The sequence below is a fragment of the Xiphias gladius genome, chromosome 14 (assembly GCF_016859285.1).
Source record: "Xiphias gladius isolate SHS-SW01 ecotype Sanya breed wild chromosome 14, ASM1685928v1, whole genome shotgun sequence".
Classification (NCBI taxonomy): domain Eukaryota; kingdom Metazoa; phylum Chordata; class Actinopteri; order Istiophoriformes; family Xiphiidae; genus Xiphias; species Xiphias gladius.
Genome location: NC_053413.1, coordinates 12,944,238 through 13,014,627, shown reverse-complemented (window position 1 = coordinate 13,014,627; position 70,390 = coordinate 12,944,238). Strand labels below are relative to the sequence as shown.

Genomic DNA, 70,390 nt, shown 5'->3' with positions numbered 1-70,390 from the left:
GGAGAAATTGAAAATTTGACCTGATGATGGTGCCAAAGAAAAAATCAAGGGACAGTAGAATTCATCTTCATCTTCTGGGGAGATGTATAAAATTTCAAAGCAATCCATCCCATTGAGAAATTTCAGTGGAGGACTGACAGACCAACAGACAGACAGAGCCACACTGCTGTCATGGCTAAAAATAAATCAATCATATAAAATTCAGATTCAAAATTCAGGTATGTCCTTACAAGATGTCCCACTTTAAGGCTACAACTTGTAGTGAGTTGCAGTTGAGACATGACACAAGTTTTTTCCACAGACTAATTTTTTTAAAATTCAGTTATGTGTAGTAGCTCACGATAAAATAGCAAAGTTATTAAAAATTCATCCTGAGTGAAACATGAATGTGTACACCAAATTTCATGACAATTCATCCAATATTTGTCAAGACATTTCACTCATAACCACAAATGTAAACGTCAGGTTGGCGCTGGAGAAAAGTTAGGGATCACCAAAGTCAGTTGGCTTTATCCTTTGGGCACTGTGAATGTCTGTACACAGTTTCATGGCAAATCATCCGATAATTGTCCAGATATTTGAGGCTGGACAAAAGTGTTGGACTGACCAGTGGACAAACATTGTGTCAGTGTTGAGTGTGTTTCTTCTCTCTCATACGGAGCAAAATAAACTTGCGCTTCAAAGGGCTGCAGTATGTCATGTGCAGCCAAATCAGTTTTGAAGGAGCTTTTATCTGCTGTCTGAGTTTCTTTGGTTTATTTTCTCCCTCTCATTGTATGGTTTTTGTGTCAATATAGTGAGAGAGATCACTGCCAATCAACGGTCATTCTGTAAGCTGATAATGCACATGGGGTTTGTGACCTACCTCACAGTAGCTCACAAATACACACTCAGGCTTTGTTAGAGGCAACAAGTTAAACCAAGGGAAGAAGAAAGTCTATTAAAGAGTGTGAGGAATACGCTGTGAGGTCAGTGTCAGTCAGCTGCTTTCCTACTCCATGCTCCATCATACAGCTCTCCTCTGCATTATCAACTTCAACAGAAGCCTATTCACTGAGTAGGACATACTCAGAGGAGATAATTTCACACACACACAACCACACACACATATGCCTGCGCACACACACAAACACACTAAAGGTTGAGCACAAGACGCTTCTCAGTAAATTTAATCTATTCTGGGATGGCGTGAAAGATCTTCAACTGTGGTCTTATGACTAAGTGCCCAACATTTTTGTGTGTGTGGATACTGTGAATGTTCGCGCTTAACACAGGTGCCTACACATACGGCTGAGTGGAAAGTTCTTTTTCTGTTTGTAGCTTTGACCTCACAAAGGAGGTTGACTTTTATGTCCCACTTATGGTCAGTTTATTAGTTTGCATTATATCTCCAAAACTTTTCAACAATTTCAATAAGATTTGGTGGAATGTTGGGACAGAGTCCAAGACATGAGTGATAAGATTTTGGTGCCACATTTTTAAAGGATTTCCTAACAGTACGAGATATATTTTTATTTTTAACTCTGCTTTTTTTTTTTTCTTTTTTTTCTCATGAGCTACTGCACATAACCAAGTTTAAAAAAATCTGGCTTTGGAACAGACTTGAACGTGGTTGAACAGCGACTCACAAGAAGGCTTTAGTCTTACACTGATATACCTTGCATGGATTTCCCTGGTATAGAGAGGTGAAATCTACATTTTGTATGAATAATATATTTTTAGCCATGACAGCAGAGGGGCCCTATAGATCGCAATGTCGGTCTGTCAGTCTACCATTTGGGTCCTGGCTGATATATTTCAACAACTATTTCAATTACATTTTGTACAGACATTCATGGTCCCCAGAGGATGAATCCTGGTGACTTTGGTGATTGGTCTGTTCATGTTTTGTTAATTATGAGCAAATACTTTAGCCAAAAGTCAAAGATTTCCGTGTATACAGCTATATTCAGGTACTTTACCATTAGCTATAGAAGCAGGAGGGTTTAATGGTTTCCCTGAAGAGGAAAGGCTGTGTTTGTCATGTGTTTTAGGTGTGACAGACAGTCCATTTTTATTGCTCCTTACATGATGATTTTAGGGCTATACTTTTTATTAAAACAACCTCATCTCCTGTAACTTCTTTTGGACATGCACTTTCTGAGTTTGTTCCAATGTTAATAGATTTGGGTTGGTCACCCAGTTTCAGCTGTAGTAGTGAACCTTTTTTTCCTCTCCCACTCTCTCCTGTTTTTGTCTAATCATCATCCACCATCAAGTCTCCGAGCAAATGGTACTGGAAATTAGTACCTGTAAGTCCATCCATTCTGAAGAGCTCCTCTTCAACAAACATCATAATCTACCTAATCTCTATTTAATCTCAAACCTGCAAGGAAACATCCCTCAACAACCCCTCCCCCAACCCCGTCCCCCCAAAATTCTCTTGTTTGTCATTGCATGTGGCCCTGAGCCCCATCATACATTGGTCAGACACCCCCCAACCCTATCCTACCCCAACCTTGGTCTGCACAGTCCTTGGAATCTGATTAATGACATAGTAACTATGTTGAACTTGGTTAACTTTCATGGTAGGTAACTGTACCTAGAAGAACAAGTACAGTCCACGAATATAGTAACGATTGTAGCACGATTATATCAACACCAGATTTCTGGTTTGATTTGGCATTTTTGTTGTCTGCATTGTGCACTGAAAACAGTCGCAAATTTTATTTTTTCCTCTGTTGCGTGAGTTTAAATTGGCTGCTGTGACGAAAAAAAACAGCCAAAGATGTCCTCTATTATGTGTTTATGCAAACCAAACCAAAATGAAGGACAACATTTTGTTCCTCAGCACACAGACTGAGAGGCTGTCAGTGAGAGTTGCTGTGATTGAAGCTTTCATCATATCTGTTGTAAAATGCAGACGTGACACCACTCTTGTGTGTTTACGGGCAAACTGGGAGCACTGATGCCCTGAAGGCATATGTAGTAGTGGTGTCTCTGTGGTTTTTACAAGCCCAGAGAGATGTACAGAAGACCTGCAGACAGGAAACGTGCTAACAAAGATTATTATTAAACCCTAAATCACATGAACTGTCTGCTACAGCACCACAATGGAGGTTTATACTGACTCAGTGCCAGTGAATTGCGCAGTAGATGTATGATAGTACACACCATTCATTTGCTAGCATGCATTTTGTTCCTTGCGCTCCACCTAGAAAACTAACCACTCCTCAAAAACAAAAACAGTGAAGTGTTATGATTGCATCTTTTTTTAACCATGTAAATTTAAGATGACTATGTCATTCTAGATGTTGTGTCTGATTATTTGCATGATCATTTTAATCTGCATTATTTGAATTGAGCCTGAATCCCATCCTGTGTTTGAAATTCCTCAAATCAACACTTACTTGTCTGCGAGTGTGTTTGCGCGCGCGCGTGTGTGTGTGTGTGTGAGAGAGAGATTGAGTTGTGTGTGTGCGCAGTGGTGCATATAGATAAAAGTTTGTCTGCAGATGTTTGCACCAAATTCCAACCGTAAATATCCACCCCAACACATATGGGTGATGTCGCTGTGCCGTTGCCATGGTTTCAGGCTCGCTACAGGAGGGAGCATGCCCAGCAGAGGAGCGCTCCATCACTCCCCCTGGTGGAGAACCTGCTGAAGGACAACACAGACGGCTGCGCCCTGACAGCCCTGCTGCACTTCTACTGCCCACAGGCCGTCAGACTGGAAGGTAGGGTTAATCGGTAACCACACCCACACATTCACCGCTCTCACCCTCTTTTATTGTAATTATTCCAAAAAGTAAACACACAAGACCAAAGTCAGTTCTAAATGGCATACAATGAGCTAACCACAGTGATTTTCAGTCTCATCTGGACAACACAAAGGACGCTGTCTTCTGCACTCATTGCTGCTGTAACTGCCACCATACATTTGAAGAGGGTGCTTGAAACAAAGACTGTATTTATCATCCATTTGCCCTTGTCTGACAGCATAAGGTGTAGTTTATAGTGTTTTATAGGCATCAGTAGGCAAAATTCTCATCCTAATCCTTAACCAAAACACAATAACTTTCAGTATTTACTGTCAAATAGAGGATCTGTCGAGGATGATGAATAAAGAAAGACACTGTAAGGCAGGATTCAGGACAGACATGGAGAAGGCGAGCGAGACAAAGAGAAACAAAGACTTGTTTCCTCTCAGCTCGCCTGCGCCCTTATTTCTAAAAATGCCCTGGGCTGGGTTGTGATTGGTCACGAGGGGTATGTGACGGAGAACCGTTGGAGGAATAGCTGGCTGCTATTTCAAAGATAAACAACTCTTGTGTCGGTGGTCAGAGACTCTTGGGATTGACTGTAGTTCACAGGCAGCTCACACACATGTGGACCAGATGTGGAAGTGGGTTAAACTTCATTTATATCGCTTGCTGGCAGCTTGATTTAATCTAAAAATAATGAAGAAGTACAGTAATGTAAAGTACTGTAATGTTTGGTTTCCAGTCCCTGATCTGTTCCCTTTTGTCAGACGTCCTACACAAGCATGGGCTCTCCTTACACAACTCAGGGGATAAAAATCCTGATGATTCATCCAGAGGGGGCTGAAGGCGGTTTTTAAAACTTGTGTCATGACTTGTTTCAAGGATTTTGCGTGATTCAAATTACCTACTGTATATTGCACAAATACCAGTTTGAAAAGTAGGGTAATTTTCTTCTCATCTATTCTTTTTCTAAACATAAACTCTGCCTTATCTTTTCCTTTACTTCCTGTCTGGCCTTTTCTATCAACCCTCCCTTGTGTGTGTGTTTGTTTTTGTGTGTGTGCGTGCGCGCGTGTGTGTGTGTGAGAGAGAGATTGAGTTGTGTGTGTGCGCAGTGGTGCATATAGATAAAAGTTTGTCTGCAGATGTTTGCACCAAATTCCAACCGTAAATATCCACCCCAACACATATGGGTGATGTCGCTGTGCCGTTGCCATGGTTTCAGGCTCGCTACAGGAGGGAGCATGCCCAGCAGAGGAGCGCTCCATCACTCCCCCTGGTGGAGAACCTGCTGAAGGACAACACAGACGGCTGCGCCCTGACAGCCCTGCTGCACTTCTACTGCCCACAGGCCGTCAGACTGGAAGGTAGGGTTAATCGGTAACCACACCCACACATTCACCGCTCTCACCCTCTTTTATTGTAATTATTCCAAAAAGTAAACACACAAGACCAAAGTCAGTTCTAAATGGCATACAATGAGCTAACCACAGTGATTTTCAGTCTCATCTGGACAACACAAAGGACGCTGTCTTCTGCACTCATTGCTGCTGTAACTGCCACCATACATTTGAGCAGGGTGCTTGAAACAAAGACTGTATTTATCATCCATTTGCCCTTGTCTGACAGCATTATGTGTAGTTTATAGTGTTTTATAGGCATCAGTAGGCAAAATTCTCATCCTAATCCTTAACCAAAACACAATAACTTTCAGTATTTACTGTCAAATAGAGAATCTGTCGAGGATGATGAATAAAGAAAGACACTGTAAGGCAGGATTCAGGACAGACATGGAGAAGGCGAGCGAGACAAAGAGAAACAAAGACTTGTTTCCTCTCAGCTCGCCTGCGCCCTTATTTCTAAAAATGCCCTGGGCTGGGTTGTGATTGGTCACGAGGGGTATGTGACGGAGAACCGTTGGAGGAATAGCTGGCTGCTATTTCAAAGATAAACAACTCTTGTGTCGGTGGTCAGAGACTCTTGGGATTGACTGTAGTTCACAGGCAGCTCACACACATGTGGACCAGATGTGGAAGTGGGTTAAACTTCATTTATATCGCTTGCTGGCAGCTTGATTTAATCTAAAAATAATGAAGAAGTACAGTAATGTAAAGTACTGTAATGTTTGGTTTCCAGTCCCTGATCTGTTCCCTTTTGTCAGACGTCCTACACAAGCATGGGCTCTCCTTACACAACTCAGGGGATAAAAATCCTGATGATTCATCCAGAGGGGGCTGAAGGCGGTTTTTAAAACTTGTGTCATGACTTGTTTCAAGGATTTTGCGTGATTCAAATTACCTACTGTATATTGCACAAATACCAGTTTGAAAAGTAGGGTAATTTTCTTCTCATCTATTCTTTTTCTAAACATAAACTCTGCCTTATCTTTTCCTTTACTTCCTGTCTGGCCTTTTCTATCAACCCTCCCTTGTGTGTGTGTTTGTTTTTGTGTGTGTGCGTGTGTGTGTGTGTGTGTGTGTGTGTGTGTGTGTGTGTGTGTGTGTGTGTGTGTGTTTGTGTGTTTGTGTGTGTGTGTGTGTGTGTGTGTGTGTGTGTGTGTGTGTGTGTGACCCCTCCCCTGGCTGAGTAGATGTCTGCCTCAAGGAGACCATGTCACTGGCTGACAGTCTGTACAACCTCCAGCTGGTGCAGGAGTTCTGCAAGAACAACCTCAACCACTGCTGCCACTTCAGCCTGGAGGACATGCTCTACACACATGCATCCATAAAGGTAGGGAGATCAGTATTCAGATATTAATATAGATGTATGTGGAAGATGTGGAAAGTGCTGTTTTTATGATGGAGATTCAGAGGAGCGAGTCAAAACATGGGATGATTTGGGAGTAAAGAGAACAAGGGTGGGAAATTACAAACCGGCAAAAATGAGTCATTGCTACAGTGGGTATGGCTTCACTGCCAGATTAAATGAATATGACAGCCTGTGTATGTGTGCGTGTTGCTGCTTTTATAGTACAGACACTGCAGGCCAAATGACTCCCCCTTTCTCTTACACAGAGCATAGACTATGCTCAGAGGAGATTCACAGTCCTGACCCGTCTCTGCCTGCCTCTCTTGTTCCTCTCCCTTCCACATCCCTGCTGTTTTTATCAAACAACAAAATCTGTGATCTTTAGGGACAACACCACTGCTGACTCACTCAATCCTCAAGCAGAGATATCCCCATTACATGCACACATTTGTTTCTGATTAATAAAAGCCTTACCGTACAACTTTAACAACATCTCTGTGCCAGCCTGACTTAAGAAGCAGCAGAGCCAGTGTGGGTAAATAGTATGCGGAGAGCGTGGGTAGAAACATTCGGATTCAAGTCACGGTCCAAGCTGACTGGGACTTACCATTCTTCAAAACAACACAGCAGATTTTCACACTTGTGCACTCTTTTTTCTGTATTTCTCTCTTTCTCACTTCTTTTCTCATCCACATTGCATATAGTGTGTGTATGTTGACTGTATGGTGCTACAATAGTAAAAGTAAAGGAGGAGAGAAAAGGGAGAGAAACATTTGTGGAGAGCAACTAAAGGTTCTGGCACACTGTCCATTCACCACAAACTTACTTCTTACTGAATCTTAATCAGTGTGTGTGTGTGTGTGTGTGTGTGTGTGTGTGTGTGTGTGTGTGTGTGTGTGTGTGTGTGTGTGTGTGTGTGTGTGTCTATACATGTAATATATTACATGGAAAGAAAAGTTGTATATCCAATTTGAGCAGTGTACTATCCTGCCTCCAAAACAAACATACACAGGAAAAGTGCAGCAGCAGTTTATAGGGATAGACATCCCAGCTTTTGTTGGTTTTGGCCTTTTTGTTCCTTTTTTTTTACTATGATAGAAAGAAAAGAACTTGTCTGTGTTCCCTACAGATGAAATCATCTGTATAAGCCCCCAGATTATTTCTGTTTATAATACTGTGCATTTATCATTGATGGGGGTTACTCACTTGCTGCTTTGTGCATCCATCTGTGCATATGTGACAACTCCAGATGGTGTTTTGGCAGGTTTCAAGATGTGTATGGGTAACTACAACAATGAAACATGTACAGACATTCAGCTACACACAAACACACACACCTGAGCCTGTTACCTAGCAACAGTTGGCAGGCCTAGACCTTACTGATCTGTCAAGTTGCTGTTGTAGCTTATCTTTATGGAGACGCAAAGGGGAGGAGGAGCTGTGACTGTAGAGACAAACGTTGTGCTAATGACATTAATGGATAACTACATTTATGACTGCAACATTAACCACAAAGGTGTGTGCGTGCGTGTGTGTGTGTGTGTGTGTGTGTGTGTGTGTGTGTGTATGGGGTCTTGCAGAGTAATTATCTGGTGTTTATGGCTGAGCTCTTCTGGTGGTTTGAAGTGGTTAAACCCTCATTTGTACAGCCCCGAGTCTTCGACCCAAATGGTACAGTACAACTTCACAATAATTGCATCAGCCTGCAGTTTGTTAACTGTTAACAACTTAATATTGAATGTATGACATACAGTGTTTTATGTTTTCTTCTGCAGCCTGTGAGCCGTTGTCTTCTAGAAATATGGCTCCTGTATCCAGTCCAGTCAAACAGAGCTATGCAGACAGACCTGACAGCCCAGAGAACACCCCTGTTGAGGGTAAATTATTCCTTTTATCAGTTAGAGTCTGGACAAATCTATTTTCTAATTGCTGGCTAATCAGTGGTATTCCAAGTTAATGTAGTTTACATATGTGTTTGCCAGGGTAAAACCATAGTGTGGATAAAAACTACCTGGGTCACTGAAAGCAGTGATTTGTTGCATATCTTTAGTGACCATGCAGGCAGAGATGTCACAATGCTATTTTGGACTGGTTCATGTTCCTCACTTGTAAATACACCAGGGGCCTTGATACCACTATCCTTTTCAATACAGATTCTACAAAAAAAAGTTTGTCCTCAACTTTCTTGAGTTCACCCTTACATACTCTTGTGGCACTTTTGGAAAATAAAATGACATGATTGCTACTGTAAGCAGTTACCTGCAGCATGAATACAGAACAGTGGAAGAATGTGTGGATGTGATGTTTTGAAACCAGAGGCCCTCTAGTGGCGGATTTACTGCCACACAGTAGCTTTTATGCCTTCCTATTGCCTTCAAGCCATTTACTTAAATAAATAGCTATTATTATTTATACAGTATGAGTTATTGAAGAAAAATATAACCTGGAATCAGTAGCCAGAAGGTGCGTTGTGGAGCAGACAGTTCAGGCTAGCTGGGAGAAAATCTGTACTTGATAGACTCACTGCGTCATTTGTTATTGAGTTGTGAAAGCAGGAGGGATTTGATAAATGCAATACAGTAATAAAGTCAAGAAAAACTGCTCTGTCTCTGCAACAGGAGTAATGAAGAGATCTACCTCCATGTCCTACGTGGATGGCTGTGTTGGGACATGGCCCAAAGAAAAACGGTTAGTATGTGAAATCTGGTATATGAAATCAGCCCCACAAAAGCATTCCTTCACTGACTTACATACTTTAGGTGGCCTGTTGTTTCCCTGTTGAACTAACTGTAAACTTTCTGCCTCTCTCAGCTCCTCCTCTCGGGGAATCTCCTTTGAGATTCCTCTGGACGGAGACCCAACTGTGCCACCCTGTGAAGCTCACTCCCTCAGAGGTATGACCCGCTCGGCCAGCAGTGACGGTCTTGGGTTCAAAGTTCACTATGCATCCCGGGGAGGCATGAAGCGCCACCTCTCCCTCATGCCTGTCAATGTAAATGGCCAGAGCAGACACATACTAGAGGAGGATGAGGACTTCACCTCCCACAAACCCCTGGGGCGAAACATCACATTGTCAGTCAAGAACCAAAGCAGGTACAGCCGAGTGGGATGTGTTAGGTTACGACTTTTAAATAATAGAAATATCTGTCCTCTAAATTTCCTATTTTCAATTGAAAAGGACAGGGTCTTGTTTTTTTTTTTTAACATGAAATTAATTATTAGTTGGCTTTTTATAACTCTGTGTACAATATTGAAAGTATAATGAGTGCAATGTGCAATGTGCAAAGTACCCAGCGGCACAAGGGGGAACCTTACCATGCTCAGTACTTCCAAAACAGAGTAGGTCAGTGTCAGTTGAACAGTCTAAGTAGCTGTACAACAACAACAAGTAAACATCCTATATGCCATTAAAAATAATTTTAAAAAATGTTGGACTGAGAAGTTAGTCTAAGCAAAGGTATGTTTTTTATGTATTTATTTATTTGTTTGTTTATTTAGTGTGTAATAATTGTTTTATTACCCCCTTGAAAAGTTTTTTTTTTTGCATACATAGGTGGTAGTTTAGTGTATTAAAAAGCCAACATTTATAGTTACATCCATGCTAGTGCCTGCAGCACCCTATTCACTGTCAGTTGCTTTCTCTGTGCTGCTCCTCAACTTATAGCTGCACTTATAGCAGTCTCCAGTCCTAATGTTTTCATACTTTGCATTTATTCACCTCATACTAAAAATTTTTCACAAATACATGCCTTTACAAAATCTGAAAAATTACTGAATAGTTGGAATTACTTTTCCGAAACAAACATATTTGTGTCTACACCTTTTAGATGTGGATTTGAGTTGTGATTTCATCAAATGTTTTTGTTAATAGTAAAGTCAAAAGCTTCAGAATGACAGAAATCACTCGACGGTACGTTAAACCAGCCATCCATCTTCTCTCATGATTACACATTTGTCAGTATTTCCCTACCTTTTAGAAGAAATGCTTTTTAATAAATCAAGCTAAGCAAAAAAGCTAATCTTTGAGTTAAAAATATGTTCAAACTGCACGAACAGACATAAAGATAAGGAGGGCATCTAGCAATTTATCGGACATAAGCAAGAAAAATAGTAACCCCTTCACCCCAGCAAGACTGTCCCTTTAATCAACTATAATTTCATTTATTATTCCCTAGGTACTCCAATGGAGTCCTCCAAGACGGCAACCACAGCTCCAACAATCACCATGGAAACCACAGTGGCCACATCAGCCCATCAACGCCTCCGAGCATTGAGGAGGCCCTGAAGATTATCCATGACACCGAAAGGCCCCACGCTAGCCTGGGCGTGGAGGATGGAGACAATGCCTTCTTTCTCCACGGTGCGGCGCCTTCGGACCCTCCAGGAGCCCAAGGTCAAGGAGATGACCTGGGTTCAGCAAAGGCTCAGCTGAATGACCACGACCCCAACTCTATGTCCACTGATGAAGTTGACACGGGCATCCATGTGAGGACAGAGGACATCCAGAGCTTGGATGAGGACTCCTCCTCACTGAGAGACTATTCAGATATAGACCCAGACTGTGAGGCCATGACCAGGTCGTGCCCTCTGCCTGAGCAGCCGGAGAGGGAGAGAAACAGGGAAGGAGGGCGGAAAGGGTTTGGTGACACTAATCCTGGGGGTGACAGGGGAGATGGAGGTGACAGGAGCAGCCCCTGTTCCAGCTTAGCACCCACACTCCCCAGATCTCACAGCGTCAGCCCTGCCTCGTCCTCTGGTGGCTCTGGAGGAGGCATGGTGCGGATGACGAGCTTTGCTGAGCAGAAGTTCAGGAAGTTGGAGGGGAGGAGTAGTGGAGGAACCACGCCAGAGAGTTCAGATCTCAATGTACCATATACAAACTTGAGTAAAAACATTTCTCCTCAGGTTTGTGACCTAATCTGTGTCATTTGTTCTTTCACGTTTTTTTGCAGAGGTAGAAATGTAATTTTGAAGTGATGTGGGTTGACATAGAATTCATGTAAATGATCTTTGCACTTTTTCCTAGATCTCTACACCTCCTTTGCCGATCACATCTCCCTCCCCAGTAACACCTTCCCCCAGAGACCCCTCCAACCTCATAGCCTCAGAGATGATCCAACTGAGGATGAAGCTGGAAGAGAAACGCAGAGCCATTGAAGCCCAGAAGAAGAAGGTAAACAGATGTACAGGAGGAGAGACAGCCAGTAATATATATTCAAATATAAGTGTACACATCATGTTGCTCCCTTTGCGTTTTCCAGGTGGAAGCAGCTTTTACTCGCCATCGCCAGAGGATGGGCAGAACGGCCTTTCTAAATGTTGTGAGAAGGAAAGGAGTCACCGCCCCCCTCAGCCCGAGCTCAGGGGGAGCACAAACACCTTCCCCAGAGCCACTCACATCCTCAAAGGAAAGCAGCATGTGCAACATGGAGCGGGCAGAGAGGTGCAAACCAGATGGAGCAGCTCCGAAATCCCCCTGTGAAGATGGTGGAGGTGGGTAACCCCAACAACAGGAGTTACTGGGTTATCTGTCAGTTCATAAAATGTTAGTAAATAGTGAAAAATGCTGAACAGAATTATGCAAAGCATAAGGCAAGGTCTTGAAATTGCTTGTTGTGTCAGACCAGCAGTCCAAAACGTGAAGATATTCAATTTCCAATGACATAAAACAGAGAAAAGTACCAATCCGCACATCAGAACAAGTTTGGCATTCTTTAGCCATACTAAAAATAGCCTATAACAGTCTATGAAGTAAATTATTATTCAGCTTTTTTTGACAGATCATATAAATTCTTGTGGCCTAGTAGAAAATGTTCCGAGACTCAGTACCTGTCCGCGACCCAGGCGTGTGAACCTGTGGAGAAATCAGTTAATCAACTAACTGTTTCAGTGTGAAACCACAAATTAAGAAAAATATGATAGCATAACACACTATGTATATCTGAGTGGTACTGTCCACGATGCTTTCGGGCATTATGAAAACTGATAAAATTGGAAATTGACTGACTGTCCCTTGTATTTAACGTGGCGATACAGGTGTTGGTCCAGGAGAAATTGACGTTGCAGAATACACACGCTCCATTGAGAGACTGAACACGTCACTGGGCTTCCTGCAGACAGAAATGCAGCGTTTGGCCCAGCAGCAGGAGAAGATCATGGCCATGAGAGAGCAACAACAAACCTGGGTCATTCCTCCTCCTGCTCCATCTCCGCACAGGTATCACTTAATGTCAGATATTAATAATATCATCAGAACAATCATTTTTACCATCATCTTGTGAACACTTACATGTGTTTGTGGATATTTTTCCCACACAGGCAGCTCCGTGAGTTGCGTAGCAGTAGTGTGACAGGCCGAGGCTCGGTCGGGTCTTTGTCTCCCATCCTGTCTTCTTCCGGGTCTCCCCGCGCTCCCAATCGTTCCCCAGCTGGCATCAAGCGGCGGCCAGCCTCCTTCCATGCCAGGACGCCTCGGACTCCACGACCAAATGATCTGAAAGTCACCCCCTTCCGCCGAATGCTCAACACCCCCACTTCAGTGGACAGCTTACCAAGACTGAGGCGTTTCACCCCCAGCCAAACCCAGCTCAGCTCTTCTGCCTACTTGGGCCATGATGAGGGGTCTCGGGAAAGCAAGAACCAAGAGGCCAAGGACAACAGAGAAAACACCAAAGACAAAGAAGAGAAAGTGGCAAAGAAGAGTGCTGGCACTCCTCAGCCTCCGACTAAAGCAGCCAAAGAGAAGGAAGATGAGCGACAGGAGGAGAGGAGAGAGGCAGAGCAGGCTCAGTCGAAGGGTGAAGTCAAACAATCGAGGACATCAGAGGTGTTGTGTCAGCCGGTGTCTGAGATCCAAGGGGCCGCAGGCAGCCGGGTCAAAGGAGACCCACAGGACAGGAGAGACCTGGTAGAGGTGCCTCTGTCTGGGCTGAAGCCTCCAGAAGGCCACAGTCGGGAGATGACAGGAGAAGGAGAAGCCGGAGGAGATGACCAAAAGATGTGCTGTGGATTCTTCTTCAAGGTCAGCTACATGATTACACATAAGATAATATTTAGAGACACATATACATATTTTTATCTTTTTAATGTCAAGGATAATCCATGTAACGTTAGTAGTTTCTCTAAACATTGTCTGCAACATGAACTGAATTCTGTACTCACCTGTAGGTAGGGGCTGAATTGGACACATAAACTTTAACTCCACACTGCTTGTAGTCACTTTTTTTGTGGAAATAAAGACTGAGACTGCCATGGGTTTTGTTACTTTTGGACAGAGCCAGGCTAGCTGTTTCCCCCTGTCCCCAGTTTTTGTGCTAAACTAGGCTAACTGGCTGCTGGTGGTAGCTTACTGCCCAAAATGTTTAATTATTGCTTTAAACTCTCCTGGTCAAAAGTCTCTTCATCTTAGTTAATCTGCTAGCAGGAATATATCCAGCCTTGTTATTATCAGATCAGCTCTTATTTCTGTATTGTTCCCTAATAAATCCGATTCATAGACCTTTTCCGCAGCAGACATTTTCACTTGTCATAGCAGGAAAAGCACAAGTGAAACTAATGATGACTGTTCATCATTAATTGCAATACTATGCAGCAGTAATGTTATTAGTTGCACCTGTATTTTAAGCATGTATTCATCTTAGTTTAACTCCACATTCCCCCCCCCTGGTCATCCCAAGTGCCCCCCCCCCCCGATTGGGAACCACTGCAGACAAACTGCCTATGCAGCCATATGGTACTGTATGCAGCTAGCAGCAGCAGGAGGAATCTCACACTGTGTGAGCCTGGCACATCATGTGCCTGTTGAGCCATGAGCTGATCAGAGACAATACATGAGTGATTCTAGGCCAAAAGCAAGCCAGATCACAGACTCATGGTATTTCAAATAGAAATATATAATTATTTCCTGTTAAAACTGTTTACTTAAATTAACGATCAAGAGACAGCATCTTCTCATTCAGACGTTTGAAATTTTGAGAGGAGAAATGACAAACATCTACACATCATGTTCTCATACCACCTTTATAGACTAGGCCTATTTATTCATGTGTTATCTGCCTGTCAAACACCAGGATGATGCGAAAGGGGAAGAGGACATGGCAGCAAAGAAAGCAGCACTTCTGGAGAAGAGGCTGAGGAGGGAGAAGGAGGCTCAGGAGAAGAAGCATCAGCAGGAGCTGGACCTGGAGCAGAAGAGGGAGTCTGCACGGTCCGTCTGTCTTTCCCACTTTCTGTTCTATTTGCCAACTTTAAAGCCACACTGTCCCCAGGCTTATAGCATCAATACATGTCGTGTTTTTTTAGATCCAATGTGCAGTTATTAAAAATGTAGGTACTGATGTTGCAGGTTAAATCATGCTTTATTTTTTTTAAAACGTTAAGTTGAAAAGTTTATGATCTAATCTTTCTCTCCTCCTCCAGGCTGAAAGCAGAGGAGGAGCAGCAAAAGAAGGATGAAGAGAAGGCCAGGAGGGAATACATCAGGAATGAGTATTTGAGGAGAAAGCAGCTCAAACTGATGGAGGACATGGACGAAGTAATCAAGCCTCGATCTGGAAGTCTCAAGAAGAAGCCACGTCCCAAGTCCATCCACAGGGATGTCATGGAGTCATCTACTCCCCCTGTGAGAGCAACAGGTGAGCAACACACAAACCACATGCACAAACACACACTATCACAGCCTCTGATCTGTGCTTGACCCTCATGTTATGGTTTTGTTGCAGGGGTGCGTCCTCGAGGCTTCTCAGTATCTAGTTTTTCTTTGGCATCTCTCAATCTGGCTGACAACGATAGAGACCAGCCAGATAACAGGAAGAACAGCAGGTAAGACTCATTACGGGCAGAAATATGTGTCACTAGCAACTCAATTTAAATCATTTATATTTTAATTGCTCAACTTGAATAATTGCGTTAAATCACTGAATTTGAATGACATAATTTGAAATTGAATTTATTAGTTTGGAACTGAATTCCAATACACTTGAAACCGAATGTAATATTATGAAATTGAATTCATTTGTTCTGAAACTGTCTTTGATTCTCCATTGAAATGTAGCTCTCTATATACTTTCACATTCAGTTTTCACAATTCAGTTGGTTTCGTATTCATATTGGTTTAGTTCTTTCGTCATGCTCAGAGAGTTACAATATTAATGTTTTACCTTAGATGATTATTTTACTTTTGAAACAGGAATAAGAATCCTGTCAGACTCTGCTGGTACGGCTCTGGGGGCCGTTCTAAATAAGGTTAAGCTTTGTAGAAATCTTGGTTACAATATGTACGTGCAACTGTTTATATCTCGTGTCTGTCCAGTTTTGGATTGCGCTGCAGGGATCTGGGGTTGTTGACAAACAAAAAGTGATAAAGTGCAAACAGAGCTTTAGGTTGCTTTTCAGGTTCACATAAAATGGTCCCAAAACTGTTCGTATGTGGTGATATAGCATGGGAGCCATATGAAGTTAGGCAAAAGGGTGATATGCTATGACTGTGTAATAGATTAATTAACATGCCTGAAAATAGTATACCTAAACAAATCTTTCATTGGGATTGCTCAGATAATTATCCATGGGCAAGTCAAACCGCAGAGTTACCCTCTAAATTTGGTTTACAGTATATATTCAGAAATAAGATGTGTTGTTTGTGCCCAGTTAAGATCTGGCATCCTGCCTTTGGCTGTCGAAGCTGGACACTTCCATTCAGTCCCAGAGGAGGATGGAGAGTGTATGGGCAGAAATATTTGTCACTAGAAGCTGAATTTGAATCATTTTTATTTTAATTTGAATTGCTCGACTTGAATAATTGCATTACAAAACTGAAAAAAAAAAACAGACCCGCTCTCTGCCTGTGGCCTGAATTTTAGACTCTTACCTTGCCCTCGATTTAAAAATCACAGATGTGAGAAGCACAAGCAAAACAAATATTCTACCTGCATTCATTGCTGCTAGCTTAGCGTGATCTTAACGAGCTCTCATCTTTTAAGATGCCACAGGTTTTTCAACAGTATACTTTTGCACTGCAGATTGATTCTAACATGATGTGTACACAGATGAAGCAGGTTGTTTTACATGTTCACCAATTTCAAATGAGGCTCAATGATCCCATTAAGTTAAGGCCAATTTTAAGTTGATGAGAGTTTGCATTTTGCATCTTTACCATACTGTGCACTGTGTGCTATGTCTGGCCGGTAATTTAAAACTTTTATTTCAGTTTTACCTTTTCAAATACTGCGTTCATTTATTTATGTCACCATTGTTATGTGAGCTTCCACAGTTCAACTTATAAAACTTCAGACTCCCACCTTATATATCCTTTATGTCACCCAGATATTAAAAAAATTTGATTTAATGGGTTGTTTTGTTGTTGAGGATGTTGTTCCTTATTATTAAAGTCCTACGGTTTCACTCCTATGAGGCTTACACTCTGCATCTTGATTCTCTTTTATCCCTCTCTCCTTTTTCTTCAATTTTGCATGGATCCATCAGAGGCAATAAAATAGCTTCTGCACATATCCCGTTCTTTCTAAGCTCGCCCAAAGAAAGAAAGGGAAGGTCAGTAATGCTCTGAAAAGAAGTGCTTCCGCAGATGAAATGTGTTAAACCCATGTAGATATAGCTCCACGTGACTTTGGTTTAGCCTCCATTTCCTTAGACAGTCTTTCAACACAGACTCACATAAAGTAGACAGTAATTTACTGTCAACAGTAAAATAATTTCACATATTCCATCATTGTAGTTCTTGCTTCTGTATTAAAGTAAACTGGACTTTAGTGGCTGAAGTGTTTTCCGCCTCTGTTCTCCTGCTCTTTATCCTCTTTGCTTTTTGCAGCATTGCTCTTAGACTGTTTGCTCTCTCCTCTATGCTGGCTGCTCTGCGCTTTACCACTGTGTTTGCTGTTTCCTCCACAAGTACTTGAGCTCATCTCTCTCGCAGTAGCCATAAAGACAGCACAGAGACTCTGCTTTGCTTGGCTGAACATGCCTTTCTGTCCCTAGCTGTGCAGCTTTGTCAGCGTGTGTACAGTACGATGTAATGCAAGACAACAGGCAGGGTTTGGAGAATTGTGCCACAGTGTCTGACCTTGTTTTGCCACATCTCTCTGTGTGTTTCACATCTGTGTGTGTGCACGTCTGTTCGTGGAATCTGTTGCTGTCTGCTTTCATACCCTGTACATGCAAATGTGTGTCCACCTTTATGTGTTTCTTGTGATATTTGTGTGTGTCATTTGTTGTATGTGATCGTCTCCAGGCCAGAGTCTGCAGAAGGTTTTTCTTCTTGTCCTTCGGCTGGGAGTCGTAATGGAGAAAAGGATTGGGAAAATGATTCTACCACCTCCTCCACTCCCTCCAACAATGAGTACACAGGTATAAGACCTCCTGTTTACTTAACACATAACATAACAGACTTAACATGACATTTTGTTGTTGCAAACTGTTGAGGCAAACTCGCTTTCTTCCCTTCCTCCAGGACCCAAACTTTACAAGGAGCCCAGTGCCAAGTCCAACAAACACATCATCCAGAATGCCCTGGCTCACTGCTGCCTGGCTGGCAAGGTCAACGAAGGGCAGAAAAACAAGATACTTGATGTATGCTTACCAATTGTGTGTTCATGTGTGTGTTTGTTTATTCTTGCGTTAAGAGAACACGTAACAATGATTTCATTCTACGATCTTCGGCAGGAAATGGAGAAATCCGAAGCCAATAACTTCCTGGTGTTGTTCCGTGACGCTGGATGCCAGTTCAGGTCTGTGTACACCTACTGCCCCGAGACCGAAGAGATCACCAAACTAGCCGGCATCGGGCCCAGGAGCATCACGGCCAAGATGATTGAGGGCCTCTACAAGTACAACTCAGACAGGAAGCAGTTCAGCCAGATCCCAGCCAAAACCATGTCTGCCAGTGTGGACGCCATCACCATCGCCAGCCATCTGTGGCAGACCAAGAAGCAGGGGACGCCCAAAAAACTGCACCCTAAGTAGTGCCAGATGGTTGGGCAACACAGAAGAATTTGTGGATTTTACTTTTTCATTAAAGGGACATGTGGTCCCACTGTTATAAATCACAACTGGAATGTAGAACACAAGTGGGCCTCTCAGACGTTGTTGTTACAATACAGAGCTGACTGTTACACTCTGGACTACTTAAAAGGGGCACAAGTGTGTACTTGTCAGCATGTGTATCAATGTTCTTGTGTGCCAAAAAAAAGAGAAGAAAATAATAGGCGGACCAATGCCTTACCTAGTTGAACCACTGAAGCACTGAATGTCACGCCTCTGAAAGAGGCAGTTTGGTTTCTATAAGTTGATCATGTGTGGCCTTATGCTTGTTTTGTGTCATATGGGTGCGCTGTGAGTGTTGGTGTCATTTTGTCAGCGCCTGTTGAAAAAGTCTGTGTTGGTACCGGAGAGGTTGTGCGTACACACAGATCTGGGATCAGATTACGCCCCCTCCATGGTCGTTAAAAGGGTGGCCTGTCTGATCTGCGATCAGGTAGAGGCAGCATTTTTTGCTGCTATACAGGCATGTGTTTTTTTTTTTTTTTTTTTACATGTGAACTGAAAAACTTCTGAACAGTTCAAAATTGTGTATGTGTGTGCATAGTGAAGTGCCAAGAAGAGTGAGGAAAATACCTCAGTTGGCGATTGCACTTACTTTACAAAAGTGTCAAGTGATGAGATTATTGTGCAAACGGAGTAACATCAAACAATTATGGAAAGCACCTGCAATAGACTCTTAATTTATTATTGAAGATATTTTAAAGAGGCATCTTAGATTTTATTCAGAGAAACATAATATACAATACGTATATAAGTTAAATTAGTTTGTATATAATGGCAGTTCCATTCAAAATGAACAAGTCAGCTTGTAGTAGCTTTTCAGTAGCTTTTATAATTTATCATGTACCTGTATTAGTCTGTTGTCATTTGGGGCCTTTTATTGTGCTACAAATGCAAAAAGTGTGATCACTCAACAGTATTACTGATAAAACTATCATCAGTATTAGAATAGACGGAAATCCCACACTGTGTCATCAGTCTGTGCAATGATCTAAGAGTAATTTAACTAATCACCACTGACCGTGTTGAAGTTGGAACTAAATACTAGATACTCCAAATGTCACTTTAATGTGGATATTGTCTTAACCATTAGGTCTCAATTACCCTCAAAGTAGTCCACAATTGTACATAAATGAATTCACTTACGATAGCACATCAAGACCCTGTCCACTGTCGTTAAGTCTAATCAAAGATGTTCCCTCTTCAGGACTGTCCCGCTTGTTACTTTACTTTTACATTACTGTTACATTTGTTATCATATGTTCCTTTAATATTAGTTGACACTGTACAGATATATTTTGGCATATAGAAGTATTTTTTGTAGCGACCTTTACCTGGTAGAGGTGCGTACTGATGAAGCAGTGCAGTTGTGGAATGAAGTGTGTTGAGAGCAAAGTGTAGCCAAGGAGGCAATGTATATAAAGTCTTAATGAGGCTTTATTGTGGTATTGTATGAAATCCAGTAAGTAAACTGAGAAAATCATACTATTTTTTCCAACTCTGAATCCATTTTCTTTTTAGTTAACTAAATATTCTCAACTGTTCATGGATTTTTGTTGTTTTTTTATCCTTTGAGCTTTATTAAAATGCCAGCTATCAACAGTACCCATGGTGTCTCATTTCATATTCCCATCTTGAGCGACTCAAGTGTACTTTACTCTGCTGTTTGACGTGACATCACTCTCTAGTTCTTTTCAAATACATAAGTAAATAACATAAATAATCCCTTTTCCAGAACGGACAGACATTAAGCAGATATCGTGAGTACGGCCTTGCTCATTATGTGCCATGTAGGATATACAAGGACAGACAGCTTACAATAGGTCTACATACTCTGCAGGACTAGGCACACATCGGCATAGTTGCTGTGTAATTCTGCCAAGACTAAAAAAGAAAAAATAAGCAAAAAGTTATTCTGGCAGACAGTGATTACTATATACTCTTCTATTTAATAGAGCATTAATAAGTTATTCAGAAAACCTGTATTTTTCGATATCAATTCATTATAGTAAGTTTTACATGTTAATTTTCAAAACTGACACATCCTGACTTTATGGATTAATGAAAGCTGCCTTGAACCACTGTAGTGGGACACTGACAGGCACAGTAGGATTTTCTTAGAAATATCGCTATAAACACTTCCTATATAAATACAGGGTGTATAGTGTGTGTAATGTGACTTTATTGTAATGGTTTTCCATGGACTGACTAAATTTGGCATTTTATAACAACTTAGACTGGCTCTGACAAGTGATGTGGAGGGTTAAAGAGGCCACCTACCTTGTGTGTGGAGGCACTGGAGACTGTGAAATGGTAGGGACGCACGGGAGGAGCCATAAAGGGCATGTCCTAGTGAAGACAGGATACTGCAGGCACAGAGAGCACTAACAGCTTACAGACATTTCCTCCATCTTTTCAGTCAAATTTAGATAATTCAGGTGATCCAGGTGATACAAACGGGCAACATGGACGGATTTTGACGCAAAGGGCCCTTGGGCATGTAAAAAGCTCCCCAGCCTACATACATAGGAGCAAGACACTGAGACTGAAAGAGACACAAAATGGCCACAAATGACATGGCTGTGCTCATTGTTTTGTCTCTCTGTGGATGTTTTGTGTTGTTTTGCATCTCTTTGTGGTTCTTTCTTGTTTCTTCCTGGTCAGGTTGCATCTCTTTGTGGTCATTTCTGGCTTTTTGGGGGACTATTTTGTGCCTCTTTGTGGTCCTTTTGTATCTCCCTCTGGGATATTTTGCAGGTGAAAGCAGGAGCTCCCTGACGCTGTGGGACCCCCTGGACCTGTGCCCGGTTGGCCTGTTGAGTAATCCGTCCATGACGGGCAATGAGCGAGGAAAGCTGAAAGCTGAAAAGGACACTGATGCACCTAAAATAAAAGCGACCCCACTTTCAGCGCCTTTGCACGCCTCTGTCTTTTGGCGTGTGTGTGTATATTTTAATACTCTGATATTTGCCATAATCTGCACCCCTTCTCCGTACCACCCTCCTATCTCCGTTACATTGTGTGATGGTGTGAAGTTTCATGTGTCTGGAGGATGGATGGAGGCGGTGCTCCTGCGGGCAGCGGGCAGGGCTGGGCAGCAGCAGCAGCAGCAGCAGCAGCAGCAGCAAACCGCTGCGGAGCGGCAGAGAAAGATCCAGCAAGGAGGGGACACCGTTAGACAAGGAGGAGGGACAGCCAGGCAGGACAAACAGCACCGACAACACCGAGCGCGGTACCGTCGTGACAGATTCTGTCGGCAGCACGGAAACACCCGCGGCACAGCGTTTTCATCCCATGTATTTTTAGAAACAGGTGAGTCTTAATCGCATCACAGGGGCAGATTTGTGTTGTCGGCGGGGAAGCTGTCAGCGCGCACCCCGCCCGTCCAGCTAACTAGCGGATGATGCCTCTCTCCCCTCGGCCTGGCTAGCTATCCGCTTCCCCTTCCGACCGCCGGTTAAACAAGTCGGCTTCGTATGAGCTCCAACGGTAACTAGCTTTTTTTGTGGGTTTTGCTGTAATCCGAACGCTAAATTCACTAGCTATGTAAAGCTAACAAGTAGCCTAAGCTTCTTAAACTGTTTGACTTGAGGCTTAGTGCCAGTGTTATTAGCTAACCATCTCCCATGCTAGCTAAACGGGACTGCGGTGCGTGTGCGCTTGGGTTATGTGCGAGCTCGGTAAAATTGCTTTATTGCTAGCGTTGTATCTGCTGATTTGTAATTGTTGAAGCTGACCAGTCAGATAGATAAGGGTAAATGCGTTAGACGCTACTTACTGTCATGACAGTAATATAATAGACTATTCTCTCCTCTGTAAACACAACGTGTGGAGGAGTGCGCATCCACGCTAAGTTACATGCAATAGTTGATGATTTGACCCAACAGTCTCTGTTGACTTAGGCTCTGTGAAATCATATCTCATTGGTCTGTGTTGTCAAGACATTTTTGGCATAATCGCAACATTATAAATTTAGCTTGAAGGTGATTAAGAGCTGACCTACTGCAGACACTGCCCTCACTTTTGCCTGATCATCTGACAAGGTAAAGCTGGACTCTCAGCATAAGGAAAATAAGCAGCTAAATGATGTTGGATGTTGCTGAAATCCAATGCTGAAGAGCACGAAAAAAAAAAGAGCAGCGACTCAGGCTCAACCCATCTGCACCACCACACCACTATTGCATTTGAATTGGTATAGCCTAAAGATAAGGTGAACAGGTAAACAAGAGTTTGTTCCAGATCAACAGCCTGCACTGCTGTCAGGTTATACGCCTTGAATTTCACAGAGTAGGTGAAGCAGTGTTTGCAGACTTTACAGTAGGCGTCTTGCATGTTCGAAGAAAGTTGATCAGCCTGTGAACTAAGATGAAAATCCCTATTAGGCCTCTTGTTGGTCATCCTGCAAAATGAGGCACTATTCATTTCAGATTCATTCAGCTCCACACATGCATTTTTAGGAGCGGCACAGTCAAACCACAGTCCTCCAGTCACTGCCACTGGCACCAGCTTTTTTTTTTTTTCAGCCAACAACAAAAAATGTTGAAGATATCATGATAGGATAATATTATCATCATATGATTCTGCTACTACTAATTCTTGCCATACATGCGACCCATATTTTCTCATTCTGGCCTAGAGATTCACACTGAATCTGATCACAAGCCTGCTTCAGCTACCTCAGGGTTTTGCTCTGCCTGTTGATTGAAATAAACTGTTCCGATTGCTGTTTTTTCCTTTGTGTTTTGCTACATGCCTCTTGTCGGTGGCAGCCCGTCGTCACCATGACAGCGGAAGAAACCATAAATGTGAAGGAGGTAGAGATCATCAAGGTGATCCTGGACTTTCTCCACTCCAGGAAACTGCACATTAGCATGCTGGCTCTGGAAAAGGAGAGCGGCGTCATCAATGGGCTCTACTCGGACGACATGCTCTTCCTCAGGTAGTTGAACTCAACAGCAGCAGTCACACCGTACTGTCCGGTTATGGTCCTCTCAGGTTGCAGCTCCAAAAAGCTGCCTACTGTGGCACAGGAACAACCGGCAGCTGTTTGAGTCACAAGTTCAGTGTATCTGCTGGTGTCCTCTGCAGACTATCAGAAGCAGTGTGCAGAGGACACAGTGTGTAAGAGATTGTGTAACACTACACCCATGTATCAGATGTGAGTGCTCCCTTGAAAGTCATCCAGCAGTGTGTCATCTGCAATTGTACTCGGCCTGAGTATTAAATACATTTTGATATTTCACCTTCTCGTGTGAAGCGTCTGTGAGCAGGCTGTCTCGTCTTGTCATGGCAGAGGTTTATCAAGAACATACCAAAACAATCAGGGAGTTAGAGATCTTTCAATGTGTTTCCATCAAAACATGATTTGGATTCTTATTTGTTGGACATTTAAATATGAGAACACAATTCCAGGTGTGCATTGAAAATGAGCGGTTTCTGTTTTAGGCAACTGGTGCTTGATGGGCAGTGGGATGAGGTCTTGCAGTTCATTCAGCCTTTGGAGTGCATGGACAAGTTTGACAGAAAAAGGTGAGCTCACTGCCTAGATCACTTTCAGTTTGTTGAAGTTCGCGTGTCCTTTTTTATAGTTTTTACTTTTCCATTTTTTAGTTGTGGGACTCACAGTTACCAGACTCCATTTAACTTCCAAGTTTTAAACAATCAACATCATTACAACTCACACTGCTTGTTTTTTAAGCAGCTGTAACAACGACTGTACTGTGTGTGCTATTCAGGTTTCGTTACATCATCCTGAAGCAGAAGTTTCTGGAGGCTCTGTGTGTGAATAACGCCATGTCTGCAGAAGATGAGCCACAGCACGTAAGTCAAAACACTAAGTTTAGCAACTGAGTTTTCTATTATATCAGCCTTCGAAACCTCCTAAGCCTTGAATCTCCATCCTGTTGAATAGACTTTGTCACAGCGTTGCTTTGTCTGCCCACCGACTGTCAGTGGCTGTCACGGCAGTAAACGAAAAGGCTCATTCTCAAAGACAAGAAGAGACGCAAACAGCATTTCTTAATACATGTCGTTTAAAACTGCAACTCTGCAAAGTATTGTAACAAACCTCGCAATCTTTCTGTTGATAAAGAGAGGAGGAGGCAGGCTGCGTGTGTATGTGTGTGCTCAACAGCGGCTACTTATGAACGCAAGGAGTGACCTGGCTATCGGCCACACTGCGGTCAGGGACTTATCTGGATTAAGCTGTTTATGTGCGCCTTTGATACTATATGATTTACTGCCGGTGTTTCTGAGAAAAAGCCCTTTTGCATATACATCTGTTCACCTGTGATGTCCTCCTTGATTCTGCCTGTCATAAACTCTTAAAACAGATATTGAGAGACATCTCTAAATCTAACCTAATTCTTTTTAAATCCAATTCGTAATAACTTGCCTGCCAAACCAATAAATCTGACACACACTAGTTCTGATAATCACACATGCTCAGACACTCGTTCTTTTTTCTCTATTCATATTCTTAAATTAGGTTAGCTGTGGGCTTGCTGTCACATGTTGTAGCTGTGGATGTCGCTTGTGACACTGTGCCAGATCCTATTATATTGTGTCCTATTAATTGGATTAGATTGGACTTCTTTGGGCATCTGTGGACATTGTGTCAGTGTTGGTTGTTGTGATATGGCCTCGATTGTGTGTTCGCGGTGACATTTCAAGATGGTTTGGGATAAAATTTTACATATATAAAAAACAAGAAAAAAGTTGTCCTCTTTTTCTTGATCATTTTCTGATCTCTTGTGCCTGTTAGCCGTGAAGCTGGTCTTGTTTTTTTTCGGCCTCGCCGACATTTAAAAGTCAGCTGTGCCTTCGATGTGCTGCCAGAGATGAAGCTCTTTCAAAAAGTACCATGCTTTTCTGTCTCTGCTGTTCAGAGGGGAACTTCTAGTCTGAAACGTATTTCATGTTTTTCAGTTGGAGTTCACCATGCAGGAAGCAGTCAAGTGTCTCCATGCCCTGGAGGAGTTTGTTCCCTCTAAAGATGACTACAGCAAACTGTGCCTGCTCCTTACGCTGCCCCGCCTCACAAACCATGCTGAGTTCAAGGCAAGAATTTAGCCATAATAGATTACACCGAAATTACACTGAAATAATATTCTAGTAGTAAAGAATAAGGTATACTTTTATACTTGTGTTTCTGCACTGTTTCCTCGCTTTTCCTTTTTATTTTTTATTTCCAGTGGGCTGTGACTCAACAGTCTCACTGCCGTAACAGTGACATTTTATTGATAATGCTGCTTCCGTGTGTTAACCACGTATCCAGATGTCTGATTTCTCTTCTTGGGTCCCTCAGGATTGGAACCCGAGTACTGCCAGGGTGCAGTGTTTTGAGGAGGCCTGTAGCATGGTGGCGGAGTTCATCCCAGCAGACAGGAAGCTGAGCGAGGCTGGATTCAAAGCAAGCAGGGATCGACTCTTCCAGCTGCTTCTGAAGGGAGTCATCTATGAGTGCTGTGTGGAGTTCTGCCAGGTTTGAACTACTAAAACTAAACACAAATACTGTGACCTGATTTTTAAAAGTACTTTGTACCCCTGAAGCAGTGTGTTGGTGGTTAAGTTGCTGTTACTCTTTGTGTGCAGAGCAAGGCGACGGGTGAGGAGATCACAGAGAGCGAGGTTCTCCTGGGTGTCGACATGCTGTGCGGTAACGGCTGTGACGACCTGGACTTGTCCATGCTCTCCTGGATGCAGAACCTCTCCCACAGCGTCTTCTCCTGCGCCTTCGAACAAAAGCAACTCAATATCCACGTGGACCGCTTGGTCAAGCCCGCTAAGGCCGGCTACGCTGATCTCCTCACCCCGCTCATCAGCAAACTGTCTCCATACCCCTCCTCCCCCCTCCGCCGCCCCCAGTCCGCTGACACCTACATGTCACGTTCCTTGAACCCAGCGTTGGACGGCTTGTCCTATGGGCTGTCTGGCCAGGATAAGAGAGCAAGTGGCGGGGAAATAGTGCAGGGGAAAGGGGTCTCTCCCATGTCCCACTCGTTTGCCAACTTCCACTATCCTGGAGCAGGAGGGCAGAGCCTGAGCAGGAGTCTGATGATGGAGAGCTCCGATTGCCACAGCATCTTTGAGGAATCCCCTGAGACGTAAGGGCTCAGACTTTGAGTTGAACCCGCTTCTTTCAAAATCTCTGTCCAGATTTACGATCGGAGCAAGCTCTGTGGATGTTATGGCACCTGGGCTCTCTGCGGTACCTAGTCACATGTCTTACACAATCTGTTGCTGTTGGTGTGCTTTTTCTGTGAAGGTCGAGGGCAGAGACACCTGTGAATAAGATGATGAGTTCAGGTGAAGCTCAGAACCTGCGTCCTGCCTCAGCCCCAGGCGAGGATGCACCGTCAACTGGCTCTGCTGACAGGAACGAGGTAAACATCACTGACCTTTTCGGCTCATTAGACCCGCTGCATGTCACACATTACCGAACAAGTCCTGTATTTTATTACGTCCCTTTATTTATTTATTTTTTTCCTTGGTGGGTGCCTACAGTGAAGCTCTAAGTATAGGCCATTTCAGATGAATCTTTTTTTGTACAATGTGTCTGAGTCATCATCCTCCCACAGGTCTGACTTCCAGTCTAGTCACAGTCACTGTGAAGGCTGACATGGCTGCTCAGAGTGTCATATTGAATCAGTCCATCACCGCTCTGTGATGATCTCTGGATGAGAGATTTTTATTTTTTGTGGGAAGTTGTCCTTGTTTTGATGAGTTTGTGGTGTAGTGTTAGTATGATTTCATCATGTACCGCTACCTCATGAGTATTTAACCCTTATGCATGAGAGAAATGGGCTTTTGTATGTGTTTTAGATTCAGTGTGACTTACACCTTCCAAGGATATGATTATCTCGGATGTCCCATCACAAGTTAAAGGCCATAAATCTGCTTAGAAATCATATAAAATAAAGACGTTCCTTAACACTGCAGAACTTGCCTGATATCACAGTTTTAAATTTTCATTAGTATCAAAGTAATCCAGTGATAGTTGTCTAAATATCCAGTGATATATTGCAAACAGGTACCGCTAATAGCTAATTTGGCATACTTTTAATGGTGCCAATTTATCAAAAATATAAACAAATATAGATAAAAAATCAGTGCTCAAGTTGTAGCCCTCAGTGTAACTCACTGAACCTTGCTGCATAAATTTTTATATTAATAATGAAAAGCATTTTTTATGGTCCTTAATGTTTTAAGACTAAGCTTTCATACAGAGTTATTCGCAAATTAATAAATTCTTATTTAATTATCTTATTGATAATGATAGTTTTTTAAATTTAGTTTTACATTAAATTATGATTATTATGAGACATAAGACAGCTCCAGTTGTTTTAAGTATCCAGCCAGTAGCAAAGGAGGCTGGAGACTGGGCAAGGTAGAAACAGGATAAAGAAATCTAGGTGGATTTGATCCCAGGTCAGTGGGGACACGTGGCTCAAGACGCTGGGAGTTTAACCACATAAATGAGTCATTACTGCCCTGATGTTGCCTGTTAAAACTGTATCTGTGTCTTTCTGTCTCGTGCTTTCTATTCTGGGCTCATTGTGCAGCTCTGTGTGAAGTTTGTGCTTTGCCATGTCTTCCCTGTCACCCCGGAGACGCACAAAGAGGCCAGAAACAGAAGCAGAGTATAGACCTCTGTGATCCCGCCGTCAAACTCCTACCCTCTCGGTCTTGTTTTCCTCTCTGCTCGCCATCCGTATTTTTCCAGTGCTGGCACACTGCCAGGCTCCCTCCCCTCCCCAGAGATAGACCCATTCCCATCAGATTGTCAGGACAGGAAGCACAGGACAGAGAGGGGAAGTGACCCCCAGTCAGCTCTCAGTCTCACCCTCCTTCCTCTAAAGCCTGAACTGACAGAAGACCAGTGTGGAGCAGGGTTCACATGATCACAATGGTGACTTTGAACAGTGTTAATAGGGGTTGGCAGTGGACTTGAAACATGTTCAACTGTGTGCCTTGGGTGTTTGAATAATAGCTAGGAGTAGAGTGGTTTGTGGTGAGGAGTTTTAAGCCATTTGTCTGTTTCGCTTATACAAGGTGATTCCCCCTGCTTATTTAGTATTAATGCAACAGTAGAATCATTTCTTTTGTCATGAATGGCCAGTAAGACCTATGTACGGTACAGGAAAAAAAAGATTGAAATAAAAGTACTCCGTGTATTCTTTTCATTGGTCAGCAGTTTTGTGTTCAATCCTCAGCTTCGTGACTCCACAGAGAAGTATGAAGAATATTATCGCCAGCGTCTTCGTGTGCAGCAGCACCTGGAGCAGAAGCAGCAGCAGAGGCAGCTGTACCAGCAGATGCTGCTGGAGGGAGGCGTCCAGCAGGAGCCCCCGCCCAGTGACATGCAGCACAGCCTCACAGAGAAGTTCCTCAACAGGTACAGACGTGGCGAGAGATGCCTTCCCTGTCAGACATGGATTGCGCATACTGTATATGACATATAGACACCAATCAGGTCATATGGCAAACTTCTTCACAGACAAGTTCTGGTGCAGGTTGACTGAATTAAGCCTGCTAATTACTGTATGGCTTTTGAAAACATCATGCAAAAGAGGAGCAGCTGTCAGACGGGGACAAGTAGATATTTTAAGGCCCTGACAACGATTGGTCCCATGTGGCTTTCCCTAGCATGACACTTACCTCCCCCAAAACCAGTCCACACTGCACCATCTGTGGTGATGAGCTACATCACATCACATGGGACCAACGCCTCCTGTATAGCTGATTAATACACAATATTAGACAGGGATTCACCTTAAAGATTGTGAAACGTCTACCTTAGCAACTTTTGCACATAGATTGAACAACATGACGTAATGTGGGAAATCTGCCTTTTTTTCCCCCTTTTTGCCTCTGTCAGCAGGACAAAGGCCCTTTGATTTGTCCCCCGAGAGTTCCTCCCAGTCCTCCCTCTCCCCTACCTCTCCTTGTCTGTGTAACCTCAGCATTATTCATAGGGCTAGCTGTGCATAATGACATCATTACTTCGGTTTTCTTTTGTCCTGTGCTCTTTGTAGTTTTAACGAGATTTTACTACCCTGTCAACTCGGTCAGCGTACCAAGAGGTTTCTTCCCTCCTCTTCCAAATACAAGAACGCCATCTGGAAAAGGAGAGGAAGAAAGGGAAAGGCTGAAAGAAAGAGAGAAAATTATTGTTTATGGACACAGAGATAATAAATGTACATTGTGACATAATGGGTCTGTGCTACTCAGGTCCATCCAGAAGCTGGAGGAGCTAAATGTGGGGATGGAGAGTTTAGGGGAGGAGGTGAAGTCTTTGGCCCAGCAGTGTAATGGCAATGGGAACACGCCCGCCTCTGGAGACAATAACAATCCACCATCTGAGACCCCGGAGCAGAGCCGGACCCAAGGGGGAGGAGTTCTCAGCAGCACCCCACAGCGTGCCGTGGGGGGGCGCGCAGTCCCGCCTCCAAATGAGTCCCCTGTCGTCTCTCAGAGGTAGGTGTGTTTTCTTTTGTGCATGGAATTTGTTTAGTATCAGACGCTGTTGAATTAGACAATAACTGTGCTTTCTGTTTGTTGGCAGCGAGCAGAAACACGTAGGAGGTCTGCAAGATGACTCTCCAGGCTCCTCATCTCAAAGTAAAGAGGTAGGGATGCAAAGAAAAGCATTGTTAACGCAGCAGCAATAAAGCCAGCACTGAAAGTAATGTTCAAACAATTCTGTCAGACCTGCTGTAAATAATTTATACCTCAACCAACATGTCATTGTCTCGCTGTGCTGAATAATGAACTGGAAATGACTTCTTTTCATCCACAGTCTTAATTATTCATTTATTGTCTGTTGCATTAGCAGTTATTACTGCCACAGTTTAGTTCTGGTATCAAGCAGGGACACTTCTTATCTAGCTTCCTCGTAGCTTCTCTGATCTGATTTTTAAAGCTGATTCCCTCTTGTTTTCATCATAGTGTAAGACAGTACAGTGTAATGCTAATTTGACTAAGCAGATTATAGCGGTTTCCTCTCAACCGCAGTGATGTCGCGCTGGCATCATGAGAGGACGGGTGATACAGGGCAGATAAGTTCATGGTAGATTATACGGCTAATTGCACGTAATGTGTGTCAATGTGTTTTCATGTGTGGTTGTGTTTTCAGAGTGACAAGCCAAAAAGTCTGTTTGTGCCCGTGCACACTCTGGAAGATACTCAGGCTATTCGAGCTGTTGCCTTTCACCCGTCTGGATCACTGTACGCTGTGGGATCCAACTCCAAAACTCTACGTGTGTGTGCTTATCCAGAAACACTGGACACAAGGTATCGAATTGACAGTCAGCTCAAGAACAATGTCCAGCCCTTTTGTTTTTCTTATCATGAGTAGCCCCCTGTATTCAAAAAATTATTTATTCGAATGATAGTTGGTGTGTCCCATACCTGTGGAACCATGACCTAATTTGGCAAACCAGTGCTTCTCACTTTTAAGACATTATACAACATAGAGGATACTGACTTTTGATGATTGAGACCCTTGTTTGAATGCCTATCAGTTTGCTCATCTTATTCATCTTCCTCTTCATCGTCTCTTCTCCACTTTTCCTCTCCTCAGCAGTTCAAGTCCACCTAAGCAGCCAGTTGTCCGCTTCAAGAGGAACAAACACCATAAAGGCTCCATCTACTGTGTGGCCTGGAGCCACTGTGGGCAGCTGCTGGCTACAGGATCCAATGACAAATATGTCAAAGTTCTACCTTTTAGCGCAGAGACGTGCAACGCCACAGGTGAGCGCACTCTGCAAGAATGTATTACGTCAGTCATGTTTGTTGGCACCAGCATTCTCATTTTTATGGGTGTTTCTCTGTCTCAGGCCCAGACCTGGAGTTCAGCATGCATGATGGCACCATCAGAGACCTGGCCTTCATGGAGGGTCCAGAAAGTGGGGGAGCCATCTTGATCAGTGCCGGAGCAGGAGACTGTAACATCTACACCACTGACTGCCAGAGGGGACAGGGTCTGCACGCCCTCAGTGGACACACAGGTGCGATGACTGCTTCACCCATCCAGCTGTCCTTCTGAACTCAAAACGTGACGTGCCGAGTCAAAGACAGAAAGATTGCCCCTGACAAACGTGTCATTTTTGTGTGGTTGTCCAGGTCACATTCTGTCTCTGTATACGTGGGGAGGCTGGATGATTGCCTCCGGCTCCCAAGACAAGACAGTGCGTTTCTGGGACCTCAGAGTGCCCAGCTGTGTCCGAGTAGTGGGAACTGCTTTCCATGGCTCAGGTATGGCTCATGTCCTGTGTGTCATCACTTTCAGGAATTTGGAGGAATGTAAGACACCGCGAGCAGCTCTGCTTCCATAATTTCTGCTGGTGCTCTCCACAGCGAAATTATGACCCTCTCAGTCAGTACAGAAGGATTTTTACAGCTACACCCCTCTTTATTTCCACTTTACAGGCAGTCCTGTTGCCTCAGTAGCAGTCGATCCGAGTGGCCGTCTCCTAGCAACAGGACAGGAAGACAGCGGGTGCATGCTGTATGACATCAGAGGAGGACGCATCGTACAGGTGTACCGGCCGCACAGCAGCGATGTCCGATCTGTTAGGTTTTCACCCGGAGCACACTACCTGCTCACCGGTTCCTACGACACAAAGGTCATGGTCACCAACCTCCAAGGTATGTTTCATCTAAAGTGAACGTGCCTTTACCCACCATTAGTTTCTTTATGTCGGGTGATCTGTTTTACTTTAACTATTACAAGGGGTGGATATGAATTGGATAAAATGACAAGAAAGGAATGTCTGCTATTGGCCAAATTAGAAAATTAAACACCAAACAATTCAATGTATTTCAACACAATGATTTAAAAATCCTAATAAATTTTAATACAGTAACTACAATAGTTGTTTTAACTGGGGTCTGAGCCAGCAGTACCCCAGCTAAACTGTCTAGGATGTGGTTTTGCCTTAAGCAGGTGTGTGTCATAATGTTGCATCTGCCTGTCTGAGCTGTGTTTCCTGTGTGTGTTTCTAGGTGACCTGACCAAACAGTTGCCTCTGACCGTGGTGGGAGAGCACGGCGACAAGGTGATTCAATGTCGATGGCACACACAAGACCTGTCCTTCCTCTCATCCTCTGCTGACCGCACCGTCACACTTTGGACAAACAACCCATGACAACCATACACACACACACACACAGTTGTTATAATCTAAAAAAAAAACACACGTTCCCCCAAAACAAAACTGTTCTTCCTGCACCATCAACACACTCACACCCTTTCAACACACTTGACACTTGCAGTCTGAAAGAACAGGAAAAAAAACAAAACACACACACACAGTCGAATGAGCCTTTCCCTCCTGTCTGTAGGAAACCAAATAGATACAAACCTGTGACACATCAAAAGCACAGATGTTGCATGTTCTCCTTTGCCTTTACATCTCTCACATTGCATTTATCCCACTGATTGTTGTCGTATTGTGGGGTAAAACAGCAGGATCATTCATTATCCTCATTTTAATCTTTTAATTCATGTGGTGTCATCCTACATCTTCACTCCTTACACACACCAGTCAGTTGCTGCATGTCCATTTCACTGAGGAGTTGTTGAGTTTAGACAGGACAGAGTGCTTTGTTCATGATGGTGCCTTCCTTCAGTTTTCATTTTCCATAACAACAAAAAAAAAAGAAAAAAAAAAAGTAATAATGATATGGTCATTTTACAAGATCAAATTTTGTCAGTCATTTTGAGATATCCTACATTCCTTCTTTTGCATCTCATTTTCTTACAGCTGGTGTTATTGCTGCTATATTGTTTGGGAAAACAAGAGTTGAATTTATGGCATAAAATGTAATTTTTCGGTGTGACATTAGTGAGCTTTTCCTATCAGGAGGCTGAATCTGTGGACGTCAAACTATCTGCCAATAAGTCAGCTGTTGCTTCCTTGTGGGATGTACTGATGTCTAAAGTCCCTGTGTCCAATGCATTACTACAACTCAAAATGTGTAAATTAGCTTGTGCATTTGTTTTAAATTTGAAATCAGTGTTTTTGCGCTGAAGCGGTTACAGTGTTTTGCAATAGCTTGCTTGCAATGGAAGATCGTTATTATGTCGGCATCAAAAGGGAAATACAAAGTGTAATTTTTTGTTGAGCGCCCCAGCATTCAGCTAAGGATTTCTCAGTGTTTAAAAGCTTTGGTTTGTCTACTGCTATAATAATATAGCAACAGTAGGTGGCAGTCTTTGCCCACACCAAGGGTCTAACCATATGCACAATGAAATCTGAATGGAAGCACGGGTGTTTTGATATTTATTTAGAACCAGTATTTGGGGCATATGCATTGTATTCTTTTCTTTTATTTTACATGTGCACTTTGTCTTTTAACACTGACTTACTTACAAAGATGCATTTTTATGTTAATGTATAGTATATATTGTTTTAACAAATGAGGCCAAACTAATACGTACATAGATGTATTTATTTCAGTTGTGTTAATGTATGTACAGTTATAAGTTTGTTTTGGAAATGCTAGTGGCTCTTGTATTAAGCCTTTCTAATTCTTGTTTTTAAAAGTGACTTAAATTCATTCAAGCTAACTCAAGTCTGACAGCTGGTACGTTCAATAAAGTGTCTTTTACACAAGCTGTTTGTTTTGTGTTTAGTTGAAATTAAACATTTACATTAAACATTTTAAAAAAAGTCAAAGCAAGATGCCTACTTGAATGAGCCTCTGACCTCACTCAAAACATTTAGTACAAAAGACCATAAGGGCTGTACACGGATTAAATTAATTCTTTTATCAAAGTTTGCTTAAAATAGTTTGTAAATTTCCTCTGTCTGACCTCGGTAATTGTTAAACCAAATGAAAACCTTACGTATAAACAAAATACATGGAAAGAGTGCTGTACCTCTGTGTCCACTGAGTATAACCACATTACTTTATAGTGGTGGGATGGCAGTTAGCAGAATCGTAACAATCATAAAAGTACAATAAATACGAACATAACTGCAGTTGTGTATTAAAATACACATAAGGTGAAATGTAATTTGCAGAAGCACAGAATCATGAAAAACAAGGAATAAAAAAAACAAAACACTTTTGTCCCTGATACTACTGAGAGTTTGTTGGTGTTGTGCAAGTTGTGCGAAACAAGTCCTCGTTAATTTGAGATTTTTCCATACTGTACACTACATACAATGCAGATAGTGTTTTGTTTTGTCCAAAAAGACAAATATAAAGAGACAAAAGGCTTTCTTCTGAGTGACCACCCCACTGGTCAATCACTATGCTGTCCACTCCTTCATGACATTTAAAAAAAAAAAAAACCTGTATGCCCCTGTTGTGCTTAGTTCTGTTGGTTGGAGCTGGAGCTCGGCCTGGCGGCAGAAGGCAGGGTGACACGTTGCTCGTCCATTCGTTTGGCCTGAGAGCGCATGATGAGGCTGAAGAAGTCCTCGTCTGGTACAGTGGGCCCTCGGACCGGAGGAGGGGGAGGGGCACAGCGCTGGTCATCCAAACGGGAACCCTGGAAAGAGAGAAAATGAGTTTGAGATCTGGTTGTGCTTTTAATGTTTCTCGTTTGGAAAAGCACATTATAATTTCTTGTGTATTAAATGCACTGTATAATTATCAATTCGCAGGAGACAGTACTCAGTTAGCCTTTTCCTTCAAACCCTGAATATTTAGTCCCATCAGGTACCTGGCACTTGACAAGCATATCAAAGAAGTTGTCGTCAGGCTCAGCGCTGTCAGTGTTGGCCATCAGGTGGCTGAGCACGGCCTGGTTGCTGTTTTGATGGAGCCTGAGGCCGGGCAGGCTTCCCCCTGTTGCTGACGACTCCTCTAACCGCCGGCCTTGGGCACCTAAGATGTTGGCAGACTCTGACACAGCTGCGTTAGAGATGATCAAAGAAGTGCCCGAAGGGATAAACAGGAGAGACATTTTATTTCAGTATTAAAAGCAAGTTTTACTGTGGGAAGAGGATGATTTTGAGTGTTTGAATATATGGACTCACACTTCCTGATGGCTCTAGGAGGCGACTCTGGGCCGCTGTTTAACGATAACCTGCTGCCCTTATCCTGTATTGAACAGCGTTGGTCATCCATACGGTTGCTCTGGAACCGGCTCAGCAGGTCAAAGAAGCCCTCGTCTCCGAGCATGTCAGGACTGGGTCGCTAATAAAGAACAAAAAACAAAAACATGGAAAACAGCAAAACAGAGCAGACCTTGTTTGATGATAGATGCAGGAGACTGGTTGAGGAAAGTGTGTGGTTATCAGCTGAGTGGTGCCAGTACTGTGTACCTTCTGTGGTCCCGTTGCAGGGGTCTGACTGGTGTCCAGGGTATTGCTGGTGTCCTGGAGGACCTTACTGGAGCCACCAGCCTTGTACTTCTTCCCACGCAAACGGCTGACAAAGAACAGCTTGGAGGAGCTCTTAGCCAGAGAGGGTTTGGACTGTTTGGTCAGGATGTCACTGTTCCACTTCTGACCCTTAAATACACAGAAATGGATTAGTTACTACAATGAAGGAGGAAACGAGGGGAAAAGACGATAAAGAGTAACAAAACTGGGAGAAAATAAACTATCCAATTATCTGTGGCAATAAAAACTTTGGAAAAAATCTGGTTCTAGCAGCAAAACATGACTTGAGCAATGATGGAACACAAAACACAAAAGCAGTCCCTACATTCATTTTGTCCGGCGTGAGTTTCATGAGCTCCAGGTTCTCCATGCTGTGTCTTCTGCTCATCCTGGGCCTGGCTCCTAAAACACATCAGCACTGTTAAAACCTCTTATACAAACGACACTGTTAAGATAAGATAACAAAGAAGGTTCAGGATGTTTGATTATACAGTTATTGTTGGGTTTTTTGTTGTTGGTTTGTTTTTTACCATGCAGGTTGTAGTCTACATCCTTTATCTCTGAGAGGGTGGAGTTATTTGTGCTGTAGCTCAGACCCAGAACCATCTGGAGATCGGACACGTTCATTCGAGCCGTCAGCTCCCCGCTCCTGTCTCCAGTCTGGAAATTCAATAAATAAATAAAAACAAAAACAAAGCATACACACAAAGGTTAGCTTTACAACTGTACAATACCTTTCACCTATTTTGGTCAATTTTAAACCATTTCATTTATATACCTCTTTGCAGATCTCCAGGTGTTTCTCAGCAAAGTGTATGGCCTGGTCATGGTTCCCCAGTGCAGTGTGAGCATTTCCCAGACTCCAGCAGGCACGGCCCTCCCCAATCCTGCAGCAAAACACATTTGAATCCATGTACAGAGGCATACTTAAAATACAGGAAATATCAGCATGAATGTGTGTGTGTACCTGTCATTGAGGTCCTGGGCTATGATGAGGTGTTTGAGGTGGTAGTCTATGGCTCTCTCATAGTCCTGGAGAAGTGTGTAGGTGTTGCCCAGACTGTAGCACGCCTGGGCCTCCACAGCTCGATCCTTCAACTGCCTCGCCAGCTGCAGTGTCTTCCTGACAAACACACAGACAAGCTGGGTCAACACACTGCAGAAAGGCCTGAAGATTTGCCTCTGGCTTCCTGCATCACGGACCTACTATTTCAGAAAAGCACAATCTGGGGACAACATACAATGTTCTACACACAAGGGAAGGTTCCCTATTTTTCACATATTGAAATTATTTATACAGTTGTCAGTTTTTAAGATTATGATTGAAGAAAAAAAGAAACTAAAGCTTAATTTAAACCTAGTGGTGCAACAGAGATGATATGTCCCACCATACCCAACATTTATATCTTGATGGCAGTTACGTAGAAAGAGAGAAAATGTTCTAGTGGAGTGTTTTCTCATGAGCCACCCTCTACCCTGCTGGTTCTGGTAAGACTGCTGTAGTTTCAATCAAGAATGAGCACGGAATTAAATCTTAAAATAAAGTGCACAACTTTATATCTGTTTGGATAAGTCATACAATTGACAACTTTTTTAAAATTATGCTGCCATCCTTGTTTAAGGAAAAATTTACTTTACCATGGCAATGCCTATCCAGTATACTGTGCCCTGTCACTCTTTTTTATTCCGACAATGATTAAAAATGATTAATGTGTGGGCTGCGGCTTACTTGTAATGCTCAGCTGCCACTTCAAATTCCCCCAAAAAGATATAGGCGTTCCCCAGGTTGCAGTAAGCCCGTCTCTCTGCCGAACGGTCACCAAACTCTTTAGCTATGTGTAAGCGCTGAAACAGAAACGTACTTTATTATTTTTCTTATTAAAGTCACTGTAATTACAAACATAGCTTTTAACCTAAACATGCTTAAATGGAGTTTGGATTTAAAAAAAAAAAAAAAAAAAAGATTTTCAGGGTTCCCCCACACCTGTTCATGAGAAGCCACGGCTTTGTGAAAGTTTCCCAACAAATAGTGTGTGTTGCCGAGGTTTCCATAAGTTCGACCCTGGGCGGCCCGGTCTCCAAGCTCCTTCACAATCGCTAAGTTAGCCCTGAAAATCCACGTACCATCAAGTCAGACAGCAACTACTTATAATAGCAGAAAGGCATTGTATCAATAAAATGAATTGTATAATGGAAGATTACGAAGATTAAAAACCCACACACAGTGTGACTTACTCATAGTACTCCGCTGCCTTCCTCAGTGCCACCATGACTTCCTCTGGAAAATCTCCAGGTTCAGCTCCACTCCAGCAGATACTTTTGCCTTTGGCATGGTACACGTTCCCAAAGTTATACAGAGCTCGCGCCTGACCCACCTGACACAATTCCAGGGAAAAACATTGTCAGTGGTCAATGTTTTCTGAATTCCCCTCACACACTACAGAATTTTTCACTGTGTACATTATCCCTGATAAGCTTGAACATACTGCTCCCTCACCTTGTCATTAATGTCCCTCGCTACGTCCAAGTGCCTCTGACAGCAAACCACAGCCTCATCAAACCGCCCCAACACCTTTAATGTGTTACCAAGGTTTCCACTGGCTTTGGCTTCTCCAAGCAGGTCACCAATTGTTCTACACAAGACAAATTATGTTAGCAAAAACAAAACAAAGATCCTTTAGTAGAGTTAGGAGGGCTGTTGTAGGTCTAACCTGGTCAAGGTGAGGTCATGCCGGTGGAACTCCAGAGCCTTGGCGTAGTCATGCAGGTGGAAGTAAGCATTGCCCAGCTGGCTGTAGATAGCACTGAGCACCTGCAGGTCCTCTGTGCCCACCTGGATGGCAGCTTCAAAGAAGGAGACGCCTGCTCTGAAGTCGCCCACCTTACAGAGCCGCTCACCCTCCAGTGCCAGCTCCAGGCAGGACACCTCCATCCTGCAGCAGAAAGAAACAGAGCCAGTCCGTGATGTGTCTTGTTTAATTTGGCTGAGCTTAAAGAAAAAAATATTAATGGAGTAGCTCAGAAGTGTCTAGAATCCAAATAGAGTAATGAAACCAACGTTGAAGACGCTGTGGAGAAATAGATCTTGTCTGGCTGTGACCTACAGCCAACTGACTGGACCTCTTTCGAAGCAAAGGCTTTCAACAGGGAATGTTGTTTTGCTACTTCCTTCCAGCTACAGAAAACAATGGCTCAAACTAGGGTTTCTTTGTTAGGGCAGATCTCACATCCGTTTGACATGCCTCGGAAAGTAAACTGGGTTCCTTTCACTTTTCCGTTAAATGAAGCAAAATGAGTAGATACACTTGTATGTTCATCATTCCCTTGTTTATTAGTCTTACGTTTATTTTTGAAATTGTATAGGTTTTTTGTGTTATGCCTTAAAAGATCCATACTGGTGGATCTGTATGTTTTAGCCAAATAACTACAAGCTGTATATGCTTTTACAGGACATTATTTCCAAGCACTTTCAGTCATCATACCACAGATGCATATTCACAGATGCTCGGACAATTGGGATTTGTGAGTTAGTTCTTAAAAGTCAAACTTTTTAATGTAAGAAATAATCAAATTCACATTATCCTAAATTTATGACAATATATCTTGTGAAGGCAATGCTTTATCTTTCTACCAATAAAGTAACTTTTCAAAACATACTGAAATCAAAAGGATGCAGCAAATGGCTTCTTGTAGCGTAGTAAAACAATATAAAAACACAGGATATGGTTTTAGCATGCAGTTTGTAGTGGGTCCTCCAAGAAAACCGAATAACCAAGCCTTGTGGAGTTATAAATGAGTTAGGCTCGATAATTTCAAGGCCAAATGAACGGAGCAGACAATGGCTGGTGTTTTATCTGCAAAGGGATTATCTTTAGATTAAGCAGTATATTTGTGCAAAGCAAAAACTGTTAATCTGTCAATTTCTGTCTTTCAGGAAGCTGTATTGTTGGGAAGAGACCAGCTTCACACTAGGTCTTTTCAGTTTGTTTATCTAAAGCTTTCCTCCTTTACCCAACCCAAGGTTTTGTCTGAAAGCTCTCAAAAACTGACCCAGACACTTTAATGTAAAGACACGATCTGGTCTGGATTCCTCATGAGTAGTAAAAGCTTATATAGTCTATGGCATGCTATTAAAATGACACAAAAACACCAAACAAAGAAGCTTGTTTCATCATCCGGCTAGGCTATAATTTGTGAACAAAGGAAAACATGGACACTGAATAGTAGATAAACCTCATGTAATCAGCAATTTTAGGCCTTAAATTAGAACAGCCTTTGTTTACTACCAAGTTAACAACATATCATTTAACACTATAGCTGTGGCAAACACTAGCCTACCTGCTGGCTTTTCGTGTCTTACAACAAGAACACATGGAACATCTGAGAGGCATCTACTGAGGTTTCCACTGGAAAAACTTCCAGACTGCTGCTTGTTCTCTTTCTCTGAAGCATGGAGAGAATAACTCAACATAACTTAATAGCCTACACTAAAAGAAGGTGATGAATGCCTTGTTTGTTGTTTAATAAAAGTCCAAAGAAAAAAAAAAGGTTTAAAATTATCTTTCCTTTCCTGTGATATCAAAAACCATTGGCCATCTGACGTCACAGAGATATTTGGCATCATGCATTGGAAAACTGTCAACCATCATAAACTGGCGTGTATGATGTTGTCATAGTATTAACTTCCAATGCATGCCAGCAAGGAAACTGCTTGATCAGCATTTTCTTAGTTAATCTCTCCTCTGACCTGGTCACCTGAGATTACGGCTGTAGAGTGCGCACCCGACAGATTAAAGCACTAAGTAGCTTTATTAGACGTGTCAGACACAAGCAGATTCTGTAGTGTAGTATAATGGAATCAATTTATTGAGGGTAACCATACTGAAAGCAATATCTATTGGAAAAAACAGACATCCTCCCACCTGGCAGACACACTCTATCCAAATAAGCTGGACACACATACGAAAAACAAAGCCGGCAGTGATTAATTTTTCAGGGCTTGTTAAATATTGAAGCTGGAAGAGGTCTTTCTGTCTTTGACAGGTCACACCTGCTGCCAGAGCTCTTTACCTGGGTATGTAGTCAACAAACTCCCAGAAGGCACTGTGAAAAGAGACTCCCACTCCTTAAATTGACTTAGGCCTCATTTTTGATGTCTACATTACACATAATACCATCACTTCTTCAACAAGGCAACATCAAATAAATAAATACCGCATCTGTTACATGACACTGACCCATCTTACATAACTAGCATTAAAATAATTGCAAATACAAGAAGCTTTTCTTCTCTTAACCATCAACAATATTTTCATTAATAGTCCCATCTTAAAGTAACAAAGGGCAAAAGATAAACGGCTAAAAAACAGAGCCAAACTTTCTACTCTACAACCATACCTTAGTTGAGAGAGGAGATTCCTACCTGTAGCGGACATGAAGGGACTGCTCCTCAGCTCGCTTGCTAACTACTGAGGCACTGGTATCCATTGAAGTGCATAATATGAGGGAAAATCCCAGTTTCGTTCCCGAAAAAATGGTTGCGTTTAAAAACAAGAGCCAACAAGAAAGAAAAATAAATCTTTGGTCAATGGGAGTTGAGAAAGAAAAGGCAATCCAAACAAAAAGTCACCCAATGTGGTGAAGTATACGAATGTCCCTCTGCTTATTGTTGACAAGGAACAGTAACCCCATGAGCGTTAGACAGAGCTGCAGAGTCCTGAGTGTCAGTCCACACGGCTGCTTTCGTATACAGTGTGTTTTGCGTCACTGCCTCTCAATCTCTTGTCAGCTCCCCTCTGTGAAGAGAACACAAGATGCTGTATGTGAAGCCTCATTCTAGCCACACGGTGCCATGGCAACACCAACCAAACAGCAGTGTGCACAAGCAGGGCAGGCAAGGAATGAGAGAGCAGGGCGGGAATGAATGGATGTGTCAACACATGCAAGCTGTCAATCTAAGACGGTCACTCAATTCATCAAGGCTTGAAGATGTGCGTAAAGTTGGAACAAGGTGAGAAAGCTATTTACGCCTCAGGATGTAGCAGCTATGCAATTAAAGAGTTGCCATGATTTGTCGAGAAAAGTGCCACTAAATTAAAAGAGAAGTACTAAAACAGACCAGACACCTCTTGCAAAAGAAAAAAACAAGATAAATATATGAGCTTATTGTGTGTATGTGACTTCCACCAAAGGAAACAACAGTGATAGGCAAAATACATGTTTTAAGATAGACTGCACCAAGTAAGGACCAGAGCCAACCATTACCTAATTTCTCCATGCGGTCATACTAGCCACACCCATTTGTCCCCCAACTTTAACCCATCAGTCCCTCCCCTCTGCACACACAAAATGGGAAATGGAGCAGACGAGTTATTTGCCAACTGGGTTATTTCTTTAATGCTAAACAGCTAAAAGACAACATGGACATGGGGAACAGGCAGTGTGTGTATTTAAAAACCTCTCAGAGTTCACCTTTCATTTCTCTGATACAGGGCATCATAATTCAATTATACTGTGTCTTGACAGTTCAACACATGAAACTGTCACATAAATTGCATGATTTTATAGATTAGCATTATAAATGACCTTTAGTGTTTCTGTTTCCATCAAAATGTTCAGAACTGCATTTAAGTCATTCATTGGTGGCCTATTCCTGTTATTTTACCTTATTATCTTACCAAATTCCTATTATTGACTAAATAACTATGTGAACATATGGGAAATTATTTGGTTGTAGCGGTTGTGCATTTCACTATCTACGTCAAAGCGAAGCAGGAAAGGCTTAAGTTCAAACCCCAAAAATGATTAACAGAGAACCTGAGAGTGTAAAGTTTGATGAGTTGTAAAGTCACTCCTTACAATAACTTACAACTAACTTATTACTTGATTAAGTTTCTTTTTCAACTGAGATTAAAGCTGATACATTTCTCTCACTGAGACACTACACAGTGGATATTTGCCACTAAACTTAGAACAACAGGGAAATTTTTACAGTTTAGGACCAACTAAAAATACAAATACAGGCTTGTGTCCATTTCTGTAGGTGCATGACTGAATATAAGAGGAACTTTGCTGTTGATACAGCCCATTTCTAGGGAAGTGGCTTGTATCTTACCATAATCAACAGATTGACAAAAACAGAAACAGGCTCTGACAAGTTATAGCTTGTATAGCAAGTAGCTGTGTTTTAACAACTAGTCACAGCAGAAAAGAAATAGTACGAGAATCAAATGATGCCAGCCTGTTATTCTTGCTGAATAAAAGGCTCGAAAAAGTGTTCACATTCAGCTGTTCATGTTTGTGAACAGTTATGACACAATATAAAGCCCAAGGCTTTGGGAGTCTGTGCAGTACATGTTTCTGCACGTTATTATAATCACCGATTGATGTGTGCCAGTGTACGTGCAGCCTTTTCCACCATTGTATGCCAGCTGGGTGTGTTTCCGAGGGACCTGCCCTGCTCAGAGAGTTACAGTGTGCATGAACAAGTGTGCAACATGGAGAAATGATGCGTGCACGTCAAAAGAAAAAAAGTAGGAGGTAATCACTGACTCTTTTTTGAGTCACAAATGGGACATGATTTCATCTTGAACACACAGCAAATGTGATCTATTTTCTTTGTGCTTACAGGCCACTGATGAACTAAAATGATTACTGCCTCTGACTGCAATATCTAAATATAGAAACACCACTCAGAAGTACACCATGAGCCAGCAAAATCCTGCACCAAAACAAAAGAGAGAAACAACTAAATAACTACTGGGATACTGACCGGTAATTCTTCCACACAGGGACAGGAAATCTGGGAAGCCTGCAAGGAAAAGTGTTGTGACCATGAATAATATTACATCTAAAATAAACTGGTGTAGCAGTATTTGTACGAACATTTTTTTATTTTATGGACACTATGATACAGATTTGATATAACATTAAACTTAGACTAAATGTTTGGTTATTTAGTGCTCCACTCAAGACGATATACACACTCAGTTGCCAGTTTATTACGTACACCTAAAACCCAGTGTACATAATAAAACAAGGTCTACCTAATAAACCACACTCAATGAGGGCAGACTAAATATTAAAAACACCTCCCAGTGTGACCACGAATTTGAACCAACACCTTTCTAAAAGATTTTCAACAAAAACTATACACAGAAGTATTTATTGAAGGACTGTTGTATTAGACCGCATTAGTTTTAGCCAAGTGTCCCCAGTCAACTGGCAACTAAGTGTATATGTGTACGCCACATACTACAGGTTTAAGTGTTGAGAGTGAGGTGCCTGATGTATAAACTACATAACATGAGTGCACGTATAACGTGGAATAAAATATTTATGAAATTGGTCAAAAGACAAAATGCAATTATACAATTATTCTCATTACTTTACAGACACTACTCTTAAAAATACTTTGTTTAACACATATGATTGTTACGGACATTTCATATGGGAATACACAAACAATAAAACCATTTATTATGCAAACTTCGCTGTCACTATCAACTCCATTCATAAAGATTTTACTCTTCAGTGAGGACGCTTGACTTTGCAGCGGAATGGAAGCACCTGACTTTCATAATGGATACTACTGTCAGTGGTTTGGTGGATAATACCAAATAAGTTAATAGTAACGCCAGAATTACGCCACAGCCGTGACAAGTGAAAACATTTGGTGTATACAGTAACAGATCAAGCTACAGATTAGCTAGTTAGCATGTTAGCTGCTAAACTTACGTTAGACGATCCAGTTCGAACAATGGTGACTTCTCTTTTTTTCTTTACTTTCCCACAAGAATAAAAAACATGGGTCCTTTTTAAAAAAAAAAAAAAATTGACGTCTGTGATTAAGGGATAATCAGCATTATATCCAGTCTAACACTGAATTATCCTTTATCTTTTGAAAAACTTGGATTTAACTTCGATGAGAAAGAAGAGAAAACCTTACGCCAGCACTAGAGTATGTTTTCGACAACCAGCCAATCAGAGGACGAGATTCAAAGATAGCCACGCCCCGGATAACAGTCATTGGACCAATAGATTTGAATAGAAAAGAGATGACGAATTGCAGTAATGTGGCTGTCAGGACCCGGGGCACACTCCTAGACAAGTTTAAACCTCAATAATACAATCCCAAAGCCATGCTTACCGTGTTTCAACATAAACATGACCAAATCTGTATACTGAAGAACTCAAATTTCTTGAAAAAAACGTGACAACCTTTTCAGACAGGCGATGACCAATGACTTATATCCAAGCCAAATCAATAGGGTGCTTGATTTTAAAGACTGCGTCCTGCCAAAGTCCTAAGATTAAAAACCGAACTCTTAAATTATCCTATATTAACCAAAGCGAAAACTATTCACTTTAAATTAATCAGTGATATACAATATATCCTTAAGATTCATTTTTGAAAGTAATGTCTGTTCTGTGCAATACAGATACTGAAACTAAAAAGCATATTTTCTTTTCTTGTTGTCACTCAATTATAATGGACACAAATGGGAGAGTGGTTTAAGCAAGATAATGTGGAACTCAGGTCACATGTTGATGTAATGTATGGACTGATTCAGAAGGAGAAACAAGAAAGTCTGCTGACGAACTCAATTCTCACAATGGCAAAATATAAATTATAACGAATTTCAATTGTATTGTAAATCCGTGAAATATATGAATTTTAAAAGAACTGCATATCAATGCTAAAAACTTAATGGACCCTGAATGTACTAATTTCTCACCACCGTTACCTAGCAACCAGACTCCACCTGTACGCTGCCAGTCCGGCTCCAGACGTTCAGCGCTGCCCGGTACATTATTAATGATGCCACAGAAACTAAACCTGGCCGAGAAACCATGTGTCTGCCGAAGGACAGAGGCAAAAAAAAAAAACACTGTACCTAGTTTGAAGATTGTGTCAGGCAAGAGCACGGCTGTGGAGCGGATCAACTCGACGCTAACGTCGCGGCGCTGAAGGAGTCACAACCAGAGTAAGTTACCGCCACCACCAATATATGGCAACATGAGACCGACAGTTTTATTACAGACTTGAAGTAGAGAAACTGTTTTGAGACTGCATAAATTAGGCTTTGCAGTGTAGAAGGACATCTTACTTTCTTGTAATACCAAAGAGCCTTCACCAACTAAGCGCATGTACTCAAATACTGCACTTAAGTACAATTTTGAGGTAAATGTAGTGTACTTGAGCACTTTCTGCCACTTTATACATAGGGTACCCCACTTCAGAAGCGAATATTGTACTTTTTACCTCGCGACATTTCTTTGACAGATGTAGTTACTATATTTACAGATTTTGACTATACACATTATGATTTTGCATGCAAAACACATCAGCTTACAAAACATGATGCACTGTTAAATGACCAAACAGAAACTTTATAACACCATCATGTTGCAGAATTAGTTCTCTTACCACGGATAGATTCTAATACTTTTTACTTAATGAAGATATGAAATGCAGGTCTTTTATTTGTAATGGAATATTTTCATATTGTGAAATTTCTACTCCTATTGAAGTAAAAGATCTCAATACTTTCTTCACCACTGTCTCTCCCACACACGCAAATTCTTTCACCCATAAACATCATTCACACGAACACCTCACACACTCACAATATTTCATGCGAACCTCTGCCCACACAATGTATTGATTGTTGAATAATTGAGAGCTTAGCACATTTTGATCCAATGTTGTCAGCTCACAAGGTGTGTTGCTAAGTGATGAACAGGTACTCCATCCTCTTGTCCACTTACATTTTCTTCTACAGAGAAAGTGTCCATGGAGGGAGATCCAGAGGGGTTTGATGAGGATCTTCAGGGACCCACTGTGCTGTGGGAGAAGTGCATCCAGCAGAGCATCTTTGTCGACCTAAGTGAGGATGAAAGTCTCCACTTCAGTGATTTGGAGAGTTCTTTAGCTTTACATCTCTCGCAGGAACAGTCTGCTGCCTCAGATGCCAGTATCCATCTCAGTGGTAAGTCCTGGATTCACTACAGTGTGTATTTGTCTACTTAGTGTTTTGATCTACACTGACTGTACTGAACTATATATAACACTGTCTGTGTTATTACATATGTAGTATTTAACAACAATCTGTGAATGTAGGCCTAGACATAAATTTAAAGAGAGGAAAAGACTTTGATGGCAGAGTCAGAGAGTAAGTTTGAGCTCTCATTATTAATGGTGGACAGTCTTTAAAAAGTAATGGAAAAGATTAGTCTTAAGTTAATTAACACATGCGACCCTGTAATTGGGCATTGGTTTTGTGGGTGTTCTTGAATTTGCAGGGAGCGCAGAGCTGTCAGCCTTGGATGACACCTCCTCAGAGTCCAGTATTGTGAGCAGTCAAAGTGAGAGGGTGGTAGAGAACGAGACCAAGAGCAGCCTATTGCATGTGTCTGCCCAAAGACTCAACACCATGCAAGATGAGCCACCCTTAAAGCGGGGGTGTGAGGACCCAGGGCAAAATACCAGTGACGAGGATCAGGAGGACCTACCTTATGATGGAGACCTGGGAAACCCCTACTTCAACCCGACAGCTAGCTCTGAGGGCAACGTGAGCTCTGATGGAAGAGAAACTGTTCATGCAAGTCCCGATGTTCCTGGTCTGCTTGAGTTGAATACAACAGATAGAGATGATACCAATGGTAGTTTGGTTTCTGTTTGGGATAATGCTGAGAAACCAGCAACTTTGTCACAAGAGGTTGCCAACGTCCCACCATGCCCTAGTCCTGCAAACATTAACCAGTTGTTGCTGCGACATTTCTCCCAAGAAGAGTTGCTGCGGCCAGGAAGGCTGATCGAGGCAGAGACCCTGCCGGAGGTGTCCCTACTGGAGAGCAGGGACGACACTGTTTTGAGCTGGGCGCCAACACACGACAGCACAACAGTTAGTAGTAACCACTCAGAGAACTTTGCTTGTAATTCTGAGATTGATCAGAGTTTCTTCTCTGGCAGGACTAATGAAAGCAGTCATAATGCATCAAAAAATTCAAGTTTAGAGGAAGAGGCCGGAGGGAAAATTGATAATGTCACCTCTGCTGCTGACAGCATTGCATCCAGCTGTGCAAGGATAGACTCAAACCATAGCAGTGGGGATAGCAGTGCTGTAGATGTAGTGAAGCAGGAGAGGTCTGAAGAGGAGGATCAGCTTCAGAGAGTCCTGCTTGTGCGCACCAGGTCCTTCAGCGAGATGAAGTATGGCCAAGGCCAAGTCCATTACCCCCTCCCTGACTTCTCCAAGGTTGCCCCCAAGATAAAAATCCCCAAAGCTCTAAGTGGACCTGTCAGACCTGTTCCTCAGGGCCCCAGCACCATGCACAGAGCCCAGTCCTCTCCTGGTATGTTAGAGGTGATCAGCAGAGTCCTGGAGGATTCAGTCCAGCCATCAGAGAAGAATTATGTCTTCAAAGATGAGGAGAAACAGACTCCTCCAGCACTGGTTCATCACCTGCAGGTAGAAAAGCTCAAGAATTTACTCTTCACAGTGCACCTGCATCTGCACCTTTTGTTTTCTTTTGCTTTAATTTCCTCATATAACGAATATGTGAATGCTGTGCTTTTGGACATAGGACTAATATTTAACTTGTTCCTCATTTCTTTAGGCTGAATATGACAAATTACTAACCAAATATGCTGAGGCAGAGAACCTTATTGATCAAATGAGACTAGGAACCAGTGTAAGTAGAACCTAAACCATGCAGGAGTTTGAGAAACCAAAATAAGTTAAAAGTCAGATCTTCAATGCAAGTTGCAAATTTATGGAACTTTTTTTGCAGACTCAGCGCTTCTCAGAACTAATGCTTTGTTCAGAGTATGATGATGATCATCAGAGAAACTTAGTGGAGGGAAGCCATCTTGGATCCTTGGCTCCTCACCCTCCCCCATCAGGTACATCGCTGTGTTTGACATCTGATATTATGACGGGTCATCGCTCAGCTTCTCTACCTGCAAATTATGCAGTGAAGTGCAACTGGTTTCTATAGAGACAAATGGAGTCAAATGACACTATTCTAGTTACACAAACATCTTTACTCTGTTTTTGGAGCTTTAATTAGGCGGGAAACAATGAGTGTAAACTGGACAACCTGACCACACTTAAATATTTCACTTTTAATTTCTATATCATATTTTCAAATCACAAGATCATCAGTAACTGTCTGCATCATGTGCAAGTTTTAATTCTTCATAAAATACAAAATAACAAATTCTTTACATCTGTGCACTGAAAGTATACAAAATATTAGGTATGCATACTTTGTTCATCAAGTACACTGATTACGTAAATAAAGATAAGAATAAATAGTCCAATGTTTTCAGAAAACTTTGGTGAAATAGGAGGAACAGCCCCCCAGGGGATCATTAAGGAGGTAAACACAGTTTCCTCCAGCCAGCCTGAAGAGGGTCCCAATGATGGGGAAAGAATGACTGCTGAGCTGAGAGACATCATCAGCCCGTTCATGCAGAAGGTAAGTCTGAAGATATTACCAAGCTACCGTTAAATAAAACATTGAAAAAATACACCTAGATCAATTAACAAACCTTCTTCTACTCAGGTGGAAGAATTCAAAGTGAATGTAAGCAACATGTCGGTGAGCACAGCAGAACAGCAAATGGTAAAAACGATTTACATCCTACATGAAGTACCCTATATGTAATATAGAAAATAAGATATATAAAATTAGAACGTTTTGACTGTTAGTATTTGTTTCAGGTGCACTCTCTTTTTTTTATAATTATATAGTTCCTTTTCTTCTTCTGCATGTGCATAAATGTGAAATTTGTCCTTTGTCAGATGTTGAGGAGCATGATGGAGGCACAGGACCAACTGGAGAGGAAATACATGAGTAAGAAGGAGGAGCACAGAGCTCTGGAGATGCAGAACTACATGGGTCTGTCCAGGAACACTGGCACCTTTGACCCAGACAGGTTATAGAGACCTCGCTATTGCACCCATGTAAATACGTCAGTATCATGTTAATGTATCCATTCATGTGTATGCATATTTATGTGTGTGTGTTTGTGTGTGTTGACACATGTTCAGGCTGGTAGAGGGAGATATATTCAGAATAGGGATGCACCTTGATGACATAAAGGAGACGATAGACAAAAACGTGTGTGAGCAGATTTCTCCGCCCCACTCATCCTCCACTCCCACACCCATGAAAGAGATGCTACACGTGGAGGCCAGTCCTCTCTGCATGCCCACACCCTCACCTCCACCATCCCTGCATGAGGTAACCAACTCACAGACACACCCACTAACTCCCCAATGCTCGCTTACCTTCACAGTTTTTTTTACCACTCTAGCGGCTGAGCTCTAGGCATTAGCATGTCAGTCCACCACTTGGTCCACAGTCAAATATCTCAACAAATATTGGACTAACTGGCATGAAATTTATTTCAGACATCGATGGTGGTCCCTAATTTTTTCTTTAGTGCCATGAAATTCACATTTTTGGCTTTGTATGAAATGTCTCAAAAAACTGTTGGACACATGTAACTTACATTTTTTAAAATATTGCATTAATGTTAGAAATGAAAAACAAAAAGATATATGTTAACGTGGATATTATAGGAATATTATACAAGGCTTTGAAGGGGGTCCCCTTTTCACACGGACCCACAGTCCTTATGCTATAACACTGATACTCTAGCTGATACAAGAGAATAATATAATAAACTCACATTTAGTAGACACAAATTAACTTATGTTACTATATGTACATGCTCATTTATACTTTAAAATCATATAAAAATAACTAGATCAAATACAACTATTGTTTATTTTTTTCTCTCTACTTTGCAAAACCTTAACTTTGGTGACATTAATACTACACTTTCCTACAAAAAACTATGCAGCCCCTATATTATTTCAAATTTCTGACATATTTTTTTATCAAAGAAAAACAAGACTGAAGAAAGACAGAATGGAGGGGATCTCCATTCAGGGCAGATCTGTGCTCAGTATGGTGCCTGTCCGACCTCAATGGCCTCAAGCTTCTCCGTTTCTGCCCGGGCCCTCAGCTCCGTCTCCTTATCCAACATTTGAATGAGCAATAATATGTCACGGCAAAGACCTTTCTGCTTCTTTTCTTCCATTTCCAGCCTGGTGGCAAGAGTCTGCCTTTCAGCTACACATTCCTTCGAGACCTTTTTGGAGCTTCACCGATTCTTGGCAAAGAACCTCCAGGATCTCGAAGTCCCTTAGGCTGCCTGTCTTGTCCTATTCCCTCAGGTTGCTTTGCCTCTGGAGCAGCTCCACAGTTTCCTTTAGGAGACAATCCCTCTTCTTCTTCTCTACCATGTACCTCCTGGCCATATCCTCAGTGCTCTTCTCCACTGTGTTGAGCTTCTGCAGGGCATTATTGAAGCACTCCTTTGAAACCTTTATGACCCTTTGCGAACCCTCTATTGTGGAGATTTTGCTGATTATTGGTGAACTTGTCAGTGAAGAAAGTGTTCAGGAGCACAAGATGTCTTATGCTGAAAATATTTATTGAAGCTTGGCCAAGGACATTGGAGAAATTATCAATACAAGTTTATATGCATGATGCCGTCTCCATTCTGAAGCTCAGTCCCCTGCGCTCAGTCTTTTAACCCTTACAGTTTATGCTGAGAATACTTTACGCCCAGACATGATCAAGCTCAATGCCTCCACAGTATGTGGAGTTAGTCTACTGGTTCGCTATTCTGTAAACCGGGAAATGTTTTTACCTGTGTTAGTTCAGATCACTTTGCATGTAGCCTTCCGTATAACGTCAGCGCATCCTGATCTGGAGCCACAGTTATCTGGCTGTACCCATGGATTCTATCAGACCCGATTCTCTGGCGTCTAGGCAGGTAAAAACAGCCATCTCCTTTGACCTTGGCTACTACAACAATTCTGCTTTACTTTTATCAGAATGGCTCTGTTTTTCCCCAGATAGCCTCAGACAGCTGCCCAACATCTCAAGGAGAGAAGACAGTGGGCCTTTCAGAAAGATTTGCTGCTGTTTCTCCTGAGACTTCAAGGCCAATGCTTGACCTGTTTAACCCAATAGAAAATTCCCTAATACCCTCTACTTCTTTGCAAAGGGCCTCTGCCACCTTGACTACTTCAACTTTCTCTACCGCTGCCTGGGCTCTTAATTCCTTTTCCTTCCGAAGGATCTGGTTCTGCTACTGAATTTGCTGGTGGGGGCCTTCCACCTTTGTTTTAAGCTCAGCATTGAGCAAATGGTTTGTAAGTAAGGACTCCTTCACATTGGTCACCTCGTCGGCACTCATGGAGGTAACCCTCTGAGGCTTTTTCGTCAGTTTGTCAGTTTCTTGACTCAGGACCAATTTTTTCTTCCTCTCCGCTGCAAGCTGGTTTTTGCAGTACTGTTTTATTGCTGCCTTTTCCAGCCTGAGGGTGTTGTGGTCGCTGCAGAGGACACTGAACTCATTCTCATACATTTCAAAGAGGTCCAGGGTGATCTTGTGGCTCCTCAAGGGATCCATTTTCTGATATTCTAGTTGTGTCAGTGAAAATGCTTGTCTCCACTAATAGCCTAATGACACCTTGTCTTACACACTGTAATAACACACTGTTTGTAATGAAGACCTGTGTTTTTTCCTTTGTGGAATGGCTGATACTAAACTTCTGCAAGGCTGTATGCACTCCTGCAGAATTCAAACACATTACATGTTACATATTATGATATCATTACAAACTGTGGAATGGCAGTGGCTCACAGATTAAAATCTAAGTATAATAAGTCAGTAATGTAAATAATCATTCACAACATTGCTGTGCAGTGATTATACAGTATACTATAACACAATATCTGACAGAATTTGTGAAGGATAATTTTGCGCTTGGGTTGACCACTCATAACCAACAGAAATGTCATTTATACCTTTTAACTGCCTACTTTATATGTCTTTCATTTCAGTTTTGCTCTAATACTACAGTTTCCTATTTCCTGCTTTACACTTTTTCTGAAAAATTAACCGTAGCTATTTTAGAGATTTTAAGCCACACTAGCAGGAATGGCCTTGTTGCTCGGTTAGTATGAATCTTAATGACTTTGATGCTCCCCTTACTTTTACCTAGAGCCACCAGCAAATTAAGTTTTCAAATATCAACTGAAATACTGTATCCCCACATCTCCTTCATGGATTGGCACCAAACTTTGTACAGACATTACAGTTTCCTGTCCATGAACCCTAAGGACTTGATAGCCTGACTTTTCTTTTAGAAGGTTGATATTTTCAGTTCAGAATGAAATATTCTGATAACTGTTGGATGAATTGCCACAAAGTTTGTTGCAGAAATATATGTCCCCAACAGGATGAATTGTGTTAATTTTGGTTATCTAGTACCAAAATCAGTTCAAAATTACATATATTTCGGTTTATGACCAAACCCCTTTGCTGACACTGACAAACCATTTTATATATTTAACTTATATGAATGCAGCCTGCTTTGCTTGGAAACTTAGTGGAACCTTATTTGTATCCACACCCTGCACCTTCATTTGTGACAAATTTTCTCCTGGAGGAAATGCTGAGTGTGTATGTAAGATAACACTATCTGCAAATGAACTGCCTGGGTTTCATGTTTCAGGGTTCATGTGCATGTTTTTCCACTGTGAGCTGTAAGATGGAGACATGGAAAGAGGAAGAAAAAGAAGAGGAAGTGGAGGAGGCCAGTGAGGTCCATGGAGATGGTGGATTGCCACAAAGCAGTGAGCTCATAACCACTGACTCTCTACTGAAAAATACTGGATATAACAGCTGCCATTCACGGTACCTATTAGACTCCAGAAGAAAAAAAACAACATTTCTTTTTGATTAAATTAAAGAAGTTATCCAGTTATCCTGGTTAGGATATATACTTATAACACACCACTGTTGTGCATGTTCCACTGTCACTATTGTGTCCATCTATTGATGATTTGAGTGTTGCTTGTGCGTGTGTTTGTGCTCAAATAATAGGCACGTTCTCAGCCCTCCTGTGGGCAGATCGTGTTTCAGGCACAGTTGGCGTTAGGTTCCAACGTGCATAGCGAACAGAGTGTTTGGGTCTGTGTGAGCAGGTTTTTTTTCACTGTCCTGTGTCAGCAGCTCAAAGGGGTCTCTGGAGGGACTGGACATCCAGATAGCTGTGGACGGAGAGGGCAACGAGGAGGAGGATAGCTCTGTCTTGTCAGAGGGGATACATCATGGTAACATCTTAGCATACCTAAGTGGAACCAGCTCAATCTCAAGGCAGAGGGAGTGGACACCTGAAAGGTCAGTGTTGTGATATTAAAGTCTACCTAACCTTAGAAAAGAGCTAAGTGTGATTTGATTGACTCTCTGTTGTGGTTCTTCTATTCTGGTTTGCTCTTAAATAATTTATGGCTCATATGAGTAAACCGTCTTGTAATCCTCTCACAGTGTGAGTGAGCTACTTTTGGATATGTGTTGTCAATATAGAAATAGGAAGCATCCTCTGTGCCAAGAGGAAATATTATAAAACGCTGTTAAAATACCACTGAAAGCAATACTATTTGTCATTAACTAGCTCTAAATATCATTATTGTTTTTGTTGCCGCAGTTGTTGCACCCTGGATAGTGTCCTTATACCAGAGGGTGAATGTGATCTGGCTGACTGTGTGAGTCTGGCTGTGGAGGTCCCCTTTTCCTCTGATGCACCCAGAGACTCAGACTCCCGCAGCCTCTCAGAGCCTCCTCTCAACACCCAATGTGCATCACAGGTCAGTCACAGATAATAGTCAGTTTGTTTGACAATTGTGGTCTCTTCTGAGCTTCAAACGTAGAATATGGTTGAAGGTTTGTCATGCAACGGGTTTTCAGGGATGCTGTTTAAATTGCAGTGGTGTTTAGGATGCATAGGCTTTACTTTATTTTAGCTGATGTTGTGTTTTCTGGGGTGCAGAGGATTGTGAGCCCAGAGACAGACAGTGGATTTGGGAGCTCTTACTTGAATCAGTCAGCCTCTGGATCATTTCAACCAAATCTGCTCACAGACAGGTACAAATCTATATAAATGCTGATTCACTGACTGATCCACAGTCCCTGTTTAGACATCGCTTGTGTCCTGGTGGAATAACTAAAGTTGGATCTGTCCTATCCCAGTGTGCAGTTCCATAATAATGGTTTAAGTAGCTCAGACAGTGAGGGCTCCTGCTCCAACCTGCAGACAGCCATCCATTCAGCCTCTCTGCACAGCCAGCGTTGGGCCAGCGCCCACCCATCGGTCCAAACACAGTACTGTGGTGCAGCATCTGCAGTGGATCTGTGGGTGGAGAGCACCACGAAGGAGCCTACGGTCGGGCTACAGGGTGAGCAAACCCTTGTCATGCAATCACAATGTGATTCTTCGTCTCCCTGAAAAAGTTCTGTGTTTTTTTCATCATAGCTGGTCAATACTGAAATATTAAGGGCTTTTCCACCGCTTACTGAACAGGATCTGGTCCCACCCTGCCTGCACAGCTCCATCACCACATTTCTGAGCCAGCACTCAGCACCACCATGGATACAGAAGAGAGACGCAACCATGGGTATTCCTGCTCTTGTAACAGGTCAGTATTTCCTGTGGGGTAAGCTGTGCTGGTGGCTAACTGCTGCACTGCTGAAAACCAGAACTTTAAGCATTTGTTTCACAAATGTAAATAAAGATTTAATCATCCTCTCTTCTTCTTGCCTGTTTACACAGTGAACATCTGGGTATCTGTGTCTGTCTGTTTGTGTGTTCATGTGTGTTTAGTGAGGCTATCATGGCCTTGCAGTCAGAGGTGTCCAGGCTGAAGAAGGACCTGGAGGAGGGCTTAGTCCAGCTGCCTCACCTAGCACAGAAGATGGATTATCTCACCTCCAAATACAGACAGGATCGTCAGGAGTGCAGGTCTAAAACAAGACCCAGGACTCACCTAAGACCAGCCTGTAACAGGTGAACCTGATCCTGTTGGGCAGTGGATGAATAGAAAGGACATTGTTAGGTTGTATTTTTGTTAGATTTAATCAGAATGATATTTACATTTATTCATTACTGGATAATAATAGTAATAATAATAATCTTATAGTAATAGTAATCTTATTTTCAGTCCAGCAAGAATAGAAGACTGGATTTCTTCAGACATGGACCCCAGCAAGAGCAAAGGTACTCCACTATCATCACAAGTGTGTCTCTACCTCTTTGTAGGTAGTTAATTCTTACAGCATCCATTATGAGTTTGTTCATCTGATCCCAAGGTACAGACAGTGGTGATACAGCAGGCTCTGAGATCATGTCGCAGTTCCATAATTCACCTGTAGGGAGCAGAAGATGCAGCAGTGCACGCTCTGGACCTGAGTTTCACGTTGAACCTCAGGGGACACTGCTGTCCAACAGAGGTCAGGGCCACAATTATATTTCACAGTACATTACATTCTGCATTTTTATCATATACTTATCATATAATTTACGAGAGTATGTTCTGTCCAAAGTGGGTCAAAGTGGGAAAAAGACACATTTTACTCCCTTACGGACAGAAAGAAACTGCTCGGTGAAAACCTCTGGTTTGACCAGCTCCATTCTAAAAGGAGGGGAAGGGGGAGCTTCTGACAGCCATGCCAAGCAAAGAGAATAGAATTAGAATTTCAACATTTTGGTTTCATTGTGAGTCTGTATTGGACAAATGCACCTGAGAAGCAGCAGCAAAACAAATAGCAAGAACCCAAGCACCAATACAAAATGTCGAAGCTTGGATTTTTTGCTGCATGACACAAATCATCATTATTGCCATCACCATTATCACTATAGCAATATGACGGACTAACGATCAGTTTTATACACTAACTATTTTTATAACAGTTTTTCTTGTCAGTTGGGAGAATAGTGTGCCTGTAATAATATTGTAACTTAACAAAAACAGGGTTGTAAATATGTGCAGTATTGTGTATTAGTCGTGTACATATTGTAGTACTTCTCTCATCAGCCGTCACGGAGAGTTTTTACTCCAAGGAGAGGTGGTCTCTTCTTTCCTCTCCATCTCTCCAGAAGCCGCTCCTCCAGGTCAGCTACGGCTCTTCCAGCAGCCTACCTGCCAGGTAGGCTGCTGGTGTCTCATGTAACACATCACTCGCTGAAAGCAGACAGATATTTATCTGCACTTTCCCAAATAAAGTTATTGAATTACATTTTTCTTTAAAACTGGAATCATTCTTTCTCACTATCTGTCCTCAAATCCAGCTATAAAGTGAGGGAGCTGTCGCTGCAGTCCACGTCCCATCACAGAAAACGATTCACCCAGTCAGACACGGCACTCCTGCCCAGCAACGTGTACTTCCAGCGGACACTGTCCCCTGTCTCAGTGCCCTCAAAGACTGCCAGCAGGACAGGCAGACGCAGAGGGAGCAAGGTGAGATGTCTCATCTTTCCACATGCATGTCTGCTGAATAGTGTGACATTTTTTTTTTGTACAAGAACACCTGCTGTGTATCTCAAGAGCACGCAATCAGTGGTTGCTGTGAAATATATACATGTTGTTCAGCTCATTGGAACGTTTGCTGCTGTTCCTCTAGGAGGAAGAAATGAACAGGACTCTGGACCAGGCTATCGAAGCCGCACGCATTATGAAGAGGACCACCGACCGGATGGCCAAGAGACTGTCAGCTGACCTGGCCAAAGCTCAACTCTACAGGAAACTGCACAACATGCAGCCAGTAGGGGGCAGGAAACACCGTGCATGATAACACCCAGGATACAGATGAGTTTACCCAGTAATCAACAATATGCAAGTCCCTATGATAAATGATGCCTGATAAAGCTTTGTCGGATAATAAGGGAATATCTCTGATTTTGAGATAATTACGGACCTGTTTGCTTTTGTACTTGATTGTATATTTATGATAGGCAGAAAAGCCTGAAATCGCCTGAATAATATTGTACAAATAAAATGTTGATTTTCTAAACCTACCTATATGTTGTCAGGTTTTGGGATTTTTTAAAGCAAATTAATGTTTTTGTTGATTGACAGTATTTTGTTTATACTGAGTGTCTTTAGGCCACTTCATTCTTTGAAAAAATCATCCAGCATCTCAATTTTATTCTTACCAGTGTAAACTATAACCAAAACAAATGCTTTTAAATATACTTTAGTGGGCAATATTTGATAGAAGGCCAATATTCGATTAATATAGTTCAATATATAGCTTAGAGCCTTATCTGATTTATCAGTAATGTTTCCATTACTGAAAACTCAAAACGAGGCAGATTATCAAAACTATGATCTTTAGTGGGCAACGTCAGTCATACTGTACAGTGTCAGACATGAAGTAATAAAGATAAACTTTATCTTTTCCCAGTGCGCCATGTCAGTACACTTATCTCACCTAGCTCGTTTCTTTGTTTTCTTTACTTTACCTGCTTGTAAACTATAAACTCTCAAATACACACAGCAGCCACAGGTCATGGAGGTAAAGTTAAATCAAATTAAATCTAGGTCAGATTGGTAATATTGCGTTTCAGGGAATATCCCTTTCTGCCTTTACTTCAAGTGAGTATCAACTTTTGTCCTTTTAGCTAAAGTGCTCATTTGATATCTCTAATGCCGATCCCCGCTGCCCTGTGGGCGAGACACAGTGTCTTCTTACTGAGTTTCTGCTGGATGGCTTTGTGGCCCTGTGCTGCTGCCGGGCTGTGTTCAGGTTTTTGTTGTTGGGTGTCGAGTTTATCTGTTGTTCTAAACAAAATGTCAGGGAAGGAGATGTGTCCAACCAACATTCCTGAACTGTCCCGTCTGATTGTTCAAAGAGCAGGTGTTCACTAACCCCTAGACCATCAACATGGCGACACTAGTCACAGTGACTTCTCAACCAGTGCAGTTTATCTCTCACACTTCAACACAAATACAGTATCACCCCACAGATCAGGCCATCATACTAATAACCTGTGAAAAAACACAGGGTCGCTGTCTGAATGTTACAATTTCAGTGACCCATGTCGAATGTATTTGTAATTTGTTCCTCAAATTATCGGCAGCACTAATCATGATATCGATGACAATATATATTTTTTTAATAATAAATAACATTTATGTAGCTCAGCACTATCCAATCCGTTGCATCATTTTTCTCAGGTTGTCCATATTGTAATTGTACTCGTGCTACTTCTTTTTGCTCTGCGTATATGATTTGTATATACATAGTAGACATATCGCTCTAAGTGTTTCTTATCTGAGACAAGGATTAAAGTACAGAGGGTTTGTATGTTGTTCAGACTGTTAAGGCCTCTGAGACAAACCTGTGATTCTGAAGACAAATAAAATTTGACCTGACTGTCTGTATAAAAAGGCAGAGAAAAGGCAGCTTGTCACTGGCACTGCCACTTCACTTCTTAATTTTTCATTTATTAATTAAGTTCTCCTCTATAGAGGAGAGCTTATCTTAAACCTTTTCTCTAAGTAGGATAGTTTCGCTGCGAGCTGACACACCCTGCTCTCATTCCCACCTTGGAACAGGCCACAGACTCACTGTAATCTGCCGGTCCCACTGAGCAGCTCCACTAAAGTCGTTGGGGGTGCAAGTGTCTTGCTTAAGAGCATCCCAGCTGTGGGTGTCCTTAAGAGTTTAGAAGGAAAATAACCAATTTCTAAAACCAAACTTCTGGTTTTAGATTATTACTAAATATTACTACAGAGTTATGATGTAGTTGTGCAAAGTGACTTCTTTAAAGTGTTCAGTAGGGAAAATATCCAGATAACAGACTGACGTTGGGAAAACCTAATTGGATTGTGGTGTTCTTGATGAAAATCAACTGTTAAACTCATCATATGAGAAAAAAAACCCCATCTATTTTGTTAAATTGAGGTAAGAACAAATAGTTGACAGCTTGTAACAGTGATCTGCAGCCATGTCAGTGATGGTGGACCATCTACCTTGCACACAGTCTTAACTCGGGGTTAATGATCATTCTTTGTTAATTTTTTCTGAGGCTTTCTAAATAATCAGTGATTCAAAAAGTCATTAATACAAAACTATTATTTGCACCATTTACCATATATCGAAGTACACTGGTAGCATTATCAGTACACAAAACAATTAGACTGGTAATTTGGGAAATCCGACACTTACTTTTTGTTCTTTGAACTCTGTGAAACTGGCGATTATATCATGAACAGCCTTCTCCTTTGGCCTTTATTCACAAAAGAGTTTGTCCATAGCTGATCTTTAGGGATCCTCCCAGCCAATCCTCATAATCCACACCTGATGCAGATACTCGGCCACCGGGGAATAGAAAAGCTATTATTCTAACCGTACCATTCAGCAGGTTGGCTGAAAAGTCGCATACAGCACTGTACATACAGTAATTCTATAGAGCATGGTTAAGTTCCCTGTGGTATATCATACTTTAGGGACTTACAGTTATCCAAATGTACCAAACAGGTTTTCTATATATGGTTACATAAGTCAGCTAGTTCCTGCTAGTTTGAGTTGTTTCTCAGTGTTGTGGTGAAAGAGGATTGGCCTTAGTTGACTCCGAAGCAGATGAATTAACCGTAACTACATCAGAAAGTGTTTTTTGTACACCCCAGGGCACATAAGCAACTGTCTTCACATGCAACTGACACACTATCAATTGAAAACGTTTTACTTTATTGACACCAAACCGAAACATAATATCTATATTTACATTAATGATACCTTAAAGGTGTACTGATGTGTTTCTTTCAGGCAATAAAGAATTGAGGATGAAATGGCTAATTGCTCACAAAAGAAATTTCATCTACCACAAGATGTAGAAACTTCAGAAAATCAAATATTGTTTGAATGAAACCTTGCAATGACCATAAACGTCTTTCCAGACTCACCAGCGACAGAAACAGGTCATCACTTGTATCAAGTTATCTTTTTATGTAAGGTGTGAGGCTGCATTTTTCTCTACTGGGATGTTAGCAAGGTTTCTTTGGTGGATACAAAATATTTAAGGCTTAAAGAAAGGAAACAATTTTCACCACTTTCAACATTTTAAGGTCATGGTTGCAAAAGCAAAAAGTTAAAAGTTTTCAACACAGGTGTTTTTATCTGCATCCTCATCTATCACAGGTGAGCTTCCTCCTCTCGCTCTGATAGGCCACCCGAACACCCCTGACGGGAGGAGTTACAGCCTTTGGGCTCTTTGGTATTTGCTGAAACAATAAAGGACCTGTCGTTTTATCTGAGAGAAAGGGAGAGAGAGAGAGAGAGAAAAAAAAAGTTAAGTTTAAGCTTGAGCAGCTTCCCTGAAGTCATTTTCAGAAACAGCATCTCGCCTCCAGGCACAGCAGAAAAACGCTGAAGGCATGGGAACAACACAGTTAAAGATGCTAAGAGTTTTGCTTTTACTGACCTTTGCAGAGGTAAGAGATGATCATTTTCTCATCATATATTCATTTTCTCTGAAGTACTTTAACAAAGAAAAATTATAACATCATCAGTGTAAGGTAGTTGTCATGTTTTCCTATTTTTGATATTGTGCATATTTTATACATCCAGATAAAGAATAGTGTATAGCTGGAGGACTTTTGAAACATATGAACACTGGCTCTTTTGAGTGTCACTGCTTTCAACAAGTGCGTGTGGCATGCCCGAACGTTGCTCAATAGACAAATTCATTCCGACCTGAAAGAAATACCTGCTCTGACCAGTCCTGAGATCTGTGTTGAGTGAAGGTAATGTGCAGCCTGCTGCCTCTCATGCTTCAAGAATATGATACAGGCCCTAATTTGCCTCAGGATATAATGTGAAATACCAATAGATTGCTACGCCTGGAATGATGTCCTTGTCTTGAAAATACTAGATTTCAGGTCCTTTCTCTTATTTCCTCTTTTCATCCATTCATTTACCATGTTTTGTCATTTTCAGGTTTGTGCTGCTCAAAATGGTAAGTGATCTTCTTTTACATTTTTCTGTAGACACTCTATGTTGATCCAAAACTTTAATAATGTATGCCTTAATTTTCAAATGCAAACTACTATGAAAAGTCCCCCCAGTAATAAAATTTTTACTCAGGATATGAAAATACTGTGTTTCAAGCAAGACATATAAGTCTTTTTGAATCAATCCCAACACTGTTTTCTTTTCTGTTCCCTTCAGACATCACATTTTCAGTTTTTACGGTCACATCTAAGAGCATGACAGTGCAGTGGAGGGGCCCCACAGGTGCCAGTTCCTACAAGATCACAGCAACACCCAAGAACTCCTCAAAATATCCCATCTTTGCTCAGTTCAGTGGTAATTCTGTGATGGGCTCAGTCAACTCACTGTCACCAAACACGCTGTACACTGTGCAGTTAGAAGCCATGGACAATGCTCTCAATGTCCTCAGCAGTGCAAAGACTGAGGAGACAACAGGTCAGTAACAACAGCGAGGACCGTAAAGGACGTAATTGACTCCTGGTGGTGATTCAGATTCAGATACTTTATTATTACTTTATTATACACAGAGACAGAAATGTGAATATTTCAGGTATTTCACATTTATACAGCAGTGTAAGAAGTTTTCAAATCCTTTACTTGAGCTAAAGACTTCAAGTAAAAGTCCTGCATTCTAAATGTTACTTAAGTAAAATTACCACGGTATTATAACCTAAATATATTGAAAGTATAAAAACTAAAAGTACTCCTACTTGAGTCAGAATGGCCGCTATCAATGTCATTGTTTTTTATATAATATTGGATTATTATTAGTGATGCAAGAGGAGCTCTTTTTAACTACTTTATATACTGTGATGTGGTTTTTGTAAAACAATACATCAGCTATTCTGATTTAAATTAATTATCAATTTTTCAATGACCTACCAACCATTCTGTGGCTCAGACATCTCCACTGTGAGGATCAACTGCGTTTCTTTGTTCTTTATCATTATAAACTGAATATCATTGGATACTGGACTGAAGGTTGGACAAAACAAGACATGTGAAGACGTCACCTTGGGCTTTAGGACACTGTTATGGACATTTTTCACAATTTTTAAAAGTTAAATAGATCAATGATTAATTGATAAATTAAGAAAATGATTGACAGATTAGTTAACAAAGGGAAAAAAATCCTAATTTATAGGATCTTCTCATAATTTGCATATAAAAATAAATGTAGTGGAATAAAAAGCAAAATATTACTTACTTAAATATAGTGGAGAAGAAGTATAAAGTTGTAGAAAAAGAAAATGCCAGTACTATTCTACTATATAAAAAAAAGTATAAATGAATTTGTACTGAAGTACAGTAGTAGAGTAAATGTACTCAGTTACATTCCACGACTGCATTTATCATATATTATTATATTTTAGAAAAATAGAGAAACAGTCCTAAAAGTATTCTGACCCTACTTTAACTCTAACTGTAGGATTTAAAAGGCTTTTATTTTGTTATCTATCAACTGTAACTGATTTTATTTTGTTTCTTTTGTTCTCCAGCTCCTGAGGTGCCCAGCATTATAAAGGCCTACTCCAAACACAGCGACAGCATCACTGTAGAGTTCACAGAGGTTTCCGGGGCAACCAGCTACATCCTGAGGGCAGAGTCGGATGATTTCTTCTCTGAGACGCCGGTGAGCGGCTCCCCAGGAACCGTGGTGCATCTCCAGCCCAACACATACTACATGCTGAGCGTCATGTCTGTCAACTCAGGAGGGAGGAGCCAGCCCTCATACCCTGTCAAGGCCAAGACAGGTACAGGAGAAAACTCTAAAACTAGAGTCCTAAATACCCGGATTTACACTGTCGCTAAAACATTAAAATTGGAGGTAGAAGATTGAAAAGCTGATCAAAGATCTAGTTTAGCAGGTCTGACACCACTCGTTGAACACATAGTTATGATTTTAACCATGAAGACTAATAATATTCTTACTAATAATCCATAAAATTGAACAATAACGACCATTTCTTTCCACTTTCACTTGTCCAGACACTGCACATTTGAAGCGGTTTACTCAAGATGGTAATCAGCGTATGAAGAGTGAAACGCAGCCTTTCTGTTGTTCGTTTAGGACAATAGCTTGTTATCTAACTCTGCCGGCCATAACGGCTTGTCATTTCATTGCCCATTGTCACACAGTCTCAACTCTTTGCAGCCAATGCAGGAGGGTGGAAACTGTATCCATCCCTCTTCACTATACTATTCTCATGGTATGAAAAGAGAAGCCATGAGAACTAGGTTGTCTCCCTTCCTGGAGGAGAAATAAATGTAATATAATCACAGGGAAATTGTTTCCATATCACACCTCTTTCAAAAAAACAAAAAAAAATTGGTGAAGAGCGCGTAGAAGTAAGAAAGAAATCTGTGTGTTTATCCATTTCAATTTCATTTTTCATTGACCCTCATTACTCTTTGTTTGTCCTTGCCTGTAGTGGTGATTGCGCCCAAGTTGAACACCACCTCCCCTAGCAACGACACCATCCTTGTGACCTGGTCCACGGTTGAGCACGCTGTCCTCTACACGCTCTGCATTATCCGAGAGGGCTCCAGCTCCCGCCTCAAGCTGAACACCACTGATACCACGGTGACCTTCGATGACCTTGAAGCAGGGACTACCTACTGTATCAAGGGCACGGCCTGGGACTCTGAGGGCCGCGCTGGGGATGACCTCACTGTCTGCCAGATCACACGTAAACACGATAAGAACGAAGTTGATGAACATGTGAAAGAAAAGAAAATTGGTAAGTTGGTGGTAAGAGTATTTCTTTTTGGCTTTCATTTTCAGGTCCTCCAAGCCCAGATGTGACCCACGTCCAGGTGACTCAGGGTCGGTCCCTTGGAATCGCTGTGTACTGGGTGCCAGTGCAGGGAGCTGAGAACTACATGGCTTGGACTTCTAATGGCCAAAACTGTACCTCAACAGTTAATAGTTACTGTTACATCATACCGGTAGAGTGTGGCCAGAACCACTCTGTCGCTGTCACAGCCTTTAACACCGCTGGTCCCAGCAGCCCCTCACAACCAACCGACTACATTACATGTGGGTATATCAGACACATCCATGGCCACATACAGCATACTTGTATACATCTGGCATATCAGACATAAAAATCCTATATGTTTCCAAGATTACATCAACATTTTGAGAAATAGTTTTCTTGCTAAGAGCTAGATGAGAAAATCGATGCCATTCTCATGTCTGTAGCGTAATTATGAAGCTGCAGCCACCAGTTGGTTAATTTAGCTTGGCATAAAGACTATAAATAGGGGGAAACAGCCAGCCTGGCTCTGTCCATAGGTTAAAAAAGATCCACCTACCATCACCTCTAAAGCTCACAAATCAACATGTTGTTTAATCTGTACAAAAGCCGAAGTTACAAGAAATAGCCCGGCACATAACCAGACGTGTCATGTCATTTCTACAAAGTTTTTGTATGGAGTAACCAGACAAGATACAACCTGTAATTATAAGTTCAAAGGTGCTGGTAGACAGATTTTGTTACCTTTGGACAGAGGTAACATATTTGCTGAACAACACGAATGTGGCGTCAGTCTTTTAAATTTCAGAAAGAAATGTGTATTTCCCCTTAATGTCGAATTACTCCTTTAACAAGAAAGGCCCATTCTTTTTCTCCCCGAACTTCCATCTATCTTTCTCTGCCAGACCCCTGTCCCCCAGAGAACATCTGGGTGGAGGAGCCCACGGCAGGCAACTGCTCGCTGGTGTGGGATGAGATGCCACTGGTGGAGTACTACATGGCTTTCATAAAGAGGGACGACGGGACTGAGAAGTCATGCAACACCACTGAAACCACCTGCCCATTTTTCTGCGTGTGTGGCTACACCTACCTCACCACCGTCTTCCCCTACAACCAGGCTGGCTCCAGCCCTTACGCACATGTCCGCAACTACACCACCAGTAGGACCAACACACAGAAGCACCCACATGTAGTACCACCACCAGTACATGTTTTTGTTTTCAAGTCAAATGACCATACAACTGGTTTTGTATTTCTAGCTTATTAACTTCACATTTTGTGTACTTTCCGGTACAAGCAACAGTTTCCCAAAGCGTGCCAATGTCTTTTTTATTAGCACCACACATGGTGTGAGTGGCTGCTTTTCACTGCCATGTGAAAACCAAGTTGCAGATGTGAGACCTAACTGAGATATGGCCATGGTTCATCACAATCAACATTAAGTCTGACTTATCCTTTTGACGAAGATATCTTCTTGTCATGCGCAGAGACTGTTTTATCAAAGAAGGAACCTTTCACATCTAAATTCCACATGTAGCTGCTGAACAGCCATTTTTCTTTTAATATACGGTTTCTGGTTTGTTTGTTTTTTTTCTGACATCATAGCTCTTGACTTGAAGCCTTTTTGGCTCCAAAGTCTCAGATGTCGGAGATTCACTGAAAGCTCCACCATGGCATTGTTGAAAAAAATATTCCCTTTTCATGGCAGATATTTTGACAGGCTAAAAGCTTGTGGAAAAGCACAGGTGTAATAAATAATGCTGGCGAGCCACTTCCTCTCACAATACCACTTCCCTGGTTTTAAGCACACTGGCTTTGCTTTTTAGGACACGTGGAACAGAGCCATCATGTTATTAGTTATACAGGTCAAAATGCTGGCAATGAAAAGTTGCAGTTCTTCAAAGCAAAGATACAGTACAGTTGGAGATTTATGTTTCGAGTCCCTGCAAGTTGATAATCACACTGTACTGACATGAAGTGAAAACAATGGCTGTCTGGAAGGTGCAAGAAAACATGTAAAGCCACCAGTATAGCCCTGTGCCCAGTGTTAATTATTATTCTCAACTATTTTTTACATTTCTCCTCCCACCCCATCCCCCCAGTTCCTTGTTGTCCACAAGGTGTTACCATAAAGCTGGTTTCTACAGACACCCTGGAGATCATGTGGTCACCGGTCAAAGGGGCCGAGCTGTACGAGACAACAGCGAAACAGACTAATGACGTCATCCACTGTAACGACACAGCACCAGTGTGCGCCCTGTCAGACCTGAGGTGCAACACAGCTTATTCTGTGACAGTCACACCTTGCAGCGAGTTGCGAGGATGCAACCGCACCTGCACGCCACACACACATGAGACAGGTATCAACCGGGTTATTTTAAAACACATGAGGTTGGATGTAGAGTGACATCTCACATCATAGATGCAATTTTATTATATTTATTTTTTATTGATTTATCTATAATTATATTTCCTAAAATGTCAAACTAGTTCTTTAAAATAATTCCTCATTCTGCATTTATGACAACCCCCATTCCCTGTCTGTGTTGTTGCAGCTCCGTGCTCTCCAGAGATCCTGAATATGACACAGACTAACAGCTCCACGTACAGAGTCCTCATCACCACCCCCAACACAGGCAACACAAATTATACCATCACTGCCATCGGACGCTATAACACACACACTTGCCAGACAGGAAGCAGCTCCTGTGAGCTCACACAGCTGCCCTGCGGTTCAGTCTATGAAGTCACAGCAGTGGCCAGCACAGCTGTAGGACGCAGTCTACCTGGATACAGTAAACCTTTGGAAACAGGTATGACAGTATGATTGGTTTTCACTAAGATTAGATGTCAAGTCAAATCAATTTTATTTCTATAGCTCAAAACCACAAGTTAAGAGAGCTGTGTGATAAAGTCAAATTGGGTTTAAAGCATATGAATGTGACTTTTTTTTTTTTACTATTCAAGCTGTAATCCACCAGCAAAATGTATAAAAACATGCAAGTGCCAACTAAAAACAGGGGAGGTACATGCTGATCCCATTGGTAATAATGCTATACTGCATTATATACTACACTATCATTCGCTTTTGACTAAAATGAGCAGAAGATAAGGCATATTGAAGGTAGTGGAAATTTCCTTTTTTTTAACATTGAGAACGACTTGCGCCAGGTTATAATATTCTCTTTACACACATGCGCTCCAGTATTGATTATCGTTCTGTATTCCTCTTCCCAAGGTCCGTGCTGTCCCATGTTTGTGAATGTGACCCAGGTTACCCAGGCTATGACCAATGTGACATGGTCACCTGGCGGTGGAGCTCGCTCCTATATTACCACCCTGACATCCTCCCGCGGATTAGCTAAATGCCACACTCTGGACACCCACTGCCTGATGGGATGCATCACCTGTAGCACCAACTACAGCGTCAACCTGGAAGCTATCAGCGGCACAGGACACAAGTCAGCGTGCAAATATCATGGCTTCTCTTCCAGTGAGGACAAATACATGCATGTATATTTGGAATATATATCCAGTGGAGGGAAAAAATATGCACATCCACAAAAACTTGATTAGTCAAGTCAGTCAGTCAATCAAAAGGTGACCAATAGCCATTAACTACAGCCCACGACAACCACGTATAAATATTCAAAAAAATGAAGTAACCATCAGTCATAGGTGGCCGATAATGAGCCGAAAAAGAAAAACTAAAAAGAAACAATATTTATGCACATATATATGCAGATGCACAAAAATGTATACAGGCAAGATGACTATTTTAGGGTGTTTGGTGAGGGTTGGGGTGCATGGTGGGACAATGGAATTGATAAAATGTAGATATACAAAATCTATTATGTAATTTAAACACAACAGGAACTCCAGCACATTTTTTGACTACTCAAAACCCGTTCCCTTTTTTGTAGGCCCCTGCTGTCCAACAGGCGTCAAGCTCTATCGCCGGGCCAACAACTCTCTCAGGGTGTACTGGCGCGCTTTGGGCCCTCAGATCCACAATCACACAGTAGAGCTGTATGGGACAGGAGCCAACTACACCTGCATCGCAGCTGCCGGTAGCACATACTGTGATATCCAGGAGGAAACATGTGGGGATGTCTATACAGTAGTGGCGGCACCAGTGGGACAGGATGGGATCAAAGTCAACTTCTGTCAGCCCAGGACATACTCAGGTGGGTCGTAAAGTAGACTCGGAAATGATTAATAACACGAATTTGAATCTGTTCTTATGATTTGTGTACGATTTGTGTTCAATTTTGTCCTTTTCTCAGTTCCCTGTCCAGGAAGTAATGCTGGTATGGGTAAGTATCCTCTAAACTGTAAACTTCACATTTTGTTTTGCTGTAGTTAAAGGAATAATCCGACTTTTTGGCTTGATCACTTTCTGGCTAAAAGTTAGATGGGAATTTTGATACCACCATGTCTGCACAGTGAATATGAAGCTCCAGCCAGAAGTCGGTCAGCATAGTTTAGTATAAAGACTGTAAACATGGGGGAAACAGCTGGCCTGGCTCGATCCAAAGGTAACAAAATCTGGCTACCAGCACCTTTAAAGCTCACTAATTAACTTTTTATGACTAGTTTGTTTAATCTGTGCAAAAACAGAAGTGTAAAAACAACACTTGGTTATATGGGAAGTTATGTGCCGGACTCATTCTTCAGCTGGCGCAGTAATTTTCTGAAATCTTGTCATCACTGTGAGGTTTCCAAGTTGGGCACATAATCCCTCAAAAAATGGCTATATGTTGTTTTTACACCGACAGATTTTGTTACTTTTGGACAGAGCCAGGCTAGCTGTTTCCCCCACTAGAGGTCAATCTTTTCATCTAACGCTTGACAAAGAAAGAAAAAAAAAAAAGGACTAAGCATATTTCCCTAAATGCTAAATTGTTCCTGTAAAGTGTAATTAAGTTACAAGCAGTTTGAGAACAGTTGCTGCACTCAACCCTCATCTTGTTCTTTCTGAAGTGATCTCTCGTGGAAGACGAAGCTTGTTCTAAATGCGGTAAGTTTTTTTTTGTTATTCAACTCGCTCCATATGAGAACATACTGGCTTCAGACCACATGAAAACTGAGTTATGTAACAACCTGAGACAAGCAATGTACTTTCTTTTGCGTTAGCTTGTATGAAAAAAATTGATGAAGGCTTCTTTCACAAGACCAAGTCCATTGTTCATCACAGCTTGAAGGGTATCTTGTGACAGCATCACAAGCATCCATGAATTGACTCTACCTGTAAGTCCACTGGTATAACAATAGGCATGAATGAGACAGTATATAGACAAGCAGCACAGGTGAGGCTGATCTCTGTCTGTCTTTACCTCTGGGACGTCTTGAATACCCCTCTGTCTATTAAACATGGAAACAAGAATGAGCGGAACGTGACTCAGGTAAATGAAGATGGAGATGTGCTGCAGGAATGTGGCATGGACATCTTTCTGTGTCTGTGATGAGAGGTTGTAAGATGATAGATATTAAATAGCCCCTGATGGAGCATGACAAACTGAGTGTAATGAATCCGTACTGAAGCTTTCATGGCATATTGGTAATAACCGGTTTTTCCACCAAGTCCAGGTTGATTATTTCTCTCTTTCTTGTGTTTCTTGCCCTACAGTGAGCACCCCACCACCAGCATGGATAGAGGATTGTGTTTACACTAGTGGCAACTGTGAAGATCCAGTGTACCCAGATGAAATATCACTCTTGTTTAGGAATGTCTCTGTTTTGTTGTTACTGCTGTTTGCAAGAAAAGCTGTCTGACAAACTGTTCACGCTGAATAAATATGAAAAACAATAGCTAAAACA

The 70,390-nt window shown here is 41.9% G+C and overlaps 4 protein-coding genes and 1 pseudogene across 8 annotated transcripts in view; 4 read left to right on the top strand and 1 right to left on the bottom strand.

Moving 5' to 3' along the window:
• Positions 1-20,130, top strand: part of camsap2b (calmodulin regulated spectrin-associated protein family, member 2b) — a 36,586-nt gene extending 16,456 nt beyond the window's left edge. Inside the window, exons 5-22 of one of the 2 annotated variants that reach the window (XM_040142958.1) lie at positions 3,575-3,716; positions 6,334-6,473; positions 8,072-8,162; positions 8,267-8,368; positions 9,110-9,179; positions 9,303-9,584; positions 10,667-11,396; positions 11,518-11,664; positions 11,753-11,984; positions 12,528-12,708; positions 12,810-13,512; positions 14,561-14,697; positions 14,910-15,124; positions 15,212-15,311; positions 16,971-17,036; positions 17,734-17,849; positions 17,953-18,071; positions 18,165-20,130. In XM_040142958.1, coding sequence (XP_039998892.1) covers positions 3,575-3,716; positions 6,334-6,473; positions 8,072-8,162; positions 8,267-8,368; positions 9,110-9,179; positions 9,303-9,584; positions 10,667-11,396; positions 11,518-11,664; positions 11,753-11,984; positions 12,528-12,708; positions 12,810-13,512; positions 14,561-14,697; positions 14,910-15,124; positions 15,212-15,311; positions 16,971-17,036; positions 17,734-17,849; positions 17,953-18,071; positions 18,165-18,464 — 3,873 coding nt within the window. In that variant the 3' untranslated portion in view covers positions 18,465-20,130. The remainder of the gene's footprint in view (positions 1-3,574; positions 3,717-6,333; positions 6,474-8,071; positions 8,163-8,266; positions 8,369-9,109; positions 9,180-9,302; positions 9,585-10,666; positions 11,397-11,517; positions 11,665-11,752; positions 11,985-12,527; positions 12,709-12,809; positions 13,513-14,560; positions 14,698-14,909; positions 15,125-15,211; positions 15,312-16,970; positions 17,037-17,733; positions 17,850-17,952; positions 18,072-18,164) is intronic. The other variant, XM_040142959.1, reaches the window with a different exon arrangement.
• Positions 20,131-21,706: 1,576 nt separating this feature from the next.
• On the top strand, positions 21,707-33,206 carry wdr47a (WD repeat domain 47a). Of its 2 annotated transcripts, none has more exons than XM_040143409.1 (17): positions 21,707-21,854; positions 23,312-23,481; positions 23,988-24,071; positions 24,278-24,362; positions 25,470-25,601; positions 25,849-26,025; positions 26,136-26,647; positions 26,809-26,926; positions 28,757-28,938; positions 29,775-30,020; positions 30,109-30,172; positions 30,679-30,836; positions 31,126-31,295; positions 31,382-31,552; positions 31,668-31,799; positions 31,974-32,192; positions 32,550-33,206. In XM_040143409.1, exons 2-17 carry the CDS (start codon positions 23,324-23,326, stop codon positions 32,690-32,692), a joined length of 2,751 nt encoding a protein of 916 aa, XP_039999343.1. In that variant the 5' UTR covers positions 21,707-21,854; positions 23,312-23,323; the 3' UTR covers positions 32,693-33,206. The 2 variants fall into 2 exon arrangements, with proteins under 2 accessions (XP_039999343.1, XP_039999344.1); XM_040143410.1 differs by lacking the exon at positions 21,707-21,854 and adding an exon at positions 21,946-22,031.
• Positions 33,207-34,164: 958 nt separating this feature from the next.
• Positions 34,165-44,848, bottom strand: gpsm2 (G protein signaling modulator 2). Of its 3 annotated transcripts, none has more exons than XM_040143411.1 (16): positions 44,621-44,848; positions 43,656-43,694; positions 41,307-41,679; positions 38,596-38,817; positions 38,382-38,517; positions 38,120-38,259; positions 37,869-37,992; positions 37,614-37,729; positions 36,852-37,007; positions 36,663-36,771; positions 36,415-36,544; positions 36,210-36,286; positions 35,825-36,013; positions 35,537-35,696; positions 35,221-35,411; positions 34,165-35,046 (listed from the first exon to the last, which is right to left on the bottom strand). In XM_040143411.1, the coding sequence occupies exons 3-16, from the start codon at positions 41,369-41,371 to the stop codon at positions 34,867-34,869; spliced, it is 1,995 nt and encodes a 664-aa protein (XP_039999345.1). In that variant the 5' UTR covers positions 41,372-41,679; positions 43,656-43,694; positions 44,621-44,848; the 3' UTR covers positions 34,165-34,866. The 3 variants fall into 3 exon arrangements, with proteins under 3 accessions (XP_039999345.1, XP_039999346.1, XP_039999347.1); XM_040143412.1 differs by having other exon boundaries at positions 35,825-36,007; XM_040143413.1 differs by lacking the exon at positions 41,307-41,679.
• A 1,831-nt stretch (positions 44,849-46,679) lies between these two features.
• On the top strand, positions 46,680-57,715 carry LOC120798779 (annotated as a pseudogene).
• A 3,480-nt stretch (positions 57,716-61,195) lies between these two features.
• Positions 61,196-69,585, top strand: fndc7a (fibronectin type III domain containing 7a). Its single transcript, XM_040143751.1, has 13 exons — positions 61,196-61,252; positions 61,758-61,776; positions 61,989-62,246; positions 63,311-63,565; positions 64,244-64,501; positions 64,597-64,851; positions 65,476-65,730; positions 66,673-66,930; positions 67,126-67,383; positions 67,809-68,063; positions 68,494-68,757; positions 68,857-68,886; positions 69,554-69,585. Exons 1-13 carry the CDS (start codon positions 61,196-61,198, stop codon positions 69,583-69,585), a joined length of 2,454 nt encoding a protein of 817 aa, XP_039999685.1.
• The last annotated feature ends 805 nt before the right edge of the window (positions 69,586-70,390 follow it).

What these genes read in the sequence shown, in the direction of transcription:
- wdr47a (XM_040143409.1), top strand. Translation starts at nt 23,324, where the DNA reads ATGACAGCGGAAGAAACCATAAATGTGAAGGAGGTAGAGATCATCAAG. An exon ending in GCTGTGTGGAGTTCTGCCAG is followed by an intron (nt 26,026 to 26,135) that starts GTTTGAACTACT and finishes CTTTGTGTGCAG; the next exon opens with AGCAAGGCGACGGGTGAGGA. An exon ending in CGCCCTCAGTGGACACACAG is followed by an intron (nt 31,553 to 31,667) that starts GTGCGATGACTG and finishes GTGGTTGTCCAG; the next exon opens with GTCACATTCTGTCTCTGTAT.
- gpsm2 (XM_040143411.1), bottom strand. Translation starts at nt 41,371, where the DNA reads ATGGATACCAGTGCCTCAGTAGTTAGCAAGCGAGCTGAGGAGCAGTCC. An exon ending in GCCCAGGACCTCAATGACAG is followed by an intron (nt 36,772 to 36,851) that starts GTACACACACAC and finishes GTTTTGCTGCAG; the next exon opens with GATTGGGGAGGGCCGTGCCT. An exon ending in TGTAGACTACAACCTGCATG is followed by an intron (nt 36,287 to 36,414) that starts GTAAAAAACAAA and finishes GATGTGTTTTAG; the next exon opens with GAGCCAGGCCCAGGATGAGC.
- fndc7a (XM_040143751.1), top strand. Translation starts at nt 61,196, where the DNA reads ATGGGAACAACACAGTTAAAGATGCTAAGAGTTTTGCTTTTACTGACC. An exon ending in CCCTGTCAAGGCCAAGACAG is followed by an intron (nt 63,566 to 64,243) that starts GTACAGGAGAAA and finishes CCTTGCCTGTAG; the next exon opens with TGGTGATTGCGCCCAAGTTG. An exon ending in TGTCCGCAACTACACCACCA is followed by an intron (nt 65,731 to 66,672) that starts GTAGGACCAACA and finishes CCATCCCCCCAG; the next exon opens with TTCCTTGTTGTCCACAAGGT.